Source organism: Dendropsophus ebraccatus, chromosome 6, assembly GCF_027789765.1.
Source record: "Dendropsophus ebraccatus isolate aDenEbr1 chromosome 6, aDenEbr1.pat, whole genome shotgun sequence".
Classification (NCBI taxonomy): domain Eukaryota; kingdom Metazoa; phylum Chordata; class Amphibia; order Anura; family Hylidae; genus Dendropsophus; species Dendropsophus ebraccatus.
Window position 1 is genome coordinate 148,425,075 of NC_091459.1, and position 72,089 is coordinate 148,497,163.

The following is a 72,089-nucleotide window of genomic DNA, read 5'->3' on the forward strand; positions in this document are numbered from 1 at the left end:
AGAGGGTGAGCTGCGACAACGCCATGGTCAGCGTAACACATGGCTGACTTCATGTCGGGCTGCTTTTCACAGGACAAACGTGTTGTCCACATAATGGAGAGCAAATGCTACTGGATTTTCGCAATCCTCAACCCCCGGTATAAAGTTAAGGGGCGACATGTATCATCGGGCGTATGGATGATTTTCGGCGGAAAGTGCCTATTTGCATATTTTTTTATTTGCAAATGGCCGATTTGCGAATAAAATATTCGCATATCGGCACTTTCCGCCGAGTACGCCGAGGGGCGTGTGTGTAGGGGGCGTCACGGGGGGCGCGGACTCAGAGTCCGCGCGATTTATAATTTTTTCAGCGCAAATATACGCCGAAAACCTACTCCACCTTTCAGGTGGCGTAGGTTTTCGGCTGTGCGCACCGACACGCACGGGATTTATGTAGAGGCAGTCCACCTCTACATAAATCTCCGTAGCACAGGAGATGCAGGGACATTTATAAGTCCGGCGTAAAAAACGCCGGACTTAATAAATGTCCCCCAAGGTCTTCTCTTTTATTCTGGGTGAGAAGGCCTAATGTCCCCCCCACAGACACGCACCCCCATATGTGAATGCTTATATGGCAGACTTTGAAGAACGCTTTATTTCAATATTTTAGGAACAAGCCAAGATATGGTATTTTTTTTTAATCAATTAAATCATTTGCATGGGGGTGGGGCACAAGAAAACTACTGAAATATCATGAGTATCTTAATAACATCTGGGGTGAACCCAAATTAACAATGAGTTATGATTCGATAAAAATTAGTTTCTTAGATACAATTGTATAAAAGTCCCGCTCCTGCGGTGGTGAGTCACATGATGCAGGGAATAATACCCCAACTGCAAGAGTCAAATTCATAGTCAAATTCAATTTACCTTCCTTGTCTTGTCCATTTTGAACCATATTATCTGTGGATGTCAACTTGCGGGTGTTCTCCGCCGATTGCACCCCCGCCAACCAGCCAGCTGTGTTTTTTTTTTTTGTCTAGCTGTGGCCGGGGCCTCACCATCCCCCGTTCGAGAGGCATCAGGTGTTTCCTTGATGGTGATTGACAGCTGGCCTAGCCAGTTAGCTGTCAGCACCTGGGTCCGTGTCCACTAAATATCCCAGCCCGTGGACTCACTTTGGGTGGGCTCACTTGCTTCCTCACTCACTTTTAATGTTCTCTGTGTGCTCAATGCAGTGCAGTGTCTGGCCTAATTTTTGGGAGGCTCACTTGCTTACTCACTCACTTTTAATGGTTCTCTGTGTGCTTACTGCCATGCTAGGTCTGGTATAATTTTTGGAAAGCTGACTGGCTACCGCTTCTACCTTGTTCACTCTGTCCTCACCGCTATCCTGTGTCAGGCTGAATTTTTGGGTGGTTCATGATATGCTACCTCTGTTTTAATGGTTCCCTGTGTTCTCACTGCCATGCTGTGTCAGGCTGAGTTTTTGGGTGGTCAATATGCCTACCTCTGTTTTAACCAGGCTGTTGCACAGGTCAAGTGGAACATTGTATTTATTTGGCATTTGGTTATTCTTTAATAGGTGTGCTGCGGAGGTGAGCACTATATGCTGTGGTTGGGATCTTGGTGGGCTGTAGAGGTGAGCACTATACACTGTGGTTGGGATCTTGGTGGGCTGTGGAGGTGAGCACTATACACTGTGGTTGGAATCTTGGTGGATTGTGGAAGTGAGCACTATACGCTGTGGTTAGGATCTTGGTGAGCTGTGGAGGTGAGCACTATATGCTGTGGTTGGGATCTTGGTGTGCTGTGGAGGTGAGCACTATACACAGTGGTTGGGATCTTGGTGAGCTGTGGAGGTGAGCACTATACGCTGTGGTTGGGATCTTGGTGGGCTGTGGAGGTGATCACTATACGCTGTGGTTGGGATCTTGGTGGGCTGTGGTGGTAAGCAATATACGCTGTGGTTGGAATCTTGGTGGGCTGTGGTGGTAAGCAATATATGCTGTGGTTGGAATCTTGGTGGGCTGTGGAGGTGAGCACTATACACTGTGGTTGGGATCTTGGTGAGCTGTGGAGGTGAGCACTATACACTGTGGTTGGGATCTTGGTGGGCTGTAGAGGTGAGCACTATACGCTGTGTTTGGGATCTTGGTGAGCTGTGGAGGTGAGCACTATACGCTGTGTTTGGGATCTTGGTGAGCTGTGGAGGTGAGCACTATACGCTGTGGTTGGGATCTTGGTGTGCTGTGGAGGTGAGCACTATACGCTGTGGTTGGGATCTTGGTGGGCTTTGGTTGGGATCTTGGTGTGCTGTGGAGGTGAGCACTATACACTGTGTTTGGGATCTTGGTGGGCTGTGGAGGTGAGCACTATACGCTGTGGTTGGGATCTTGGTGGGCTGTGGAGGTGAGCACTATACACTGTGGTTGGGATCTTGGTGGGCTGTGGAGGTGAGCACTATACGCTGTGTTTGGGATCTTGGTGGGCTTTGGTTGGGATCTTGATGAGCTGTGGAGGTGAGCACTATACGCTGTGGTTGGAATCTTGGTGAGCTGTGGAGGTGAGCACTATACGCTGTGTTTGGGATCTTGGTGGTCTGTGGAGGTGAGCACTATACGCTGTGGTTGGAATCTTGGTGGGCTGTGGAGGTGAGCACTATACGCTGTGGTTGGGATCTTGGTGGGCTGTGGAGGTGAGCACTATACTTATATATAGTTATTAAAAGTTATATTCTATAGAGGGAGACCTTTCTGGGATTATAATTTATTTCTGGTATATCCATTAGCCAAGACTGGCTTCCTTTTTCTACTGGCCTTAACTCTTGTAGGTAGCAGCCTTGTTTAGAAAGAAAATAATGTTATATTGCTACTGTCTAAGCCATTCTGATATTTAAGTATTTATAGTCTGCAGGAGACGCGTAGTATTGTGTAGTATTGTCTTGCGTTTTGTCCTATTGTCAGCCGATATAATTGGCAATTGCATGTATAGAAATCCGGAAAATATAAAAAAATAAATAAATAAAGGAGAAGTCCGGCACTGACTGGAATTTTCTAAAAGGCAGGAGAAGGAGAGGAACATAATCACAACTTGGGGGAAAATACCTTCTGGCAGGGGTCGCGGAGCCGGTCAGGCGGCGCCTTGCAGCACGGGATAGGTAAGTAAGGATTGGTTATTACTTTAAACCCCCCGCCCCGGTTGGCTTCCAGCTTTTAAAAAGAGCCGTGCCTTCTCCTTTAACAGTGCTGTCATTTTCGACCCTAACTCCTTATGGCTGTAGACAAATTGTGTACATTTGTTTTAGAACCATTTGTTGCCCTTTTTTTTAACATAAAAATAATGTTAAGGAAAAACTATTGGGGGTGAAATTGTTGTTAGGCTGTATGATGGCAACAAACGGGGAATAGGAGGGTAGTAATGGATGGTGGTCCCAGGTGCTTCAGGTGTCACTCAATGCCTCAGCACAGGGGCGTAGCTAGGGGTTCAGCCTAGGGGGGGCGAGTGAGTCTGAGTGGGCCCCCAACCTATTATGTTAACCATAGGGAACCTCAGTAGACCCCAAACAAATAGAGGTGTAAGAAAAGTGCAGACACATCCAGTGACTCACAGGTGACGTCTTCTCTGATGAGAGTGGGTCAGGTTTCCTTTTCTTTTTCATTGTGAAGACTCCTCCAACCACAAATCATCACAGCAGTATCTGCCAGACAAACATCTTCAGCACCTTACTTTTACAGCACCTTTAACCACCTCTATACAAACTCTCCATCATAGTGCCCTTAAACAGTAACAGAGACTTCTTTGAAGACCAATCTGTAGTCATTTTTCCTTTTCTGTGCTTCTTTCTATACTTAGATCCCTTCTTTATGCCTGTATCTGTAGTTAGGATCCATCATTGTGTCCTCATCTGTAGTAAGACATCCTCTTCATGCCCCATCTGTAGTTGTGTTCCCTCTCTTTGCCCTCTGTAGTTAGCCCCCCCCCCTTATGCCCTCAACACTAGTTGGGCCCCCACTTTGTGCCTCCATCTGCAGTTAGCCCCCCCCCCTTTGTGCTAAATAAATGGTACCCCTTTGTCCTAATGAACTGTACCATCGCCCCCCTGTATAAACTGTGCCTCTTATGAACTGTTTTTATATTAAATAGTGCCACTGTCCCCGTATTATACTGTGCCCACAATGTAGTTTGCCACTGCCTACCTAATAAACTATATTACTACTGCCCTCCAATGTACTGTACCACTGCCCTCTGTAATGTACCGTACCACTGTCCTCTCTCATGTACTGTACCACTGTCCTCTAATGTACTGTACCACTGTCCTCTAATGTACTGTACCACTGTCCCCTCTAATGTACTGTACCACTGTCCTCTCTAATGTACTGTACCACTGTCCCCTCTAATGTACTGAACCACTGTCCCCTTTAATGTACTGTACCACTGTCCCCTCTAATGTACTGTACCACTGTCCTCTCTAATGTACTGTACCACTATCCTCTCTAATGTACTGTACCACTGTCCTCTAATGTACTGTACCACTGTCCTCTCTAATGTACTGTACCACTGTCCCCTCTAATGTACTGTACCACTGTCCTCTCTCATGTACTGTACCACTATCCTCTCTAATGTACTGTACCACTGTCCTCTAATGTACTGTACCACTGTCCCCTCTAATGTACTGTACCACTGTCCTCTCTCATGTACTGTACCACTGCCCCCCTCTAATGTGCTGTACCACTGTCCTCTCTAATGTACTGTACCACTGTCCTCTAATGTCCTGTACCACTGTTCTCTAATGTACTGTACCACTGTCCCCTCTAATGTACTGTACCACTGTCCTCTCTAATGTACTGTACCACTGTCCTCTTTTAATGTACTGTACCGCTGTCCTCTCTAATGTACTGTACCACTGTCCTCTCTAATGTACTGTACCGCTGTCCTCTCTAATGTACTGTACCACTGTCCTCTCTAATGTACTGTACCACTGTCCCCTCTAATGTACTGTACCACTGTCCTCTCTAATGTACTGTACCACTGTCCCCTCTAATGTACTGTACCACTGCCCTCTAATGTATTGTACCACTGTCCTCTCTCATGTACTGTACCACTGTCCCCTCTAATGTACTGTACAACTGTCCTCCGTAATGTACTGTACCACTGTCCTCTAATGTACTGTACCACTGTCCTCTCTAATGTACTGTACCACTGTCCCCTCTAATGTACTGTACCACTGTCCTCTCTAATGTACCGTACCACTGTCCCCTCTAATGTACTGTACCACTGTCCTCTCTAATGTACTGTACCACTGTCCCCTCTAATGTACTGTACCACTGCCCTCTAATGTATTGTACCACTGTCCTCTCTAATGTACTGTACCACTGTCCTCTAATGTACTGTACAACTGTCCTCCGTAATGTACTGTACCACTGTCCTCTAATGTACTGTACCACTGTCCCCTCTAAAGTACTGTACCACTGTCCTCTCTAATGTACTGTACCATTGTCCTCTAATGTACTGTACCACTGTCCTCTCTAATGTACTGTACCACTGTCCCCTCTAATGTACTGTACCACTGTCCTCTAATGTACTGTACCACTGTCCTCTAATGTACTGTACCACTGTCCCCTCTAATGTACTGTACCACTGTCCCCTCTAATGTACTTTACTACTGACCTCCTAAATCATTGTTTTCCAACCAGTGTCTCCTCAGCTGTTCCTTAACTACAACCTCCATTATGTCAGGACATGATGGGAGTTATAGTCTTGTAGCGACTGAAGGGTCACATGTTGGAGAACACTATACTAAATAAACCTCCCTCCTAAATTATGGTTTCCCTACCAGTGGCAAAACTACAACTCCCATTGTATCCTGGTGGCAGGACATGATGAGAGTTTTAGTTTGGTAACAGCTCAGGAGCCACTGTTAGGAAGCAATCATTTAGGGGTACAGTTTATTTAGTATTCTCCAACATGTGACCCTCCTGCTGTTCCTAAACTACAATCCCCACTATCTCCTGCCAGAAGGGCATGATGGTAGCTGTAGTTTTGTCACAGGTTTGAGAACACTACTAAATAAACTCTACCTATGTGTATACACTCCAGCCGGGATTCCTCAGAAGGCAGTACTACATAAGTTCCGTAGAAATCACGGCCATTGTTACAACGGCCATGATTACTACGGAACTTACTGTATGTAGTGTGAACATAGCCTTAAACACTAAGTTTTACTTATCTCTTCTTACATCACATTACATACACCCAGGGACACACACACACATCCCATGCACCCAGGACACACACATCTCATGCACCCAGGGACACACACACACATCCCATGCACCCAGGACACACACACATCCCATGCACCCAGGACACACACACATCACATGCACCCAGGACACACACATCACATGCACCCAGGACACACACATCCCATGCACCCAGGACACACACACATCCCATGCACCCAGGACACACACACATCCCATGCACCCAGGACACACACATCCCATGCACCCAGGACACACACACATCCCATGCACCCAGGACACACACACATCCCATGCACCCAGGACACACACACATCCCATGCACCCAGGACACACACACATCCCATGCACCCAGGACACACACACATCACATGCACCCAGGACACACACACATCACACATCACATGCACCCAGGACACACACACATCACACATCCCATGCACCCAGGACACACACATCCCATGCACCCAGGACACACACACACATCACATGCACCCAGGACACACACACATCACACATCCCATGCACCCAGGACACACACACATCTCATGCCCCCAGGGACACACACATCCCATGCACCCAGGACACACACACATCACATGCACCCAGAACACACACATCCCATGCACCCAGGACACACACACATCCCATGCACCCAGGACACACACACATCCCATGCACCCAGGACACACACATCACATGCACCCAGGACACACACACATCACATGCACCCAGGACACACACATCCCATGCACCCAGGACACACACACATCCCATGCACCCAGGACACACACACACATCCCATGCACCCAGGACACACACACACATCCCATGCACCCAGGACACACACACACATCCCATGCACCCAGGACACACACACATCACATGCACCCAGGACACACACACATCACATGCACCCAGGACACACACACATCCCATGCACCCAGGACACACACATCCCATGCACCCAGGACACACACACATCACATGCACCCAGAACACACACATCCCATGCACCCAGGACATACACACATCTCATGCACCCAGGACACACACATCACATGCCCCCCGGACACACACACATCACATGCACCCAGGACACACACACATCCCATGCACCCAGGACACACACATCACATGCACCCAGGACACACACACATCCCATGCACCCAGGACACACACACATCACATGCACCCAGGACACACACATCCCATGCACCCAGGGACACACACACACATCCCATGCACCCAGGACACACACATCACATGCACCAAGGACACACACACATCTCATGCACCCAGGACACACACATCACATGCACCCAGGACACACACACATCCCATGCACCCAGGACACACACATCACATGCACCAAGGACACACACACATCTCATGCACCCAGGGACACACACATCCCATGCACCCAGGACACACACACATCACACATCCCATGCACCCAGGACACACACATCCCATGCACCCAGGATACACACACATCCCATGCACCCAGGACACACACATCCCATGCACCCAGGACACACACATCCCATGCACCCAGGGACACACACATCCCATGCACCCAGGGACACACACATCCCATGCACCCAGGACACACACACATCTCATGCACCCAGGGACACACACACATCCCATGCACCCAGGACACACACACATCACACATCCCATGCACCCAGGACACACACATCCCATGCACCCAGGACACACACATCCCATGCACCCAGTGACACACACATCCCATGCACCCAGTGACACAGACATCCCATGCACCCAGGGACACACAGCACTTACTGTAATTGCAGGGAAGCTCTGAGGGGGCCATGTGGTGCAGTTCTCTGATCTTCTCCTCACAGTCGGCCTCTGGGCCCCTCCTCTTCTTCTGTCCCGACATCCAGGAGAGCAGGAAGCAGCCGGAGGAGGTAGTGAGGGAGCGGGGGAGGGGCCCGGGCTGTGAGGAGGGGGTCCTGTCTGTGTCTCTTCTGCCCTGGTATAGAGTGAGCAGACAGACAGACAGGAAGCTGCAGTGTCTGCCCTGAGTGCAGCGACCACTACTGCCGGGCAGCCTTAAAGTGGCAGAGCAGCCTAATTAACATCCGGCCTCTGCGGCCCTTAAGTGTACTGGGGGGGGACCGGCCCGGGGGGCCCCAAGCCTTGGTGGGCCCAGGGGCGACCGCCCCCTTTGCCCCCCTCTAATTTCGCTACTGCCTCAGCAGATCGGCTCCACCTCCTTGACACTTCAGCTAATAAGAAAAATCTTATTTTCTGACTTTATAACAACTGTGTTCCATGTGACTGAATAGATCCTGATTTTTTTTCCACTCTCATCCTCTCCCTTTATGAATGTTGGGTTGAATCATTACCACTATAGACATAACTATTATAACCTTTATTTTTAGGGGCCTTTTGTGAATATTTTCTTATTAGTTGAACTTTGGAAATCCTTCTGTACTTGCATGTTAAAGTTGGATCCACATGGATATACAGTGGTGCCTTGGATTACGAGCATAATTGGTTCCAGGACCGTGCTTGTAATCCAAATCCAGCAAATTTTCCAATAAGAAATCATAGAAATGCAGACAATTGGTTCCAAACCCCCCAAATAATGATTTGTTATTGTGAATAAGATGTAAAACTAATGAAACAAACATTCAGAAACAGCAGAATCTGTGATATTATAAGTTACTGTAGAGTAATGGAGAGGATGGGAAACATAAGGGCGGACAGAGACTGCAGGGAGCAGGAAGGAATGAGCAGGGAGATGTGGGCACATACATGCAGCGCTCTCTGTCCGGGGAGAGAGGGGTTACAGCTATGGAGAGATTACCTCCACCGTCCTGTCCTCTGATGTAAGCCCCAGCCTGAAGTGGATCTGCTATGATTTGGAAGGTAAGGGAGACTTCCTGGGTCAAAATACAGTGCTGTAGACCCCGCTATGCAGACCATGCCCCTCCCCCACTCCCCCTCCCACCCAGCACAGGGACCAAAGCAATGCTCTTACACCAAGTCAGAATTTTGAAAAACTGTAAACTCTTAAACCAAAACGCTCTTAAACCAAGTTACTCTTAAACCAAGGTACCACTGTATATATGGTTAGTTCTATAAACATTTTTGTAATTTTATTATTGTTGTGTTTTTTTATAGTTTTTTTTTTTTTTTAAACAAACCCTTTTTAGTCCATGTAACCGTTATCGAGGAAATATAGTACGATGGAGCTTAGAAATCAAACTTTTATTATAGATTTTGTCCTGATTGGGTTTACATGGAATTTTCAGGCCTGTATTTTACATTTTGTCCTGTTTTTTGTCCTTTCTATACTGACCATCCTGGGGAACGGCTTCCTGATCGTCACCGTTCTCCTCACCCCTAAGTTACACACTCCTATGTATTATTTCCTCTGTAATCTCTCTTTTCTGGATTTGTGTTACTCATCGTCTACTGTTCTGAAATTGCTGTTTAATCTATTATCAAAGAACAGAAGGATTTCCCTCTTGGGATGCATCATGCAAATGGATATTATGGTATTTCTGGAAGAAACAGAATGCGTCCTGCTGGCGGTGATGGCCTATGACCGGTATATTGCTATATGCTTCCCCTTACATTACACCACCATTATGAGTTGGAGGCTATGTGGATCCATCACTGTTATTATGTTTATAGGAGGTTTCATTGTATCAACTGTCCCGACCATGGTGAGACCTCTGATATTCTGTAAAGAAAACACATTGAACCATTTTATTTGTAGAGGCTTGGCTCTTCTGGAGGTGGTGTGTGGTGACCTCTCCTTCTATAAGATAATTATAGTTTCTATAGGATTTTTCACTATATTATCACCGATTATTATCATTGTGGTGTCTTATATTTGTATTATTACTTCTATATTGCAAATCCGTTCAGTACAAGGAAGATCCAAGGCTTTCTCCACCTGCTTCTCCCACCTCACTGTAGTCTTAATATTTTTTGGTACGATTATGATCGTGTACACCACAAAAAGCTTCTCATTTTATCTGAAATATATTTCCCTAATGTATACAGTATTAACTCCTGCATTAAACCCTGTGATCTACAGCTTGAGGAACAATGAAGTGAAAGAAGGCCTTCAAAAAATCCTGACCACATCTTGAGATGGTTGGTGAACCTCCCTGTGAGAGCTGCTCCTATAAGTCATGTACCACAGTCTTCAAACATCATGAAATTACCAGATTTTTGCAGCAACTTGACATCCTGATTAGTGTTGAGCGGAGATGGAGAAGTTGCATGATGCCACAAGGTGTCCTGGAAAATATTGGGACAGCCATAGGCTATATCAATCTTTTTCTGGTAGCCCTAGGGCAGCACACAGCTTCTTCAACCTTCTTCAACCTTCAACATTTGGGTTTGGAGAACAGTGCTGAACCCAAACAGTTTGGCGTCTCCTCTCAGCACCGGTCATGACCTTCTCTTGCTTCATGTAAATGCTGTGTAAAGTCTACGAGAGGAGACACGGAGGCTCTACATATGGCCTTTTACTGTTTTCATACTGTCGGCATACTGTGGATGAACCTGTCGTAAAAAAGCTTTTCCTTTTCTTATCTAAGTGAAAGATGAGGCTGATTGGATGATCAACACTAGGACATGATGGATTTAAGTATGGAAATCCTAAAAAAAATCTGGTACATCATCATGGATCCCAATAAAGCTTAACCTTTAATAAGATATTGTAAAGAAGACAAAATAGATGATACATACACCTGAGTGCAAAAAAACACCAACCAAAAGTAAAGAATAATAAAAATTGACAACACGGGGGGCTTTGGGGATGCTAGAACACTTTACCCAGCCAATGACGGCGAGGTGGGCTAGCCCTTACTGAACCCAATTATGGTGGCCGCCCAACAATACCAAGATATTTATAGCCGCAAGATAGCCGCCCCAACAATACCTAACTGCAAGACACAGAGTTCTGGAGGTATGCCGCTGCAATACTAATGTGCCATGCAGTTATATATTGCATGTTTTCCTTCTAATATTTGTATAGGCACCTGGCTAAATGATCAAGGCCCCCATTAATTTCAATGGGGCTCATTATTCGAGTGTTGAACTCCAGCATTTTAATACCCAGTGAACACTAATAATTACAGGTTTACCATAACAGTGATATACTCCTATTTATATGACCCACACACACACACACACACACACACACACACACACACACACACACACACACACACACACACACACACACTCTCACACACACACACACACACACACACACTCTCACACACACACACACACACACACACACACACTCTCACACACACACACACACACACACACACACAAACACACACTCTCACACACACACACACACATTATTTCTGTAATGTCTGATTTTGTCTATGTATGAAACCCAAGAATTGTAAAGATGAACAAATTAAAGATAAATAAAGTTGGGAAATACATTGTGAAGGAATACAAAGCTGTTCTTTATTAATGTTTTCGGGCAGGAAAGGGTAATTATCAGGGCCGTATTACCAGCTGCTGCTGCCCCCGGCACTACACCTGCAGACCCTCCATCTTCAACCACCAATTAGCATCATGATTTTCATATTGATATCTTATCAGTATTAGGCCGTGTTCACAAATTTACTGTACATCACCAGATGCAGCCGGAACCAGACCCTCATGCGGTAACCAATAGGCGTATGGTCACTAATCCTGGTAACACTCGGATTAACAACCCCATACCAGACCTGACCAATACCAACCTACCTCCCCCTCCCCCCTCGAAAAGACACCAGATTAACTGGCAAGTATGAATGGGAAATGGGAGATGGGAGACTAGGTGCTGCCCTAGGACCGGACCACGGGTGCCTAATGGTAAATACGGCCCTGGATAATATATATATATTACTTTTAAAGGGACATGTCAAACGTTTTGATCACTGCTGAGACTCCCACCCCATTTAATAGAATAATCTAGGAGCAGCGCAAGGTAGCACATTTCACTTTGCTGCTGTCAATCATCTTCCTCCAGCGAGCCTATAGACTTATAATGGAGCGGCCTGGATGGAGATTGCTGCAAGCAGGGCAGTAAAGTTCACCACTACATTACCTTGACTTCCTGTCACACCACCCTGTATAGGATAGGGGCTTTCCTAGTTCTGTGCAGTGCAGAGTGTGTGTTTAGAGGAGTCTAGGTTTTGACCTAGTTGAGTTCAGTTTTGATCCAGTTCAATGAGAGTCTGGAACCAGCCAGTATGCTGTGCTAAACCCTAGAGTTGTGTGGCGGACCACCAGGTGATGTTAGTTTTGTTTTTCGTCAGCTCAGCCGGAGGTGTTAGTGTGGTGACGCCAGTGCTTGTCCAGGTTGCCTCCAGGTTTCTTCCGATGACATTGCTGATGCAACAAAACATGTAGAGAGGGGGCACTATTGTGGGTTTTAAGCAGCATATATCTAGTACTATCATTAATATCGGTGCAGTAACTGCAGGCTGTACTGAAATGTAGGCAAGATCATAGGAAGATAGGCGTATCTCCTTCATCTGACCACCAGTGTATTTGTATACTAGTACTAGATATGTGTTTTTAGAGATCATGTCACTACCATTATTTTAGACTTGAATTGTTCAAAGTTATATTTTACTTAGGGTTTTTTTTGGTTGTAATAAAGGGGTTTTGTACCCCGGGCCTCTGTGCCTGAGGGTTTGATGATAATAGTTTATGTGAGCAACCCCTGACCCGCCCATGAGAGGGGTGCTAGTCCAGCACACAGGTGTGATGTTGATACTTGTTTGTTGTATGCCTGGCTGTGTTCCCCAAATGGTCAGTAACTTATCGGGTTGTGGTTGGGTCCCTTGGGTTGTTGCAGTCCTGAGTGGCAACTGACCCACCCGGACTGTCGGTACCGCCACCCACAGAAGGGAGGAAATAACCCACGGCGTGCGGATGAGTCCCGGTAGTATAAAAATATAACCGTTTACGGACAGTAATCTTAATCACTAGAGTGCTTGACCTTTGTGCTTAGAGAAGGTGCTTGAGCGAAGTAAGAGAGGAAGTTGTGGCGGTGCTTTTAGTGTAGAAAGTAGAGAAGAGTAGTTTTCCAGAGGAGCCCCAACCTAGTGTAGCTGTGTACTCTGCAAACCTGGAGATATCTTCATGAAACGTTACTTGTACTTGTGTTTAGATTGTGTCTGACCACCTTCTGCCGCATGGTTCAAAGAACCTGTCCCAGTAGGGTAGTACAAGCCCCAGCCGTGGTTATCGAGGTGTAGCTAGGTGTCCGAGGTGTCCCAGTTACCTGTACTGTGCATTAGGATACATAGGCCTTTTGTACTGGCTGCTTTGTCCTATCAAGGCTAGTTCCTCGTGTTCTGGCATGGGTTAGGGTGTTCCTTGGTTACTACTCTCCCTTGGGTGTGCTCAGCACTGTATTGTAGATATAGCGGTTGTAGTAAAAGAACTGTTGGTCTCTAACTGCATCTGTTCACTTCAGTGACTACACTAGACTGAACTGAGTACTTCCTCCCACACAGAGCTAACTTATCCCTCCTACAGGGGTTGAATGTGTGTAGAGAGCCAGTATAGCTCAAGAAAGAGAAAGCACCTCATATTGGTCAGCACAAACACATGGTTGTGCAATAGAATACATATAAGTTAAATAAACACTGACACCTAGTGGGGAAACTATAAATACCTCATCCACCACTTAACCTGAGAGAAAGCTTTTTGATAGATGCATAGAACACTAACAGTAGGATACCACAGTTGTAGTAACCAGACATTAGGACCAACCTTTCCCTTCACCGAGAATTCTTCAGTCAGCACAGTCACCCCCAAAGGAAGGGCAGAGGGGCTGATCCCCAGTAAAGTTACTGATATGAAAAAAAGAACCTGGGTAGCGTCATTTAAGAGTCTTGAAACACACAATTAGCTAGATATCCTTCGGGAAGGGCCCAGCCAAGGGGTGGCTCCTGTTGGGAAACCACCATATTAAGTGGTCCTATAAGTCAATGTAATGACAAGGGAAAAACCAAGGCCAGGTGTCCATCCACATACAGCTGTTTTGGGGTGTTGCTCCTCATCAGTGTGGAGCAGGATTCTGGCTAGGTGGGAGCAATGCCTAGTAGAGCCATAAGAGAAACAGATCGCTGATCTCAGGGAGACCAGCCAGAGATAACACTGTTGGGGCATGTATGTGTGTGTTAGGGGAGGGGGTGTGTTAGGGGAGGGATGTGGGGGGTGGACAGTTGCAATTTTCTTGACTTGCTTAGAGCACCAAAAAAAACCTTGGTACAGTAACTGGCCCCAGGCTACTGTATAGTGCTAAAATAGTAAATTTATTTAGAAATAATTGTTGTGTCTGGAGTGTTGGCTGCGTCCACATGGAGACACTGACACCGGGGAAATTACAGCCGCACTTCTCTCTAATGTTATTTCTTACCAGGTAAAACAACCTATAAAAGACACATAGAGATATAGATGGGAGGGGGAGACACAGGAGACGCCATATGAGGTGACACTGTTACTGATCGCTCTACACTTATAGGCAGCACATAGGGAGTCATTGTCAGGATCAGTCACTCCAGTCGCCTTCTGCTTTTATCGATCCAATAGATGTAATAACTACGAATAATACAAAGCTGAATGTCCGTATACATAGCCGTGTCCTATACAATATTACCGATCGTCCCTTATTTCGCTGCCAGTTGTATTCTAACCTACAGTAACTCTTAAAGGATTTGGTCTGTTTTTGCTTTCCGTTAGCAGAGGGTTGTTTTTGTTTTTTTACTCTTTTGCATAATGGGACGAGAACCTCAGCTTAATGATTCATTTATATCATGTTATTCTTGAAAATAATGCACTAAATAAATAGACAAATCAAATATAAATAAAAAATAAACTATCACATTCTAAATATAAATATGTATAAGAATCATAATGGATTGCTATGATATTTATTTATTTATCTATCTATAATTTTGTGTGTGTGTGTAGGTGTTTGTAGGCGTGTGTGTGTGTGTGTATATATATGTGTTTGTGTGTGTAGGTGTTTGTGTGTGTCGGTGTTTCTGTGTAGGTGTGGGTGTGTGTGTGTGTTCCTCTTCAAGCCATTTATTATGGATTATATTTTAGTATTGGGCTGTGTTCACATGTTGCACCTCAGTTATTACATTTGGAAAATGATGGAGAGACTGAAACAATCACAAATGTAATCCCAATGTGTGAGCGCAGCCTCCGGCATTGGGAGGATTGCTGAGTCCATCAGTTTGAGTTCAGTGTTTGTTCCTGAAGGTAAAGCTCCTTTCACATTGTGTTATTCGGCATCTGCTCTATGCATATGTGTTAAAAGAAGAAAGGACCTGGTGACGTAAGGAATAACCAACTAGGTTTCTATATGCTGTTTTTTTAAAAGATTGTGACTGCAGAAGCCAGACGCGGATTCGAATGGGATAAAGGGAGGTCTTACACTTCTCCTTATACCTCTCCTTTTCCTCTTGGATCCTCTTCTGGTTTCGGCACAAAAACTGCCATGTGTGAAACCAGCAATAGTAAGACAACTGCGACATGGCTTCTGATGTTGGCGTTTCTATTGCACACAGAGGATAAGAAAATCTTGTTTTGTGCCATAGAAAAAGATCCTAACAGAGAGAGGGCACTGCGGTGGCCAGTGATTGGCTAAGCGGGCAGGTCCTGGGCACTTGCCTCAGAAGCGAACAATAGAGACAAGTAGCAGTGAAGAGATTGGGGCTGAACAGAAGCTTTGGGGGCCAGTAGGGGATGAGGGACAGGGACAGCTTTTCTCAGCACCTGGGGAGGAGCGGCACTGAGTTATAAGGCAGCAGACTGATAAGCGGCCTGCAGAGCTAACAAAGTGATTTGCTTCATTATTACTGTACATTCGCTCATCTCTATTCACTACTCTTAAACTCCACCCCTTTTACACTGAGGCCTCGGGGCAGAAACGCAAAAAAATCGCAAATCGGAGCTTGTCTTTTGACTTTTTTGCTTCTTGTTTTTGTTGCCTGGAAAGTGGCATACAAGTCTTCATAAATGTCCCCCATTTGTGTTGCGAGATATTAAGTCTCTGTAACAACAGCCGAGACCTCATAATCTTGTTGCCTATTTGCATCACACTAACCCACTGGTACGACCACCTGTCAAGGCATTCCTCTGATTCCTCCATCCCTAAAATTTTTCTGTCTGGGTACTACTTGGGTACTTGACCAGGCCACCAGGGAAGCAGTCTTTCATATAGTGCTAAATTGGTTTAGGGCACTACATCTGCTCTAGGGATGAGTAAACGTACAGTAAGTTTGGGTTGATGAACTGTCAGCATTTGACTCCCACTGCCTGGAGAAGGTGGATGCAGCTTAAGGACTGCCTGGAAAACTTAGACACGGCCATGGGCTGGCACTCACGTGGACTGAGGATTGGGGACAAATTTTTTCCTGAATAAGAAGCGAAATACTAAAAGGGAAAGGGTCTAGACAAAGCCTGGGGGGCATCTTCTATGGTTCTAACTGCCCACTGAAATGTCCACTTTTGTATCTGGTTTCAGAGGCTTGTGGAGAATATAACGTGACTTGTAACATGGAACGTAGAAATCAAACAATTCTAGAGTTTATCCTCATTGGGTTTACTTTGAATTTTCAGGCCTGTATTTTGCTTTTTGTCCTGTTTTTTGTCCTTTATATACTGACCATCCTGGGGAATGGCTTCCTGATCGTCACCGTTCTCCTCACCCCTAAGTTACACACTCCTATGTATTATTTCCTCTGTAATCTCTCTTTTCTGGATTTGTGTTACTCATCAACCACTGTTCCAAAATTGATCTTTGACATTTTCTTAAAAACTAGAAGGATTTCCCTCCTTGGCTGCCTCACACAGATGAATATCATGTTATTCCTAGGGGGGACTGAATGCGTCCTGCTGGAGGTGATGGCCTATGACCGGTATATCGCTATATGCTCCCCCTTACATTACACCACCATTATGAGTTGGAGGCTATGTGGATCCATCACGGTTATAACGTGGTCGGGAAGTTTTGTTCTAGCCTCAGTCCCCATCATGACGAGACCCCTAATATTCTGCAAAGAAAACACATTGAACCATTTTGTTTGTGAGCTCCTGGCTGTCCTGGAGGTGGCGTGCGGTAATCTTCACTAACACCAGAGCTAACAAGCTGACATCATCTGGAGCCGCTCTGCTCCGGGTATCAGGAAAAACTGGATCTAGTCCTGGGAAACTGGGAGAAATTTGCCTGGATACAGCTTTTCCAGGCACCGGGAAAGGAACGGCACTGAGTTAAAAGGCAATAAGACGACTGCCGAGCTAACAATGATATTCGCTTTGTTATTACTGTATATTTGCTCATCTCTACTGTGAAGTTTTAAGGACAGACCCTTCTCAAGCATAAAGTGAACATCCCACCAACATATATTTCCCAGACTAAATTAGACAAAGGAGAATAAAAAGTGGTTCCATCTGGATTAGTTTAGAAATTATTATTATTAAAAAGACTGTTCTTCCCAAAGCCTGTAAGGAATGTCTACTGCCCTATTTACCCCACTAAAGAACTGGTAATTTAGGAGGTTAAAGGGAACCATTCACCCCGTGGCCCCCGTTATAAACAGACAAACAGTCACATAAAGGTCAATATACTTACCATATCGCTCCCGGTCCCGTCCCGGATCTCGTTGTTGACACGGAGAAATCGCCGAATCTTCTTCTCGCGCCCATTATGGTAATGAGCGCCGCCGGCCCGAAGTCCAGCCTTCTCCCCGCCTCCGACACTTGATTGACGCCGGGTCTTCTTCGTCTTCGTCTTCTCTCTTCTCGCCGGATCCCGCGCAGGCGCCGTGACGGTCGTTTTCGGCGCATGCGCAGTTCACAATTGAAGCCGCTCCACAGCTTCAATGTTTACTGCGCGTGCGCCGATTGTCAGAGCTGGTGACGTGTTGGACTTCGCGCATGCGCGGTACACAGGAACGTCAAGAGCACGTATCCTGTTTACCGCGCAGGCGCAGAAGAGATGACGAGACCTTCGCAACGGCGCCTGCGCGGGAATTCGTGAGGAGACTGAAGACTGAAGACGTCAATCAAGTTCCAGGAGGCGTGGATGGGCGGCGACGAGAAGAGGACCTCATGAATAAGTTGGACTCGTCCGTCGTTTCCTATGGACGTTGGACTCATCTCAGCTCATTACCATAATGGGCGGGAGAAGAAGATTCGGCGATTTCTCCGTGTCAACAACGAGATCCGGGACGGGACCGGGAGCGATATGGTAAGTATATTGACCTTTATGTGACGGTTTGTCTGTTTATAACGGGGGCCACGGGGTGAATGGTTCCCTTTAAACCTGTTCCTGGTTACGCCCCATTTACCCCATATACTAGTAGACAATAAGATAAATCTCAATGTCTATTGAAAGAGCGGCCAAAGCAGGATTGGGTGTTATGGGAATGAGCAGATCATTTCTGAGGGAAGAAGGAATAATTGTTGACAAAAAGTTGTCTGTGTGAGGTGGAAGAAGGCGTCTCCAGGAGTCCACATCTCCTACCACATTCAGGAGAGCTTGAGAACATCATGGAGTACCGAGCAGGTGGAAGGTATCATCAGTAACATCATTCAATCATTTTCCAGGTGTGCTTCCTCTCATCTTATCTCTATAGATGGACTATCTATATCATAAAAATGAAAGTCTGTCTGTCTGTCCGTCTGTCCCATATAGACTTCCAAACGCCTGAACCGTTTGACCCCAAATTTGGCACACAGATACATTGGGTGCCCGGGAAGGTTATTGCGAGGGTCCCGTCCCTGCCAGATGTACAGGAGGGGAGGGGGAGGGGGAAGAGCGGCGCCCCATAGAGATGAATTGGAAAATCTCCTCACTGCACACACATAATTAGCTGCAGCTGCCCAGAGAAAACGGCAGTTGGAGCCTTAGCAACCAATAGGATTACTGCTCTCATTTTCACAGGGAGTTGTGGTTGCTAGGGAAGCTGCCTCACAATAGATCCACAGAAATAAGAGGTAGACCCCCTACTCCATCTATACAGTACATGTATACAGGACCCCCTACTCCATCTATACAGTACATGTATACAGGACCCCCTACTCCATCTATACAGTACATGTATACAGGACCCCCTACTCCATCTATACAGTACATGTATATACAGGACCCCCTACTCCATCTATACAGTACATGTATACAGGACCCCCTACTCCATCTATACAGTACATGTATACAGGACAGTATTACCAGCTGCTGCTGCCCTAAGCACTAAACCTGAAGATGCCCCATCCTCACTCACCAATTAGCATCAGGATTGGTAGGTAATAGCTCCACATGTCACATTTAACACTGCCACACCAAGCCTGACCAATACCACCATACTGTGACTGGATAACACCGCCATACCAGACATGACCAATACCGCCATACTGTGACTGGATAACACCGCCATACCAGACCTGACCAATACCACCATACTGTGACTGGATAACACTGTCATACCACACCTGACCAATACCGGCATACTATGACTGGATAACACTGCCATACCAGACCTGACCAATACCGCCATACTGTGACTGGATAACACTGCCACACCAGACCTGACCAATACCGACATACTGTGACTAGATAACACTGCCATACCATACCTGTTCAATACGGCCATACTGTGACTGGATAACACTGTCATACAAACCTGACCAATACCGCCAAACTGTGACTGGGTAACACTGTCATAACACACCTGACCAATACCACCATACTATGACTGAAAAAAACTGCTATACCAGACCTGACCAATACCACCATACTGTAACTGGATAACACCGCCACACCAGACCTGACCAATACCACCATACTATGACTGGATAACACTGCCATACCAGACCTGACCAATACCGCCATACTGTGACTGGATAACACTGCCATACCACACCTGACCAATACCGCCATACTGTGACTGGATAACACCGCCATACCAGACCTGACCAATACCGCCATATTGTGACTGGATAACACCGCCATACCAGACCTGACCAATTCCAATACACTGTGACTGAATAACACTGCCATACCAGGCCTGACCAATACCGCCATACTGTAACTGGATAACACTGCTATACCTGACCGATACCGCCATACCCCCCTCGAAAAGACACCAGATTTGCTGGCAAGTCTGAACGGGAGGGTACTGCCCCTCTGCAAGGTGCTACCCTACGCACCAGACAATGGGTGCCAAATGGTAAATACGACCCTGCAGGTATACAGGACACCACAGGTATACAGGACCTCAAAACTATACACTATAGGTATACAGGACCTTCACCAACTCTATACTCCAACTCCACCAACTCCCCAAAGGAGAGGGGAGGGTTGGGGCTACCAAATCTGAAGTTATACTTTCTGGTGGCCCAATTGTACTGGCTTGCATGGAATAGCAATAGTAAGTTTTTTGTTGCTATAGGTGAAGAGAGGGGAGGTCAGAACTGGGACATATTCCAGAAGCTAGAAGCAGGTAGTTTGAAGCAGGGTGTTTGGAAGGGATGGGGAATGGTCAAGGTCCTGATTAGAGTGTGGGAAACACTTAAAAAATGGTTGGGATTGAAGGGACTGTTTGGGTTTGCTCCGTTGTGGGGAAACTATAACCTGCCGTCTATAAATGCTCTCGGGGGTCTAAAGAAAATGCAAAGGGCCGGGCTTGTAAAACTAGATGATGTATGGAATAAGGGAGAAATAAAAGGATGGTTGGCCTTAAGGGAGGAGTTTGGACTATCGGAGAATGCTTGGTTGGAATATGCTAGCTTAAGTGGTGCCATGTGCTCCTGGTCCAAGGCAGACGGAGGTCGGGCGGTGGAGCTGTCTCCAGTGGTTGAGGGAATTAGATTTCAAACTATTAAGAAAAAGTGTATCTCGATCTTATACCGTGGGCTCTGTAAGGTAAGCAATTGGGATTACAAGAGTCAAGGAAAATGGGAGAGGGAGCTAGGAGGGGACGGGATAGTAGATTGGCCGCTTATTTATAAAAATATTAAAAATGTGTCGGGGTCTGGCAGTCATCAATTAATACAGTTTAATATAGTGCATCAGCTTTACTATTCTCCAGTATTTTTTGAAAAAATTAAGAGAAGAAGGGACGATAACTGTCCCCGGTGCGGATTATTGGGTGCGGGTTCTTTGCATTTACTGTGGGAGGGCCGTGAGATCGCACCGTTATGGTCTTATGTCTATGATAAACTGAAGGATGAAATGGGGGTGGAGTTAGCAGAGACACCTGGATTGGCCATTCTGGGAGACACGTCATCATTGAAGATCTCTAACAAAAAGAAAAATAAGATACTTAGGTTTTTTTTTTTATGTTGAATTACTAGTGGTTCGGAATTGGATTTCCCCGATAGCCCCGGGTAGAATTCAGTGGGAAAGGTGTTGTACATTATATGAAAAATACTACGAGGGCAGTAGGGGATAAGGAGTTATGTGGATTTTTTTTTTTTTTTTTTTTTGCTCGACTCAGTAGGAGGGATAGGGAGTGGGGAAGGGGTGGGGGGAGAGGGAGGGAGGGGTGATTTGGGAGATGTTGCTTTTTATCTTTGAGGTTATATTTGTGTGTGTTATTGCGAGTGTTATTTTGTGTATAAATTTGTTATATTGGGAACAATGAAAAATAAATAAAGCATTTAAATAAATAAAAAAAAAAGACAGGTATACAGCACCTTCACCAAGTTTATACTACAGGTATACAGGACCCCCAAACTTTACACTACAGGTATACAGGACCTCCACAACTATATACTACAGGTATACAGGTCCCCAAACTATACACTACAGGTTTACAGGAACCCAAAACTATACACTACAGGTATACAGGACCTCCACCAACTATATAATACAGGTATACAGCACCCCCACCAACTCTATACTACAGGTATACAGGACCCCAAAGCTATACACTACAGGTATACAGTAACTCCCCCAACTATATAATACAGGTATATAGGACCCCAAACTAAACACTACAGGTATACAGGACCCCAAAACTATACACTACAGGTATACAGGACCTCCACCAACTCTATACTACAGGTATACATGACCCTCAAACTATGCACTACAGGTATACAGGACCCCTGAACTATATACTACAGGTATACAAGACCTCCACCAATTATACACTACAGGTATCCAGGACCCTCAAACTATAAACTACATGTATACAATACCTCCACCAACTATACATTACAGGTATACAGCACCAACTATATACTACAGGTATTCAGGACCCCCGAACTATACAGTACAGGTATACAGGACCTTCACCAACTATACACTGCAGGTATACAGGACCTCCCTCAACTATACACTACAGGTATAGAGCCCGCCCAACTACACACTACAGGTATACAGGACCCCCCAACTATACACTATAGGTATACAGCCCCCCCAACTATGCACTACAGATATGCGAGACCCCTAAAAACTATACACTGTGGGTATACAGAACCCCTCCAACTATGCACTACAGATATACACTAATTCCACTGATTAACTCAGATAAAACAATATCTTTAGCTTGTCCTCCTGGGCACCTTAGAACAAACACACTGAGACTTTATACCCAGGCAGCGCTGGGTACATTTTCTAGTATATACTGTACACAGTCATGGCCAAAAATTTTGATAATGATACAAATATTAATTTTTACAAAGTCTACTGCTTCAGTTTTTAAAATGGCAATTTGCATATACTCCAGAATGTTATACAGAGTGATCAGCTTAACAGCAATTACTTGCAAAGTCAATATTTGCCTAGAAAATTAACTTTATTCCCCAAAACACATTTCAACATCATTGCAGCCCTTCCTTACAAGGAGCAGCTGACATCTTTCAGTGATTGCTCCATTAACACAGGTGTGCGTGTTGATGAGGACAGGGATGGAGATCAATCTGTCATGATTAAGTAAGAATGACACCACTGGACACTTTAAAAGGAGGCTGGTGCTTGGCATCATTGTTTCTCTTCTGTTAACCATGGTTATCTCTCAAGAAACACGTGCAGTCATCATTGCACTGCACAAAATTAGTGTAACAGGGAAGAGTATCGCAGCTAGAAAGATTGCACCTCAGTCAACAATCCATCTCATCATCAAGAACTTCAAAGAGAAAGGTTCCATTGTTGCCAAAAAGGCTCCAAGTTGCCCAAGAAAGACCAGCAAGACTGTCTCTTGAAAGTGTTTCAGCTGCGGGATGGGGCTACCAGCAGTGCAGAGCTTGCTCAGGAATGGCAGCAGGCAGGTGTGAGGGCATCTGCACTGAGACTCTTGGAGCAAGGCCTGGTCTCAAGGAGGGCAGCAAAGAAGCCACTTCTCTCCAGAAAAACCATCAAGGACAGACTGATATTCTGCAAAAGGTCCAGGGAGTGGACTGCTGAGGACTGGGGGAAAGTCATTTTCTCTGATGAATCCCCTTTCCGATTGTTTGGGACATCTGGAAAACAGCTTATTGGGAGAAGACGAGGTGAGCACTACCACCAGTCTTGTCTCATGCCAACTGTAACTGGCATCCTGAAACCATTCATGTGTGTGGTTGCTTCTCAGCCAAGTGAATCGGCTCTCTCACAGTCTTGCCTAAAAACACAGCCATGAATTTAGAATGGTACCAGAATGTCCTCCAAGAGCAACTTCTCCCAACCGTCCAAGAGCAACTTGGCCATCAACAATGCCTTTTCCAGCATGATGGAGCACCTTGCCATAAAGCAAAGGTGACAACTAAATGGCTCAGGGAACAAAACATAGAGATTTTGGGTCCATTTTTTTCCTAGGACAGCAGTGGACATTGGTGGATCAGTGGCGTAAAATGACACTTTCTCCCAGGACAGAATTAGACATTCTAAAGTGGCAGCACCATCAGGGGATATCACTTAGATCTAGGAGGGCTAGAACAGACACCTGAATGTGGCAGCAACAGCAGTGGCAGTTTTATAGACCCAGAGGGGTTTAGAACAGGCACCTGTAAGTGGCATTAACAACATTAGAACTTTCTACATTCTGCGGGGCCCAGCACATAGACCTGGAGGTGGCAGCCGCAGTAGGACTCTCTTAGACTCTGAGGAGCCTAGCACATAGTCCTGTAAGTGGCAGTGGCAGCAGTAAAACTTTTTTGAACCTGTGGGACCTAACACATGGAGGTGGCAGTGGCAGCTCTCAGACTGTTTTCATCCCTGAAGGTCCTACAACATGGACCTGGAGTTGGCAGTTACAGCAGTAGGACTCTCTTCAACCCTGGTGGGCCTAGCACATAGAGATGGAGGTGGCAATGGTAGCACTCAGACTCTCTCCAACCCTTGGGGAAATAGCACATAAATGTGAAGGTGGCAGCAACAGCAATAGGACTCTTTTCAACCCATAGGGCCCTAGAACAGTTAATGGTGGAGACTTTAGGATTTTCTTCAATTCAAATATTGGAGAAAAGAAAGAAAACCCCCAAGGAATAGACACACACAGCCATTTTTTTTAAAATGTCAAGTGATCTTACCGTAGTCTTTTACGGTAGTAGAGTTGTTGAGTTGGGCCATTTAACTGCCCAAAAAATTAAAATTAGGATACACCTAAATATAAAGGAAAACCCCACCCCCAAAAGCACGATCCATGTGATGGAGAAAGGAACAGAGAATAGGCCAGATTCCAGAAGGTTTTACTTAAAGTTGGGAAAGAATTTGCCACTGCATTGGAACGTCTTCTAAAAAAAAAAGTGCAAATAATGAAGTAAAAAAAAAAAACCTTGTTGAATCTAGGGCTCAGGCTTTTTCCAAGACAAACATACATATGAACACCAGTGCCAAAGTACAAGATGCAACCCATGCATGGATCTTTTGGGGTGTTTAAGCTTTCTGGAACTGGGAAGGGGTAAACCCCTGATGGGGTATGGGAGTGACCTTCCCACCCTCGCTTTCGTCATTCCCAAAAAAGCTGACTAATGGTGTATTCAGATGTCACTCTTTATAACAGTCAGTACTATGATGAGTACTGGAAATAAGCTAGAAAGTTCCACAATGAACTTTGTATTATCCGTCCGCTCCATAGTGTGAACGGTCACTAAAAAACAGCTGTGCATCCGCTGTGAGTTTTGAGCAACAGAACCCAAAAAGCAACCATTTAAGGATGAATGGATAGTAAATAGGGCAAGGTAACCTGCCTCTCAGAAACAGATAGCTGCTGGTAGTAGCTTTAGAAACTTCTTATATCACAGTTAGAGAAAATCATCCTCCATCATATATACCCCATCAAGTACCCTTCCTATAACCTTAAAGCACTTAAGAAACCACAATCCATTAAAACATCAAACAATAGTTACCCTATCAGGAACCATTGTGTGAGCTCTAAGTACCCTTGTGATATTGTAAAAACTCCAAGAACAAATATTGGTTAATCCCCATGGGTTTCTGAAAAAATTGGATATGCATGGTAAGATTCATTGGACCAAGTGCCAGGACTTGAACTCCACGGATGAATCCCGCCGCATGGAGAGTTGATTGTGGGGCTGTCAGGTTTCTTACTTTGCTGGCTTGAGGAAGTCACTCATAAGTGACTGAACTCAACTGACTACCATGGCTAGTGCTGCACCTCACTCCTCCACCAGAAATCTTGGTTGTCGAGTGGCTAAGGTCTTCCTTATTGGGGGCGCAGGCAGGTCTTGTTGCTGGGATGTCTCAAATAACCAACTGCGCAAAAGCTCATGGTAGAATTTGACTTTGGCATCCCTAACCAATGTTGGGAAAACCTCACTTTTTGTCATTTTCTAAAAGAACAAGGGTCCACCCGGGTCACCAGCCAGTGCTCATCCCTAATACAGATGTTCTTTTTGTGTGTGTCAGAGCACAAGTACTCCAACAATTTGTGGCCATATGTACGAGGTTCAATGAGCACCTTTCCTCAGTGGTGTCTTCTGTGTAAGGCTGGGTTCACAACAGATTTGCAGTGGGAACGAAAGGAGTTAAATGTGTTATTGTACAGGATTTGGGATGAGTTTGATAAGAAATTGAATGTGCTGTGTAGTTTTTTTTATTCAACTTGTGATTTACAGTACAGTACTCCAACTGTGCTCCAGTACAACTCTCCACTACTACAACTCTCCCCTACTACAACTCTCCCCTACTACAACTCTCCACTACTACAACTCTCCATTACTACAACTCTCCCCTACTACAACTCTCCCCTACTACAACTCTGCACTACTACAACTCTCCATTACTACAACTCTCCATTACTCCAACTGTGCTCCAGTACAACTCTGCACTACTACAACTCTCCATTACTACAACTCTCCCCTACTACAACTCTCCCCTACTACAACTCTCCCCTACTACAACTCTCCCCTACTACAACTCTCCCCTACTACAACTCTCCACTGCTACAACTCTTCACTACTACAACTCTCCATTACTGCAACTCTCCACTACTACAACTCCCCCCTACTACAACTCTCCATTACTACAACTCTCCCCTACTACAACTCTCCATTACTACAACTCTCCCCTACTACAACTCTCCATTACTACAACTCTTCACTACTACAACTCTCCATTACTACAACTCTCCCCTACTACAACTCTGCAATACTACAACAACTCTCCCCTACTACAACTCTGCACTACTACAACAACTCTGCACTACTACAACTCTCCCCTACTACAACTCTGCACTACTACAACAACTCTGCACTACTCCAACTCTCCCCTACTACAACTCTCCATTACTGCAACTCTCCACTACTACAACTCTCCATTACTACAACTCTCCACTGCTCCACTGAAGATCCGATTCTCTCATAAGCAGTCAGCCTATGTCGTGTTGAGGGGGAGGGGTCACGGCTGGGCAAGCAAGTTAGATGACTGGACGGCTGCCAGTGATTATGGATAACACTTTGCACCCGCCCAGTCACTATAACGTGCCAAAATGTGCGGCTGTCATTGCGGCCACCGTGTTCTGCTATTTTATAATGAATTGGGCAATAATTTGCTGTATTAGCTTCGCTCATCTCTAATTTTATCACTGTGGTGGCATTGCCCAAGTGCCGGAGTTCCCGGTCCCGCTCCTGCTGCCCTGATCATTCAAACCTCAATCAGCCCCAGAATCACCATCTGCACATTTCTCCACCAACATCTAAAAGGCCAAATTCTTAAATTATTGGTGGTTTCGCTATATATTGTATCCAGCAGATCCAGCTAGTGACATTGCTAATGATACACAACCTCAGATACATATCAGCGTATCCTCTATATTTGTATATTTCAGCTGTATTACGCACTGGTTGGATACAGAATGGTCAGAATGGCCGCTAGTCTCTGAATACTTGGAAGCAACAACATTTCCTTAGATATCAGCTGGCTATGACACCGATACAATATAAAGTATATGGAGAAGTTAGAATATTACTTTCTTTGGATAAATACATTTAGAATTAAATATTTCATGAATAGAAATAATTGTTGTGTGTATAGAGCGTTGTCAGCGACTACCTGGAGACATTGGGTGGAATTACATCTGGGATTATCTCTAATAAGGTACAGTATCTTATAAAGGACTCTATAACATATAAAAAGGATAAATAGAAGAATCAGAATAGAATACGCTCAATGAGGCATTACTGGCCATAGACTCTGACAGGCAGCTCCTGGGAGTCACTGTCAGGAGAATACTAGAGCTGTGTTCTTCTTCTTGTCTTTTAAACATTGATTTTTAATTGAAAAGATTTTTTCATTAGCAGAAAAGGAACAAGGTCCTATATCCAGTATATGACATATACTACATACTGTACATGACATATACTATATACTATATCGAGTACAAAGACATGGCCCCATATACAGTACATGACATATACCATATACTATATCCAGTACAAACACATGGCCCCATATCCAGTATATGACATAATATAATTATAAGAGAAATATTTCCTAATTATTCACATCATTGTCCAAAGTATCTGCTGAGGCTCAAGCCCGAGAGATTCTCCAACCTGCAGGTGTTATTTATACACTTTCTTATCTATATCATAGACAGTATGTAGATTTCTTTCCAGAGTAAGATCATTTCATGTCCAGTAAGTTCACTTGAGCTTACAGTGTGATAGACAATAACAGAAATACGTATGGACATAGATAGGAGTGGCCAAGCCATGATTTATTGTTATTCAAATGTCAACACTTTCTTAGTCTCTCTACAAGTCTATCAGAGATGGAAGAAAGTGTCTTCCAGAGAAGCACATCTCCCACCACACGCTGATATGTTTGGGAATATCTAACAGGGGTATCATCGTTAGTAAGATCATTTAAGACTTTTCTACAAATGTGGCCACTCTAATCTTATCTCTAATATGAATATACTTAGCTGTCCCTGTTATGAGGTTAAAAAATTTTCAAGGAAAGTTAAAGATATGTGAACACTATGTAGATCTATGAGAGGAGATGCGGAAACTGTTATATAAAGGAGTGCACTCAAATAAAGCGACATTACTTTTCTGAACTTATCTAAAGGAAAGGTAAGGCTGGACACATCTGTAACTGTTTGATGTATCTGAAGGATTTGGCAATTTGTTTCAGAGACTGATTTCAACTGATCTACTGAAAAACATATAAAAAAAGGGTTTTTACATATTGTGGATGTAGTTTTATAGTGACCTTATATATATTTTGTTGCCAGTTATCCAAAACAGAAGAAAACAATATGAATAAATTATAACAACCTGTTTGTCCACATAGGCTCAGCCACAGTTTCATATTCAGACAGAAAAAAAAGTAAATATATATTTTTTTTCAATGAAAACACAATATGATGTAATTGTGAAATTGACAATATAGTAGATAAAATTGTTGTCTCTATATATATAGCCATGTCTAGTAGAAGGCTATGTTCATACGGCGTTTTTTTCCTCTCCATTTAAAATATTTTGACTTTAAAATGATGTCAGTAATTTTGCTGTTTTGCCATCCCGGCAGAACAATGACGACTGTTGCTACATTATTCTAGGTCAGGTGGACTGACCGCCCTTTGTCTTTCATTGAAAAATTTGTTGAATTTAATAGTAAAAACATTGAAATAATGGTGAAAAAGAAAAACTGTGTGTGAACAATTGTCATGATCATTATTTTGATGTCTGTGTAGACAACATCCGTTGTTTTTTACACTTTCTGCATTGGATGTCCATCATTCCATTAAATTCAATGCATTGCATTGAAGTCAATTACATCGCGACAATAACAGATGTCTTTTTAACTAGTCAAAGACTCCGCCTTATCTGTTTTTTTGACGTTGTGTAAACATTGCAATACACAAGAAGATTACAGAATTTCATATATACGTGTTATATAGTAATGTAATCCCTTACCTATAAGGCTAATCTTGGCCTTCAGACAGCTGGCCATTTCGTTTTTAGTGTTGCTGTCTCACCGAATTCTTGGAGACATTGGGAGAAAAATCTAAAACAGTTGCTGCCGGTTTTTTTTGTTTGTTTGTTTTTTTCATTATTATAATTTTTTCATTATCCATCATTTTTTTTTTACCATTGACACCATTGTCCTGGGTCATCCTGGTCGTAACTCCATCATAATAACATACAAATGGTTTATTACTAAAGCCCATCAAGTATTAGATATTTACTTTAAGGACCATCCTCTTCTTCTGTATATATCACCGGCCTGTGGACAATGTTATTACTTGTAACATGGAGCTTAGAAATCACACATTTATTAAACATTTCGTCCTCATTGGGTTTTCTCAGAATTTTCAGACCTGTATTTTGCTTTTCATCCTGTTTTTTGTCCTTTCTATACTGACCATCCTGGGGAACGGCTTCCTGATCGTCACCGTTCTCCTCACTCCTAAGTTACACACTCCTATGTATTATTTCCTCTGTAATCTCTCTTTTCTGGATTTGTGTTGTTCTTTGACCACTGTTCCAAATTCACTGTTTGATCTTTTTTCGAAAAACAGAAGGATTTCCCTCATCGGTTGTCTCACACAGATGAACATTTTGTTGTTTCTAGCAGTAACGGAATGCGTCCTGCTGGCGGTGATGGCCTATGACCGGTATATCGCTATATGCTCCCCCTTACATTACACCACCATTATGAGTTGGAGGCTATGTGGATCCATCACTGTTATTATGTGGCCGGGATGTTTAATTGTATCAACTGTTCCGACCATGGTGAGACCTCTTATATTCTGCAGAGAAAACACATTGAACCATTTTGTTTGTGAGATCTTGGCTCTTCTGGAGGTGGCGTGCGGTGACCTCTCCTTCTATAAGATAACTACAGTTGCCATAAGTTTTTTCACATTAATATCACCCCTAATCTTCATTGTAGTGACTTATATCTGTATTATTATTTCTATAATGAAAATCCGTTCAGTCAATGGTAAATCCAAGGCTTTCTCCACCTGCGCCTCCCACCTCACTGTGGTGCTGATATTTTTTGTTACAATTATGACCATGTATATGGGGAAGACAAAAAGTTTTTCCTCTTATCTGAAATATATCTCTCTAATTTATGCTGTTTTTACTCCTGTGTTAAATCCTGTGATCTACAGCCTGAGGAATAATGATGTAAAAGAAGGTTTTCGGAAAATCTTGACTACATGTTCTATAGCAAATACAGTGTCGTAAAACCCTGTGAATTACATTAAAATTGTTAAACAATAACTGCTTAATAGGTGGTGACTAGAGATGAGCGAATCACTTGGAAATTCGTTTCGCGAAGTTCGTTAATATTCGCACGAATTCGCAAATATTTGCGAATTACATATAACCGAATTTCATTTAAAACAGTTAAACTTTAGTAGCTACCATAGTGAGGCTATTAAAAAAGGGCAAATTTTTCATCCCATGTTGCTGTGAAAGTGTCAAAAGTTGAAAAATGTTGATTTTTTTTTTAAATGTCAATTAGCCTGTCAATCATTCAATTTCCGCCATGGACAGCAGTGGACATCAGTGGATCAGCGGCGTAAACTCATTTTGGTCCCAGGACAGCAGTGGACATTACTAAATTACTGGGCATCATGGGCATCATTGGGCATCAAACAAGTCTTTCTCACAGGACAGCATTAGACATTGTAAAGCGGAAGCCCCATCAGGGAAAATGCCTTAGCCCTAGAGGTGCCAGGAATGGGACTTTGCCCTCCTCGGTCTGTCTGAATGCTGTCTTAGCTTCCCAGCCACACAAGCATTGGCTGTTACACTCTGGTAGTGCTGGGGTTAATCCTTCTTTAGGCCTGTCCAGCTGAGCCGGGTGCTAAGATCAGGGCTGATCCAATCAGCTGCCGGACCCAGTCCCTGATCCCAGATAAATATCAGCTAGCTCCTCATTTCCCTGCAGTTGTATTCTGCTAAAGCTTTTACCTCTGCTATTGTCTGTATATTTCTGACCTTTGGCTTTGTTTCCTGACTTCCCTGTTTTGCCACCTGTCTTGACATTACTGCCTGACTTTGACTACTCTTTTGGATCTTGATTTTGTACTTTTGCCACCCGACGTTGCTCATCCGGATTGTCTACTCTGGCTTATTGTGTTTGTTTTGTCTGTCCTGTTCTGTGTTACACTTTATCAGTGTAGGGACTGTCATCGTGGTTGTCTGCGGCTGTTTAATGCCGTTGAGGCAAGTAGGTAGGGACAGAAGGTGGGTTCTAGTGTCTAGGGCTCACTGTCTTGTCCTGTTCCCTACCTCGGTCTGGCGCTTCTTCAGGAGATCTTTCAGTCCTGTGAAGGAGCAGAGGAACCTATGCACAATGAGGTGAAGGTAGTCTCTTGGTGAAGGTAGAACACTGGAATGGGAAGTCCATGGCAGATGTGTGTCTTTTTAACACACTAAACCTCAACAAACTATAACCCCCTGTACTGTGCCTCTGGAATAGGAATAGGGGTTCAGGTGGAGCACCTGGTCCAAATACTCAACTCCAACCTAAGAGCTGATGAGGCTCTGAAACCCACCTGGTGGATCTATTAGAGGCTTCAGAGCTTCCCAGGTGAAGACTCCCAGGGTGGGAGAACTCAAGGTGCGTTTACACGAAACGATAATTGGCCCGATCGTATGATTAATGATGTCGGAGTAACGATTTTTTTTTATAACGATCAGCATTTAGACGGTACGATATATCGTACGGAAAATCGTTTTGCGATCGCTTAAGCCTATCTCACACATTGGTTAAATCGGCGAACGGCTGTTCACACGGAACGATCTGCGAATTTTTTGCGACCGACGATTTGATGACATGTTGAAAGATCAAAATGAACGATTTCTCATTCGTCGTTTGATCGTTCGCTGCGTTTACACATACGATTATCGTTCGAATTCGATCGTTATCGCGCAAATTCGCACGATAATCATTACGTGTAAACGCACCTTCAGGCTGTGCTAGGCGTGTGGGAGCTGCAGCCAAGGAGTCTTGGTGAGACCAGTGGATCTGGTAGTGTTGAGCAGTGGGCTCAGAAGTGACAGCTAGGGAAGCTGTGTAGTACAGTCAGTGGCTAGACGGCCTAGGTTTTACTTTATTTGCAAAGTGTTGCTTATGTCTTATGTTTTTCCTTGGACTGACAAATAAAGCGACTGTGGTCAGTTTAAAGAATTCAGCACTGACTGCACTGAAGTTTGTGATGTGCCAACCTCTCAGACCCAGGAGATGGCGAGTGAGTAACCCCCAGATTGTCACACCCCTAAACAATAGCAAGTTAAAAATATGGTGAAATAAACACATTACATGGTTTAAGAACCAGGCACTTTTACTCAAATAAAACAATGCAATTAATATAAAACTTTTTATAAGCAGACTTCGAAATAATGGTAGATGCCAGGCACATTTCTTAAACGGTACTGTAAACATTTTTTACACTGTAGTCCTTGAGCTACATTCAACTTGGGCAGTCCTGCCACTAAGTGGTTAAACAGTATCTTAACTAACTCAGCATAACTGCCTCTGGTAGAGAGCCAAGATGGCGGCTCTGCCCTTGGCGCTGGACAAGGGTGGTCGCTCTTCTCCTGATGGGAGTGATGGAAAGGCTGGAAGCCGTGCTGCTGCTGCTGCTCCCGATGGTGCTGGGGTGGAGCACTCGGCCGAAACCCCCGTAGGTGTTGTGGACACAGCTTTCTCCACTTTGGTGGCAGTTCCAGAACCACTGAGCATCTTCACTCCCAGCACGAGGTGCAGATGCCAGGTGGCATTCGCCTCCACAATGGTGGTGGTGGCGACATCCCGGACTCCTGGAGGGTTGGTGGACCAGGACACAGTGGACACTGCAGGCTCTTGCTTCTCAACCACCAGGGTGGCCTCTGCTGGTGCGGTTGGTACCTCGATGGCCGCCTCTGGAACGGCTGCAGGAACCGCTGGAACTGGTGGAGCCGCTGGTACCGGAACCATTGGAACTGCTTCTGCAGCTGCTGCTGGAGCCAGAGGGGAGAGAGGCGCTGGGACCGGAACCACGGGCACAGCCCATCCGGAGTTCGCAGAGGGCTACGGAGGGCTTTTGTGGATCCTAAGACCAGTCGTCCTTCATATTGGTGTAAGGTGGGGGCGGTATTCTGGTCACACCCGCTGCCCACCAACCTCGGGGCGTAGGAATGGAGGTGAACTCTACCTGCTCTCCCGGGAACAGGGTATGCAGAGGCTTTCGCAGCTCACGACGCTTCACCGAGGCCCGGTTAACAAAGTACCATTTGGGTCCATTGTTGTCATACCCCTGGTCACAGCTGAACTCTCGTACAGTCCCCTGCAGCCGCAAGGGACGAGCGTCCTTCTCAGTGGGCTCACTTAGTCTCTGGCAGATCTCCCGCTCACGGTCCATCCGCTCTTTGTAAAATTGCTGATACAACGGTGCGAGTCTGCTCTCTGGAACAGGGCTACTGTACCTTAAAGGCTCTGTGGATGTCCTGGAGGACATTGTGCAGACAGTCCTCGTCCCCGAAGAACCACTGTGGTATCACAGGCCCCTCTGGGCTTGGTGGCCTTCCGTCCATCAATCGGGGCTGTATCACTACCCCTTTCTCCCAGGGGATGACAGGGACCTGGCGCATTTGAGTCATTAGCGCCCCTGCCACATCTGGGTCGGGAGCCACAAGTTCTTCATTCCGAGGCATGCTGATGCAGACCTGCTCAGAGGAGGTGGAGACAGGCTTTGGCTTGGGCATGTCCTCTGGCTTGTCAATAATGGGAGCTTGGGACTCATGGTGCTGCTGGCTTGCCATGCAACCGACGTCTGAACCCCTTCCTTTTCCGGGCGGTCCACGTTCCACCCACTTCCTGTGTGGGATGGAGGCACTGTTTCTCCTATCTTCAGCCGGAGTGCTGTCTGCTTCAACAGGCGGCCACTGTGTACAGCGGGAGGGGCAGGGACTACACAGAGCTGCTGAATAGCGATTTTTACCTTATTCTATGGGATAAAGGGATTATTATTAATCCCTTTCTCCCATAGAGTAACCATTTAACTGTATGCCAACACAGACAGCCGCAATCGCTGCCGACATGTTTGGTGAATTTATGAAGTCAATCGGGTGAAATTCGCTACGCAATTAGAATTAAATTTATCCCCGGATTCGATGCAAATCTGGCTTCGCCAGAATCGCTTGGCTCATCCCTAGTGGTGAGTAGAGATGAGCGAACCAAATTTGTTGAACCCAGGTTCCTTTTGAACCTTGCCAAAAATTAGTTTAGTTCATGAACCGAACTTTTGGCCGAGTTCGATCATTCCTTTAACAAAATGACGCTTTAAAAGGTTTTTAAACTGTTTTAGGACAGTAGCATGAGCATGGGATTATCCCAAATTATGTTAATGAGTGTAACACACTCATTACTACAACTCTCCACCACTAAAACTCTCTACTACTCCGACTATCCACTAGTCCGACTATCCAATCGTCAGGCTCTTCACTAATGACTCTCCAGTAATCTAACTTCCCTGTAACCCGTCTCTCCAGTAATTCCACTCTCCACTAATCTGACTCTCTACTAATTTGACTCTCCACTAATCGTACTCTCCACTACTTTCCCTCTTCAGTACTACAAAAACTCTCCACTGCAACAACTCTCCATTGCTGCTTCTCCACTTCCTCTCTCCTCTTTGCTTTTACTGTCACTTTGTAATTGGAAGATCCGATTCTCTCGGAAGCAGTCAGCCTATGTAGTGTTGAGGGGGAGGGGGAGGGGTCACGGCTGGGCAAGCAAGTTAGATGACTGGACGTCTGCCAGTGATTATGGATAACACTTTGACCCGCCCAGTCACTATAACATGCCAAAATGTGCGGCTGTCATTGGGGCCACCGTGTTCTGCTATTTTATAATGAATTGGGCAATAATTTGCTGTGTTAGCTTTGCTCGTCTCTAATTTTATCACTGTGGTGGCATTGCCCAAGTGCCGGAGGTCCCGGTCCCGCTCCTGCTGCCCTGATCATTCAAACCTCAATCAGCCCCAGAATCACCATCTGCACATTTTTCCACCAACATCTAAAAGGCCTAATTCTTAAATTATTGATGGTTTCGCTATATATTGTATCCAGCAGATCCAGCTAGTGACATTGCTAATGATACACAACCTCAGATACATATCAGCATATCCTCTATATTTGTATATTTCAGCTGTATTACGCACTGGTTGGATACAGAATGGTCAGAATGGCCGCTAGTCACTGAATACTTGGAAGCAACAACATTTCCTTAGATATCAGCTGGCTATGACACCGATACAATATAAAGTATATAGAGAAGCTTTGGATAAATACATTTAGAATTGAATATTTAATGAATAGAAATAATTGTTGTGCGTATAGAGCGTTGCCAGCGACTACCTGGAGACATTGGGTGGAATTACATCTGGGATTATCTCTAATAAGGTACAGTATGTTATAAAGTACTCTATAACATATAAAAAGGATAAATAGAAGAATCAGAATAGAATATGCTCAATGAGGCATTACTGGCCATAGACTCTGACAGGCAGCTCCTGAGAGTCACTGTTGGGATAATACTGCTGCTGTGTTCTTCTTCTTGACTTTTAAACATAAATTATCGATTGAAATAATTTTTTGATTACCAGAAAAGAAACAAGGTCCTATATCCAGTACATGACATATACCATATAGTATATCCAGTACAAAGACATGGCCCTATATACAGTACATAATATGATATAATTACTGAAGATAAATATTTCCTAAGTATTCACATTATTGGACAAAGTATCTGCTGAGGGTCAAGCCCGAGAGATTCTCCAACCTCCAGGTGTTATTCATACACTTTCCTACTTATATCATAGAGGGTATGTATGTTTTTTTTCTTTCCAGAGTAAGGTCATTTTATGTCCAGTAAGTTCACATGAGCGGTCAACACTTTCTTAGTCTCTCTACAAGTCTACCAGAAATGGAATAAAGTGTCTTCCAGGGAAGCACATCTCACACCACACACTGATATGTTTGGGAATATCTAACAGGGGTATCATCTATAATAAGATCTTTTAAGACTTTTCTACAGATGTTGCCACTCTCTTCTTATTTGTAAACTAAATATGCTTAGTGATCCCTGTTATAAGGTTACACATTTTTCAAGGAAAGTTAAAGATATGTGAACACTATGTAGGTCTATGAGAGGAGATGTGGAAACTGGTATATAAAGAAGTGCACTCAAATAAAGCGACATTACTTTTCTGAATTTATCTAAGGGAAAGGTAAGGCTGGACACATCTGTAACTGTTTGATGTATCTGAAGGATTTGGCAATTTGTTTCAGAGACTGATTTTCATTGATCTACTGAAATACATACATAAAAAGTTTTTTTTTATATATACTGTGGAGGGAGTTTTGTAGTGACCTCATATATATTTTGTTGCCAGTTATCCAAAACAACAGCAAAGGTGAGACAGGACAGAAACAGAGTGCAATGTGCATCTTACCTGCATTAGAAAGCATAGAAAGGGAACTAATATAAATAAATTATAACAACCTACAGTATTTGTCCACATAGGTTCAGCCACAGTTTCATATTCAAATAGGAAAAATAAATAAATAAATAATATATATATAACAACAGCACCCAGCATTAATTTGACTATTCTGAAAACACAATAGGATGTAATTGTGAAATTGACTGAGAATGACAATATAGTAGATAAAAGGGTTGTCTATATATGTAGCTATGTCTGGTAGAGGCTATTTTCACACAATGTTTTTTCCCTCTCCTTTTAAAATGACATCTGTTATTTTAAATTTAAAAGGATGTCCGTAATTTCGCTGTTTGGCCGCCCTGTCAGTACAATGACGGCTGTTGCTACATTATTCTAGTTCAGGGGGACTTACCGCCCATTGTCTTTCAGTGAAAAGTCCATTTAATTTAATAGTAAAATAGCTGAAAGGACGGTGAAAAAAGAAAAACTGTGTGTGAACAAATAAAAAATAACGGCCGGTGCTTGCAAAAGACATCCGAAAATAATTGTCATGATCATTATTTTGACGTCTGTGCAGACAACGTCCATTATTTTATACACTGTGTGCATTGGACGTCCATCATTCCATTAATTGCAATGCATTGCATAAAAGTCAATTACATTGTGACAATAACAGATGTATTTTTAACTAGAAAAAGCGCCCGCCTTATCCTTTTTTGCATTGTGTAAACATAGCCATACACGAGAAACTACAGGATTTCATTTATAGGTGTTATATAGTAATGTAATCCCTTCCCTATAAGGCTAATCTTGGCCTTCAGACAGCCGGCCATTTTGTTTTCCTGTCTCACTAAACACTTGGGACATTGGGAGAAAAATCTAAAACAATGGCTGGGTTTTTTTTAATTATTTTTTCTTGTTGCTCATCAAACATTACATCAATGACAGTGACATGCTATAGGTATAACTAGACTGGATTGTTACTATTATAGTAAATATGTTTATGGTTGTTCTATTCATCATATTGCACTGGGTTATTATCGTCGGATGTATTTAGGACCATCCCCTTCTTCTGTATATATCACAGGCCTGTGGACAATATGATGTGATATGTAACATGGAGCTTAGAAATTACACATTTATTAAACATTTAGTCCTCATTGGGTTTTCTGAGAATTTTCAGACCTGTGTTTTACTTTTCATCCTGTTTTTTGTCCTTTATATTCTGACCATCCTGGGGAACGGCTTCCTGATCGTCACCGTTCTCCTCACCCCTAAGTTACACACTCCTATGTATTATTTCCTCTGCAATCTGTCTTTTAAGGATTTGTGTTGTCCTTTGACCACTGTTCCCAAATTGCTGTTGGATCTTTTTTCCAAGAACAGAAGGATTTCCCTCATCGGTTGTCTCACACAGATGAACATGTTGGTGTTTCTAGCAGAAACTGAATGCGTCCTGCTGGCGGTGATGGCCTATGACCGGTATATCGCTATATGCTCCCCCTTACGTTACACCACCATTATGAGTTGGAGGCTTTGTGGATCCATCACTGTTATTATGTGGCCGGGAAGCTTCATTGTATCAACTGTCCCGACCATGGTGAGACCTCTTATATTCTGCAGAGAGAACACATTGAACCATTTTGCTTGTGAGATCTTGGCTCTTCTGGAGGTGGCGTGCGGTGACCTCTCCTTCTATAGGATAATTTCAGTTGCCGTATGTTTTTTCACATTAATATTACCTCTAATCTTTATTGTGGTGTCTTATATCTGTATCATTATTTCTATAATGAAAATCCGTTCAGTCAATGGTAGATCCAAGGCTTTCTCCACCTGCGCCTCCCACCTCACTGTGGTGCTGATATTTTTTGGTACAATTATGACCATGTACATGGGACAGACAAAAACTTTTTCCACTTATCTGAAATATATTGCTCTAATTTATGCTGTTTTTACTCCTGTGTTAAATCCTGTAATCTACAGCCTGAGGAATAATGATGTGAAAGAAGGTTTTCGGAAAATCTTGACTAGGAGTTCTATATCTAACACAATGTCGTAAGACCTCGTAAACTACATTAAAATTGTGTAACTAAAGCTGCTTAATAGGTGGTGACTAGAGATGAGTGAACTGAATATGTCATTAATAAACCAAACTTTTGGCCAAGTTTTGTATTGTGTCTGTAAAAAAATTATAGTTTAAAAGGTTTTAGGACAGTGGCATGAGCATAAGATTATCTCTAATCACTTTTATGAGTATAATAACTGCTCAAAGTCTCTCCCTATTGACGGCCACTGGCCTTTAATATAGTGTAGCAGATTCGTTCAAAGCGCGAGAATAATAAAGACCTGCCCCCCTCAGGGGAAGACCAGAACCAAACTTCTCTACCAACTGCCACTCGGGATCTGAAGTTTACTGGCAGAAAATTTGGCGTCCACACAGTGCTGACATTTTAGGGGAGCCTGAAGTCTGAAGGAGAGATCTTGGCCCTGCCTTAGTGGGAGAAGAGAGCACAGAAGCAGTCAGCATGGTAAGCACAGAGCAGCACCCTGAGGGGCTCCCACAAAAGCCACACCTGACATGCCCGAGAATACTACAGGCATCAGGCTACAGGCAGGGCTGTACATGAACCATTGGAGCCGAGACTAAGAAACAACAGGAGTGGGATGTGAGGAGACAACTGAGAACACCAGAGCCGGGGGAAACTACTCCTGAAAGAAGAGAAGCACTGGCAGTGGAGTTTGACCTGCATAGTGGTTTGGGGTTCCTAAAAGATAAAAGGCATCAATGAACCCTGTTTGTGAGTCGGGGATCAGTGAAGTAGGATTACCTCCCTGAGTATCTCCACAACCTAAAATCTGTAGAAGAGGTGGAGTATACACCTATGAAGGGCCCAAAAGATAAAAGATCCTGGAGTGTCACCTCCCAGACCTCCTGCCTCATTAACATCAGAAGAGTTGGAGGAGGACGTTACTCCCAACACCAGAGGGTATATGTGTGCAATGGATCCCTGCCCGGCTACTATCTAGGGTAGCTCCTGTCTCCTCAGCGGCCACACCAGTCCAGAATGTAGTGGTTGCCAAATCTAGTACCACTTCCACTGCCGCCATGAGGATAACTGAAACAATGGTTATGTCTACTTTGACACCCTCCACAAGACCATTTTTGGGGTGTCACCCTCACCAACAGCCTACAATTTTTCCACCCACACTACCGTAGAGGCCAACTTCATGTGGGGCTTACGGATATTCCTAGTGATCCAGGTCAGCCAAGATGCCATAAGTCAGTGGATGACCATACCCAAGGGGCAGTAGAAATGTTTGGCACATGGATTTAAAAGGTCATGGAGACCCACAAGTATCTGGCCAAAAAGTGACCCCCTCTGGGCAGTATTGCCCTTTTTGTGAAAACTTTAGTGTGCTTTCAGCAATGTTCAAGCTAACGTGCCTGGTCTTAGGACCATGATTAGTTCTTGTATTTGGTTACACAATTTAATATAGAGTAATGTTTAACCCCTGGACGACTAAGGACATACCGGTACGCCTTGGAAGTCTGTCGCCAGACGACCCTGACCGTACCGGTACGTCCTGAGCTATGAAGCGTGCTCCAGAGCGGAGCGTGCTTCATAGCAGGTGGGGGCCAGCTGCGGTGAGCAGCCCGGTCCTCACCGTTAATGACAGGATGCAGCAATCGCGCTGCAGCATGTCATTAACCCCTTAAAAGCCGCGACCGCAAGGCTTAAGTGTAAGTGACAGGTCTCTTACCTGCCTCCGTGCAGTCCGATCGGCTTTCTGCAGAACGACTATTACACTGATCAATGCTATGCCTACGCCAATGATCAGTGTGTTGAATCCAAGTGTTGAATGTAAAAGTCCCCCAAGGGGACTTAAAATGTGTAAAAAAAATTAAAATAAAAATGTCTTTATAAGTACCCCAAAGCCCCTCCCCCAATAAAAGTTTAAATCACCCCCCTTTCCCATTATATAAATAAAACATATAAAAATAGATAAATATATAATATACCGTAGTGTGCGTAATTGTCCGATCCATTAAAATATACAAAGTGACATCACTAACGGCGAACAGCGTAGATGAAAAGAGGGAAAAAAATGCCAGGATTACCAACTTTTTGTTACATTACATGTAAAAAAAAAAATTCCTAAAAAGCGATCAAAACGTCCGATCTTCACAAATATGGTATTAATAAAAATTAGAGATCATGGCAGAAAAAATAAAACCGTTATAAGCGTCACAATAGGCCCATTTTATTAATAAATTTTTTTTAAGGATTTTATAAAAAATAAATAAATAAATAAATAAATAAAAAATATATATATATATGTGTATATATATATATATATATATATATATATATAAACTTTAGAGAATCTGTGTAAACCTGCATATGGTTGTGTTCGGGCTGACCTATAGAGTAACGGTATCATGTCGCTATTACCATATAGTGCATTACATAGACACAGGAACCCCCCAAACGTTACCATATTGCATTCTTTTTTACAACTTCACCAATTTATATCTTCATAAATAATATATTTGGGGTTCCATCATACATGTTATGGTAGAATGAAAGACGCCATTACAAAGTACAACTATTCCTGTAAAAAACAAGCCCTCACATGGCCCTGTAGATTGAAAAATTAAAGTGCTAGAGCTCTTAAAATGGAAGGAGGAAAAAAAAAGAAAACACAAAAATGAAAATTTGCGCCGTCCACTGGGTCATTTTGGGTTTGGTCCTCAAAGGGTTAAAGGGAATCTGTCAGCACCCGGGCCCTACCTGAGGTGCTGACAATGTGCTGTAGTTAGCAGTCCCCTAGTGAGCATGGTGCCTTTTGGTAATTTATCTGTGGAATGGATTATGCACAATCTCAGGTCTCTTACTGTAATGAAGAGTCAAAGAGGAGTTGTGGCCTAGTGTTTCTGCTGCACTCCTCACCACTGCTTCCTCCTCCCTCTTCTTCATGAATAATTAATGCTGCCCGGCCTCCTACTAACTCACACGGTAAGCAAGTATCTGCCAACAGAGGACTGATCTGCAATCAATTATAGATAAACCACCTAACCTGTGTTGGAGTGGTGGTCTAAGGGTAAGGGCCCTTTTACACAGAAAGATTTTCTGACAGATTATCTGCCAAAGATTTGAAGCCAAAACCAGGAACAGACTATAAACAGAGACCAGGTCATAAAGGAAAGCCTGAGATTTCTCCTCTTTTCAAATCCAGTCCTGGCTTTGGCTTCAAATCTTTGGCAGATAATCTGTCAGATAATCTTTCTGTGTAAAAGGGCCCTAAGTCACCTGTCTAGAGACCTGCAGTAGGTTTTGCTCTGGTTTGAGTCCCAATGGAAATATAAATAGTTATACATTTTTTATGTTTTCTCATTATTATCTATAAAAAAAAACTAATTTAAAAAGTAATTTACCCCGGCCGCCCGCAGGCATACATTACCGGCTCGTCGTTGCTGCTGTGTCAAGCTCCCCTCGCTCCCATTCAGCCAATCAGTGCTGCAATGCTGCAAACTTGTAGCATGAAATCCACTGTGGATCCGGTACGTGTGAAGGCACCCTAAAGAGTATCTAACAGAAGGCAAATTTAAATTCAATTTGATGGGGAAAAAACACTACTACCGCCTCTACCGGCCTGATTGATTCTGCCTACTAAACAGTGCCTTTTTCGACCTTTAGGGTACAAACCCACTTGACGTATTTGCTGCGTGAATCAGTCGTAAAAATGAGCAGGCAAAACGCAGGTTGGCTTTATACGATTGTTCTGCGTTAAAATACGCAATTGCGTATTTTTGAAGCGTGAAGCTTGTTGTTAGCAAAGCATCAGTTGTTAACAACCTGTGCGAAAAACGCATGTAGCTTCACGCTTCAAAAATACGCGATTGCGTATTTTAACGCAGAACAATTGTATAAAGCCAATAAAGACTGATTCACGCAGCAAAGTGGGTTTGTACCCTAAAACAAAAATTGATTTTGTGGCCCTTGAAATGGATAGCTGTTAATATGCAAGAATGTGAAGATGTTCTAAAGCATCACTATGGCCATGCTGCATTTTCACTGTCAGTTCCTTTTAGCCTGTTAGCGCTGTCAGTTGACAGTTATGTACGCTTATCAATAATGATGCCACCAAAGTACTACCTCACCATCTTCCTGAAGGCTTCCCCCTACTCTGTCTAGACTGGGGACAGGTGACATAGTCGTGCTGGGGTGACATGAAACTGTCAAAGGTCTTGGAGAGTGTTCCCCTTCCAGTTCTTCACAAGCAGCCGGCTCCCCTTCTCTCTCCCGCTTTTTGGCCCACAGAACTACATCCTCTGGCGCTAGTGGTGTCAGATGAGAAGTAAAATTTAAGCTTCTGCACCAGGGCCTGTTCATATTAATTGACTCTCATATTCTGCTTGTAATGGGGGTCCAGGAGGGTGAACACCCAGTAATCTTTGTTGGCAAAAATATTTTGCACGTGATGGTCACAGGAAAGGCAGCCATGTGACTCCCAACACGCAAGAATTCCTTCTGCTCAATAAGCTGACTCTCCATATCCTCCTCCTTCAGCCCATACACGCTCAACAGATAATAAGGATTGAGCATAACTACCATCTTTAATCTTGACAACAGTCTGCTCCTCTTCCTCCTTCGCCAATACGCGAGAAACAGACGTGAGGGTCTGGTCTGTGTGCAGGGTGTGGCGTATCAAGTGACGTATTTTCTTTCCCCATCTCCTGAGACAAGGGCAAAGTCTGTGACTTCAGGCTGAGCAGTGAGGTTTTCAGCAGACACAGCAGCGGGATAGTGACGCTGATGATGGCTGCATCGCCGCTGACCATCTGTGTTGACTCCTCAAATGGGCCCAGTACCTGACAGATAGCAGACATCCACGTCCACTCCTTATAGTATATTTGAGAAAGCTGACTAGAATAGAATGCTCCCCTGCATGTTGATTTGCTAAAAAAAAGCCGACAAACATGCTAGAAGCGGGGGAAGCCATTGTCTCGAGTATCGTGAGAAGCTCATCTGACTAACGAGCACCATCGTGTACCCTAATACTCGAACGAGCACCAAGCTTGGACAGGCATGTTCGGTCATCTCTATTAATCACCATGGGTTTCCTGGAAAAATTGGATATGCATGGTAAGATTCATTGGCACAAGTGCCAGGACTTGGACTCCACGGATGAATCCCGCCGCATGGAGAGTTGATTGTGGGGCTGTCAGGTTTCTTACTCTGCTGGCTTGAGAAAGTCACTCATAAGTGACTGAAAGCTCAACTGGCTACCGTGGCTAGTGCTGCACCTCACTCCTCCACCAGAAATCTTGGTTGTCGAGTGGCTAAGGTCTTCCTTATTGGGGGCGCAGGCAGGTCTTGTTGCTGGGATGTCTCAAATAACCAACTGCGCAAAAGCTCATGGTAGAATTTGACTTTGGCATCCCTAACCAATGTTGGGAAAAGCTCACTTTTTGTCATTTTCTAAAAGAACAAGGGTCCACCCGGGTCACCAGCCAGTACTCATCCCTAATACAGATGTTCTTTTTGTGTGTGTCAGAGCACAAGTACTCCAACAATTTGTGGCCATATGTACAAGGTTTACTGAGCACCTTTGGTGTCTTCTGTGTAAGGCTGGGTTCACAATGTGTTTTTTGCATTTCGGGGATTTGCAGTGGGAACGGAAGGGGTTAAATGCTTTATTGTACAGGATTTGGAATGGATTTAAATGTGTTGTGTATTTTTTTATTTAACTTGTGATTTACAGTACTCCAACTGTGCCCTACTACGACTTTCCACTACTACAACTCTCCATTACTAGAACTCTGCACTACTACGACTCTCCCTCACTACGACTCGACACTAATACAACTCTCCATTACTAGAACTCTGCACTACTACGACTCTCCCTCACTACGACTCGGCACTAATACAACTCTCCATTACTACAACTCTGCACTGCTACAACTCTCCAATCATCCAACTCTTCACTAATGACTCCCCAGTAATCAAACTCTCCGGTAACCCATCTCTCCAGTACTACAACAACTCTCCCATTGCTGCTCCTCCACTTCCTCTCTCCTTGTTGCTTTTACTGTCACTTTGTAACTGGAAGATCCGATTCTCTCATAAGCAGTCAGCCTATGTCGTGTTGAGGGGGAGGGGTCACGGCTGGGCAAGCAAGTTAGATGACTGGACGGCTGCCAGTGATTATGGATAACACTTTGCACCCGCCCAGTCACTATAACATGCCAAAATGTGCGGCTGTCATTGCGGCCACCGTGTTCTGCTATTTTATAATGAATTGGGCAATAATTTGCTGTGTTAGCTTTGCTCATCTCTAATTTTATCACTATGGTAGCATTGCCCAAGTGCCGGAGGTCCCGGTCCCGCTCCTGCTGCCCTGATCATTCAAACCTCAATCAGCCCCAGAATCACCATCTGCACATTTCTCCACCAACATCTAAAAGGCCAAATTCTTAAATTATTGGTGGTTTCGCTATATATTGTATCCAGCAGATCCAGCTAGTGACATTGCTAATGATACACAACCTCAGATACATATCAGCGTATTCTCTATATTTGTATATTTCAGCTGTATTACGCACTGGTTGGATACAGAATGGTCAGAATGGCCGCTAGTCTCTGAATACTTGGAAGCAACAACATTTCCTTAGATATCAGCTGGCTATGACACCGATACAATATAAAGTATATGGAGAAGTTAGAATATTACTTTCTTTGGATAAATACATTTAGAATTAAATATTTCATGAATAGAAATAATTGTTGTGTGTATAGAGCGTTGTCAGCGACTACCTGGAGACATTGGGTGGAATTACATCTGGGATTATCTCTAATAAGGTACAGTATCTTATAAAGGACTCTATAACATATAAAAAGGATCAATAGAAGAATTAGAATAGAATACGCTCAATGAGGCATTACTGGCCATAGACTCTGACAGGCAGCTCCTGGGAGTCACTCTCAGGAGAATACTAGAGCTGTGTTCTTCTTCTTGTCTTTTAAACATAAATTATTAATTTAAATGATTTTTCGGTTACCAGAAAAACAAGGCCCTATATCCAGTACATGACATATACTATATACTATATCCAGTACATGACATGGCCCCATATACAGTACATGACATATACCATATTCTATATACAGTACATGACATATACCATATAGTATATCCAGTACAAAAACATGGCCCATATACAGTACACGACATGATATAATTACTGGAGAGAAATATTTCCTAATTATTCACATTATTGTCCCAAGTAGCTAAGGGTCAAGCCCGAGAGATTCTCCAACCTTCAGGTGTTATTCATACACTTTCCTATCTATATCATACATGGTATGTATATTTCTTTCCAGAGTAAGATCATTATGTGTCCAGTAAGTTCACATGAGCGGTCAACACTTTCTTAGTCTCTCTACAAGTCTATTAGAGATGGAATAAAGAGTCTTCCAGAGAAGCACATCTCACACCACACGTTGATATGTTTGGGAATATCTAACAGGGGTATCATCTATAATAAGATCTTTTTAGACAGATGTGGTCACTCTCATCTTATCCCTAAACTTAATATACTTAGTGATCTTTGTTATAAGGTTACAAATTTTTCAAGGAAAGTTGAAGATATGTAGGTCTATGAGAGGAGACGCGGAAACTGTTATATATAGGAGTGCACTCAAATAAAGCGACATTACTTTTCTGAACTTATCTAAGGGAAAGGTAAGGCTGGACACATCTGTAACTGTTTGATGTATCTGAAGGATTTGGCAATTTGTTTCAGAGACTGATTTTCATTGATCAACTGAAATATGAATATGAATAAAATATAACAACCTATTTGTCCACATAGGCTCAGCCACAGTTTCATATTTAGACAGAAAAAATAAATTAAAATATATAAACACACACACACACACATATATATATATATATATATATATTATTATTATTTTTTTTATGAAAACACAATAGGATCTAATTGTAAAATTGACAGAGAATAACAATATAATAGATAAAAGTGTTGTCTATAAATGTAGCTATGTCTAGCATAAGGCTATGTTCACACAATGTTTTTTTTCTTTCCGTTTAAAATGACATCTGTTATTTTTAGTTTAAAATGATGTCCGTAAATTCGCTGTTTCTTCCACCCCGTCATTACAATGACAGCTGTTGCCACATTTTTAAGTCAGGTGGACTGACCGTCCTTTGTCTTTCAGTGAAAAGTCCATTTAATTTAATAGTAAAAACGCTGAAAGGACGATGAAAAAAGAAAAAATGTGTGTGATTAAATAAAAAATAACGTCAGGTTTTTGTAAAAGACGTCCCAAAATAATTGTCATGATCATTATTTTGACGTCTGTGCACACAACGTCCATTATTTTATACACTGTGTGCATTGGACGTCCGTCATTGCATTAACTTCAATGCATTGCATTAAAGTCAATTACATCTCAACAATAACAGACGTCTTTTTAACGAGAAAAAGCGTCCGCCTTTTCTCTTTTTTTGACGCTGTGTAAACATAGCCCTACATGAGAAAATAACAGAATTTCATGTATGTGTTATATAGTAATGTAATCTCTTCCCTATAAGGCTAATCTTGGCCTTGAGAAAGCCGGCCATTTTGTTTTTAGTTTTCCTGTCTCATCGAATACTTAGAGACATTTGGAGGAAAATTTAAAACAATTGCTGCCTTATTTTTTATTTAGACTAGCCAAGATTTCACTAGAGCCAAGGTAAATGATAGCAATGTGATGGCTCAGCTTGTGGCAAGAAATGAGATATCATAGAGACTTTTTTTTAGGTCTGATGCCGCCTATCTCTCAAAATTCTCAAGGCTGAGGTTATATGTCCCCAGGCCACAACTGGTTTGAAAGTCGCTAAACATAGGTTCAGAATCTAAGGGGACCTGTTGTTCACCCTCAACCCCCACAAGGAGCTTCGGACTTTGCTGCAGCGTATTCCGCATATGTTTAGAGTCCCCAGAGTAGTCACCATTTGTCATCCTCACATTATAGACATAATCCACAGTGATAGCCTTGAGTGACACCATTGTCCTGGGTCGTCCTCGTTGTAACTCCATCATAATAACATACAAATGGTTTATTACTAAACCCCATCAAGTACTAGTCATTTACTTTAAGGACCATCCTCTTCTTCTGTATATATCACCGGCCTGTGGACAATATGAATTGTAACATGGAGCTTAGAAATCACACATTTATTAAACATTTCGTCCTTATTGGGTTGTCTCAGAATTTTCAGACCTGTATTTTGCTTTTCATCCTGTTTTTTGTTCTTTCTATACTGACCATCCTGGGGAACAGCTTCCTGATTGTCACCGTTCTCCTCACCCCTAAGTTACACACTCCTATGTATTATTTCCTCTGTAATCTCTCTTTTCTGGATTTGTGTTGTTCTTTGACCACTGTTCCGAAATTGCTGTTTGATCTTTCTTCAAAAAACAGAAGGATTTCCCTTATCGGTTGTCTCACACAAATGAACATGTTGGTGTTTCTAGCAGTAATTGGATGCGTCTTGCTGGCGGTGATGGCCTATGACCGGTATATCGCTATATGCTCCCCCTTACATTACACCACCATTATGAGTTGGAGGCTATGTGGATCCATCACTGTTATTATGTGGCCGGGAAGTGTCATTGTATCAACTGTCCCGACCATGGTGAGACCTCTTATATTCTGCAGGGAGAACACATTGAACCATTTTGTTTGTGAGATCTTGGCTCTTCTGGAGGTGGCGTGCGGTGACCTCTCCTTCTATAAGATAACTACAGTTGCCATAAGTTTTTTCACATTAATATTACCTCTAATCTTTATTGTGGTAACTTATATCTGTATAATTATTTCTATATTGAAAATCCGTTCAGTCAATGGTAGATCCAAGGCTTTCTCCACCTGCGCCTCCCACCTCACTGTGGTGCTGATATTTTTTGGTACAATGATCACCATGTATATGGGACAGACAAAAAGTTTTTCATCTTATCTGAAATATATCTCTCTCATTTATGCTGTTTTTACTCCTGTGTTAAATCCTGTGATCTACAGCCTGAGGAATAATGCTGTAAAAGAAGGTTTTCGGAAAATCTTGACTACATGTTCTATAGCAAATGCAATGTCTTAAGACCTTTTAAATTACAATAGAATTGTGAAACAAAAGCTACTCAATAGGTGATGACTAGAGATGAGTGAACTGAACATGTCATTAATAGACCAAACTTTTTAATTGAGCCTTTATGACGGTTTTTAACTGTTTTAGGACAGTGGTATGAGCATGGGATTATCCCTAATCACTTTTATGAGTGTAATAAATACTCAAAGTCTCTCCCTATTGACGGCCACTGCCCTTCAATATAGTGTAGCAAATTCATCAAAGCACGAGAAGAATAAAGATCTTCCCCCCCTCAAGGGAAAACCAGAACCAAACTTATCTAACACTGCCAATCGAGGTCTGAATTTTACTACCGGAAAATTCGGAATCCACACAGCGCTGCCATTTTAGGGGAGCCTGATGTCTGAATGAGAGATTTTGCCACTGCCTTAGTGGGAAAAGAGAGCACAGAAGCAGTCAGCATGGCAAGCACAGAGCAGCACCGTGAGGGGCTCCCACACAAGCCACACCTGACATGCCCGAGAATACTACAGGCATCTTAAGTGAGGTGTGTACCTTTTACCCCAACTCCTATACTCACAGCAGATCCATATCATCTAGTTTGGATGATTTGATGGACCAAGTACAGACGTCGACAAAAGCATCTGATCTACCCGCTATGCGGCCGCCCACTTTAATGTTAAGGCCCACAAGTCCAGAAGCATCCATGATTCCGGAATGTCTGTGTGGTGACAAGGAATGTCTCCAATCTGTAGAACTCTGTAAGCCCAACCTTGCAGGGCTGTACATGAACCATCGGAGCTGATTCGAGACTAAGAAACAACAGGAGTGGGATGTGAGGAAACAAGTGAGAACACCAGAGCTGGGGGAAACTACTCCTGAAAGGAAAGAAGCACTGAAAGTGGAGTTTGACCTTCATTGTGGTTTTGGGTTCCTAAAAGATAAGAGGCATCAATGAACCCTGTTTGTGAGTCAGGGATCAATGAAGTGGGATTACCTCCCTGAGTATCTCCACAACCTAAAATCTGTAGACAAGGTGGAGTATACACCTATGAAGGGCCCACGAGGATTGTGGGCAGCGGCCATAACAGATCCTGGAGTGTCACCTCCCGGATCCCCCGCCTCATTAACATCAGAAGAGTGGGAGGAGAATCGGAATCAGCCCTCCCTGCCGTTACTCCCAACACCAGAGGGTCTACGTGTGCAATCAATCCCTGCCCGGCTACTACCTAGGGCAGCTCCTGTCTCCTCAGTGGCCACACCAGTCCAGAAAGTAGTGGTTGCCAAATCTAGTATCACTCCCACTGCGTCCATGAGTATAACTGAATCTATGATTATGCCTACTTCGACAACTTCCACAAGACTATTTTTGGGCGTCACCCTCACCAACAGGCAACAATTTTCCCACCTACACTACCGTAGAGGCCAACTCCGGATATTTTTAGTGATCCAGGTGTGTCCTTTACCAGCAAGGGTGAGGAGGGGGCAACAAACAGATAAAGCTAGGGGACAGTCCTTTATCATGTCTCTGGCCAATAAGTAACCCACTCTGGGCAGTATTGCCCTTTTTGTTAAAACTTTAGTGTGCGTTCTGTAATGTTCAAGCTAATGTTCCTGGTCTTAGGACCATGATTAGTCCTTGTATTTGGTTCCACAATTTAATATAGAGTAATGTTTAAAGGGAATCTGTCAGAACCCGGGGCCCTACCTGAGGTGCTGACAGTGTGCTGTAGTTAGCAGTCCCCTAGTGAGCATGGGCCATTTGGTAATTTATCTTCGGAATGGATTATACACAATCTCAGGTCTCTTACTGTAATTAAGAGTCAAAGAGGAGTTGTGGCTCGGTGTTTCTGCTGCACTGTGGCACTTCTCACCCCTCCTTCCTCTGCTTCATTAATAACCAATGCTGCCAGGCCTCCTACTAACTCACAATGTCAGCAAGTATCTGCGAACAGAGGACTGATCTGCAATCAGATATAGTTATAGTGTAAAGCAGGTATAGCTAGCCCGCACTGCTGCCCAAACAATCCCTTGATGGATGAATATACAGGCACGTGTTGGATGTGAACGAAGACAGATGGGGTGCTTTAGACGAAAAGGTAGATGTAGTGTACTGTAACAGAAGAAATTCCAGCACTCACCGATCAGCGTCTTCAAAACTTTTATTGCTAAACACGGGTTGCAGGGAGGGGATGGTGGATCAGTGGGGGTGCAGGCGCATCACCTGGGATAGCTATTTCGGGACTCCTCCCTTCCTCTAGCCAGGCTGGCTAGAGGGAGGGAGGAGTCCCGAAATAGCTATCCAAGGTGATGCGCCTGCACCCCCACTGATCCAACATCCCCTCCCTGCAACCCGTGTTTAGCAATAAAAGTTTTGAAGACGCTGATCGGTGAGTGCTGGAATTTCTTCTGTTACAGATATAGTTATACCACCTAATCTGTGTTGGAGTGGTGGTCTAAGGGTAAGTCACCTGTCTAGAGACCTGCAGCAGGTTTTGCTTAACTTTGAGTCCCCGATGGAAATATACATAGTTATACATTTTTTATTAATTGTTTTCCTATATATATGTATGTATGTATATATATATATATATATATATATATATATATATATATATATATATATATATAAAACTAATTTTAAAAGTAATTTGGACCTGATTGGGAATTCTTTGCACTTTTAAAAATGAAATAATAATGAGAGGGAAAAACCACTATATTTCATTTTCATTTTTGGGGCTATCACCAAAGCAAAACCTGCTGCACGTCTCTAGACAGGGGTTTTACCCCATGACCACAACTTCTACACAGGCGTGGTGGTTCAACTACATCTAAATAAAGATCAGTCCTCCGTTGACAGACATTGGCTGACAGCTGAGTGAGCAGGAGGCCCGTCAGCATTGATTATTTATGAAAAAGATTGAGGAGGAAGCAGTGGTGAGGTGCGCCAAAGGGAAGAACAAACACCGAGCCACAACTCCTCTTTGACTCTTCATTACAGTAGGAGATCTGAGATTGTGCATTATTCACTGCACAGACAAATTAACAAGAGGTACCATGCTCACAAGGGGACTGCCAGCTACAGCACACTGTCAGGACTTCAGGTAGAGCCCGGGTGCTGACAGATTATATGCCTCATCCTTAGACTATGTATGTGGCAAACAATCTGCCTATTGTTTGGGGGGGATATATCATTTTTGTTGGTGTTTGTGTGTTATTTCACACTTATTTGCCACGGACTGCAAATGTCATCTTAAAACTCTATGGATGCTAGTTTATGAACTAGAGAAACATTGTTTATAAAAATGAATTCCTAATAATGTCCGCTATGCAGATTAAGCAGTACCTGAAGCTCTTTTTCACCCTAATGGCAATCATATCTATACTTTTGTTTGCTGGAATGCTCTGTATTAAAATGGACACTGATGCACAAGTGACAAAAAAAGACTTAAAGAGTATCCCAAATTGGGCCGAAGCCCTCAGAGTTCATAACTAATGTCAAGATATATGGGACCAGTAGGACAAAGGACAGGTGCAAACATTGGCAGCCACCCCGCTGTCCCTGCCTTCTTGCCTCAACACTCTAAAACCGGTTGGTGGTTCATATCCTGTATAATGTGAACATTGAGTAACAGACAAGACAAACGCAACACAATATAACAAAGACAATAACAAATGAGTGGTGTATTACAATAAGTGATCCAAGGGTGTAGTCAAAAGGTCAGGAGCCAGAAGTCAGAATACCAGAAATACAATGCAGGAAAAACGCTAGGTCAAGATACAGTAGTAAACCAGTCACTATCGCATGCAAGAAATGGGACACAGGGAAAGATACTTTTGGAGTCTGGAGTCCCAGTCCCAGGCTTAATTGGGGCTGAGACTCCAGATCTGTCTACACACTGACAGCTGACTGGTGGTGCAAGCCGTCAGTCAAAATCAATAGAACACTTAACACCTTAGCCGATTATACAAGGGTTCATCAAAGAAAAGTGAACCCAGATACTGACCAGGCCGTCGTCAGCTCAGACCGCCCACGCGCTGTCCAACTTCTGACAACTAATGTCTATATTTACTGTTTTGCTTTGTTTTTAATCTAAATTCTAATACTTCATTGTATTTTATTGCCTTCATGCTATATATTTTATTTGAGTGAATTATAACCACTTGTTGCATGTGTGTTTATATGAAATGCACTTAATTGATAGATATTTTATCAACCCCTTCCCGCACAATCACATACTGGCAGATAGACGTTTCGGTACAGGACTGGGATGACACAAGTGCAGGAGCTGTACAGTGTCATCCGCAGGGGGACCCAGTGATAGCCAGGCACTCGCTGCAACTGCCAAGACCTGGACCAAGCCCAGATCCACGGCAATAAAACCTGCATGCAATCACAGAAAGAAAGGAGAATATTCTAGAAACACAGGAATTTAAAGCAAAGCAAACACAGGAACACCTAGGCAGGACCAAAGGACCTTGGCGCTCAGGCAGAGCACATGTGAAGGAAGCCTTTTTAAAAAGCCAGGCCACAGGTTCAAAATATTTAAGGGACTGATCCTTAACTCTAAAAAGGAATGCGCATGAATCCCCTTAGTGACCGGATTTATACTGCATGCACAGATGACACAAGCTGCTCCATGCGGCTAGGCCCAAAAGCTAGCACTGGTGAGTGAACACACAAAGGCTGGGATGCAGGGGCGTAGCTAATGTCTCCTGGGCCCTGGTGCGAGAGGTCAACTTGGGCCCCCCCCCCTTTCACGACCAAGTGATGCTACTGGTAGGTGTATATACACACTCCAAGACAGATATTACCAATAACACCAGCATATAGGAAGTGAAAATATTATCACCATATATATTACCGCCATACTGTTACTGTATACTGAGACCAATATTGCCAATAATACAAGTATACAAGGGGCAAATATTAACGCCACACCACAACCATCACCACCATATTGTTACTGACCAGAACCAGTATACTGAGACCAATAAAACACAGAACCAGATAACAAGTAACAAATATTACCACCACATACTGACTAACACCGCCACATACCGACTAACACCGCCACATACTGACTAACACCACCTCTGCTACTGAATAAGATCCACTGTACACAGATCACTATCACCTCATACAGTCATATAGAGGTGGAAGCAGTTCCACACAGGTTGTATACACCATATACATTACAGTGCAGTTATATCAGGTGACTCACAGGGGACGTCTTCTCTGATCGGAGTTCTTTCCTTTTCATCTTCTTCTCCATCTGCCCTGGGCCGTTATGAGAATTTCTCCGAGCCACGAATCCACAGAATCTGCCAGACAGACATATTAGTCTCCTCACACTGACACCATCCTCATCTCTATACACACTGCACATCTGTACTGTCCCCTTTACACCCTCATTTAGTAGGTATAGTATATATAGATGGCCCCCACTGCATGTTGCACCCCCCTTCCCTTATAGATGGCCCCCTCTCCCCCTCCCCTTATAGATGACCCCCTCCCCTTATAGATGACCCCCTCTACCCCCATCATAGATGCCCCCTCTCCCCCCCATTATAGATGCCCCCCTCCCCTTATAGATGACCCCCTCTACCCCCATTATGGATGCCCCCCTGCCCTTATAGATGGCCCCCACTCCCCCCCCTTGAAGATGGCCCCCTCTCCCCCCCCCCCCCTTATAGATACCCCCTCCCCTTATAGATGGCCCCCTGTCCCCCCCCTTGAAGATGGCCCCTCTTCTCCCCCCCTTATAGATGCCCCCCTCTCCCCCCCTTGAAGATGGCCCCTCTTCTCCCCCCTTATAGATGCCCCCTCTCCCCCCATTATAGATGCCCTCTCTTCTCTTCCCCCTTATAGATGCCCTCCTCTCCCCCATTATAGATGCCCCCCCTCTCCCCCCATTATAGATGTCCCCCTGTTCTCTTTCCCCCCTTATAGATGCCCCCCTCTCCCCCCACTATAGATGCCCCCCTGTTCTCTTCCCCCATTATAGATGCCTCCCCTTCTCTTCCCCCATTATAGATGCCCCCCCTCTCCCCCCATTATAGATGCCTCCCCTTCTCTTCCCCCCATTATAGATGCCCCCCTCTCCCCCCATTATAGATGCCCCCCCTCTCCCCCCATTATAGATGCCCCCCTGTTCTCTTTCCCCCATTATAGATGCCCCCCTGTTCTCTTTCCCCCATTATAGATGCCCCCCTTCTCTTCCCCCCATTATAAATGCCCCCCCCCTCTCCTCTATGCTAAGCAGTATTTTATAAAAAAACAAACACACAAACTCACCTGACAACCCGCTCCCCTGGCGATCCTCTTCTTCTTCAGGAGCTGTCCCCGGCTGATGCGCGGCTGCCGGGGGTGTCCCGTCCTATCCCCGGCAGCGCGGCGCATCAGTGAGCTCCCTGTACGCCGGGGCTGTGACTTCTGACACAGGAAGCGTCTCTGACGTGCGCTTCCTGTGCCGGAAGTCAGGGCCCCAGGCAGCTCACTGATGCGCCGCGCTGCCGGGGATAGGACGGGACACCCCCGGCAGCCGCGCATCAGCCGGGGGCCCTGACAAGCACGCTCTTGTGACCGCAAGCAAATCAATGCTTGCGGTCACAAGAGTAATTTAAGGGGTGAGCAGTGCATTGGCAAGGCCCCGCCTCGTAGCGGGCCGGGTAGCTACGCCACTGCTAGGATGCACTATTGCAGCAAGTGTCCACTGTGGTCCTGGGAGAAAACTCAATTTTACACCACTGATCCACCAACGTGAACTTGTGTCCTGGAAGAAAAACTCATTCTATGCCAGTGATCCACCACGTCCACTGCTGTCCTGAAACAAAGCATCATCTTACTGCATTTATCCCCTGAAACATTCAATACCATGTGCTACTGACATCTTCAATGCTGTAACATGATATTGTAACGGCAGGAGTCTCGGATCTGCTGTAGCACCGCTAGCAATGGTGTAAGCCGAACCAGGGAGCTGAGTCTAAGGGGTCGCTGGTTTTCACCAGCGCCCACCTCAAGGTGGGTCGGATTGCTGCGGCAGGCGATCCCCGGGTTGGTATTTTTTTTTTATATCTGTCTTAAGATATACCAATAGCATCGCTTGTTCGAGGAAGGGGGGGCCCAAGTTGACCTCTTGCACCAGGGCCCAAGAGACATTAGCTACGCACCTTTATTAGAGAGTCATAGAGGTAGATAGTGAGGACAAGTCTGCTATTTGGCCTTTTACAAGAGACTGTGTGGGGTTGTTAGTACTTTGAAGTGTTATGTTTGCATTACTGCATATTGTATTATCACTATTGTTTCACCACTAGGGAACTCCCTAATGCTGAGTTGTAATCTGTTTAATCCCTGTGTTTTACTTTATTCTGACAATATCTTTTGTGGTCCCATCGCTCCCTTAATAAATTTGTTCATCTGTTACCCCTTCTCTGGAGTGAGTGTGTACGTGAGCTGGACAGGGATTTCCCAAGTCGATCCCTGGCAGAAGGAAGAAAACCTGTGCGTACCCAAAGAACGGCAATCAAGATTTGGGTGGAGGCACTGCGCTATAGTGAGGTGAGAACTACATTACCACACACCCTGCCTACAGAGGTTGGCCCAAAGGGGTGTTACGTGTGTGTGTGTGTACACATATATATATATATATATATATATATATATATATATATATATATATATATATATATATATAAGGTGGGGGAAAAAAGTATTTAGTCAGTCACCAATAGTGCAAGTTCTCCCACTTAAAAAGATGAGAGACATCTGTAATTTACATGATAGGTAGACCTCAACTATGAGAGACAAAATGAGAAAACAAATCCTGAAAATCACAGTGTCTGATTTTGTAAGAATTTATTTGTAAATTATGGTGGAAAATTAGTATTTGGTCACCTACAAACAATCAAGATTTCTGGCTCTCATAGACCTGTAACTTCTTCTTTAAAGGAGACCTGTCACCCCCCGCGCCGGGGTGACAGGCTCCCCACCCCCAGATAGATCCCCTTATACTTACCTCATGTCGCCGAGTCCCGCTGCCGAAGCCGGTCCCGGGACGGAGATATCCCGGTGAGAAGCCGGCGCGTGCGCTGTGGAGATGAGTCCAGCGTCCATAGAGAATGAATGGAGCCATGCGCGCGCAGCAGAGATGAGTCCGGCTCCATTCATTCTCTATGGACGCTGGACCCATCTCCACAGCGCGCGCGCCGGCTTCTCACCGGGATATCTCCGTCCCGGGACCGGCTCCGGCAGCGGGACTCGGCGACATGAGGTAAGTATAAGGGGATCTATCTGGGGGTGGGGAGCCTGTCACCCCGGCGCAGGGGGTGACAGGTCCTCTTTAAGAGTCTCCTCTTTCCTCCACTCATTACCTGTAGTAATGGCACCTGTTTAAACTTGTTATCAGTATAAAAAGACACCTGTGCACACCCTCAAACAGTCAGACTCCAAACTCCACTATGGTGAAGACCAAATAGCTGTCAAAGGACATCAGAAACAAAATTGTAGCCTTGGCTGGGAAGACTGAATCTGCAATAGGAAACCAGCTTGGAGTGAAGAAATCAACTGTGGGAGCAATAATTAGAAAATGGAAGACATACAAGACCACTGATAATCTCCCTCGATCTGGGGCTCCACGCAAAATCTCACCCCGTGGGGTCAAAATGATCACAAGAACGGTGAGCAAAAATCCCAGAACCACGCGGGGGGACCTAGTGAATGAACTGCAGAGAGCTGGGAACAATGTAACAAAGATTACCATCAGTAACACACTATGTTGCCAGGGACTTAGATCCTGCAGTGCCAGACGTGTCCCACTGCTTAAGCCAGTACATATGCGGGCCCGTCTGAAGTTTGCTAGAGAGCATTTGGATGATCCAGAAGAGTATTGGGAGAATGTCCTATGGTCTGATGAAACCAAAGTGGAACTGTTTGGTAGAAACACAACTTGTCTTGTTTGGAGGAAAAAGAATACTGAGCTGCATCCATCAAACATCATACCTACTGTAAAGCATGGGAGTGGAAACATCAGGCTTTGGGGCTGTTTCTCTGCAAAGGGGCCAGGACGACTGATCCGGGTACATGAAAGAATGAATGGGGCCATGGATCGGGAGATACTGAGTGCAAACCTCCTTCCATCAGCAAGGGCATTGAAGATGAAACGTGGCTGCTGGGTCTTTCAACATGACAATGATCCAAAGCACACCGCCGGGGCAACAAAGGAGTGGCTTGGTAAGAAGCATTTCAAGGTCCTGGAGTGGCCTAGCCAGTCTCCAGATCTCAACCCTATAGAAAACCTTTGGAGGGAGTTGAAAGTCCATGTTGCCAAGCGACAGCCCCAAAACATCACTGCTCTAGAGGGGATCTGCATGGAGGAATGGGCCAACATACCAACAACAGTGTGCGCCAACCTTGTGAAGACTTACAGAAAACGTTTGACCTCTGTCATTGCCAACAAAGGAAATAGAACAAAGTATTGAGATGAAATTTTGTTACTGACCAAATATTTATTTTCCACCATAATTTGAAAATAAATTCTTACAAAATTAGACAATGTGATTTTCTGGATTTGTTTTCTCATTTTGTCTCCCATAGTTGAGGTCTCCATATGGTGTCAATTACAGACGCCTCTCATCTTTTTAAGTGATGGAACTTGCACTATTGGTGACTGACTAAATACTTTTTTTCCCACTGTATATACTTTTATTTATATTCATAAGTACAGAAATAATTGATAAGTCTATGGGTTGTTGTCAGCATCGTCCACCAAGGGAGACTGGAACCTTTGCACCAGGGAAATTACTCACACTTATCTCCAATTTCTTTTCAGGTATCGAAACATAAAAAAGGTTCTTGGTTTATTAAAAAAGTGACATGTCAGAAGATAACAAAGGAAAAGGCAACGTCCCACCAACTTGTAACTGCCTACAATCAGAGTCTACACTCCAGAGTGTACACCTATTTACACTTTAAGAAACTAGAAAAAGAGAAAAAGAGCATGGAGCAGACTACGATGATTCTAGGTACTAGATAAACAATTTATAGACAATTAGTAAATACATACATATAGTAAAAGTTTTCAAAAATACAAAAACAGCATGAGTGTCCCAGAATGAATAACTGCGATCATAGGCTGGTGTTGTAAACGCCGATCTTACTCACAGTTCATCACTCACATGTCAGAAGATACTATAGGGGCAATGGTCTTCCTGGTATCACTACCCTTACAGATAGAAGATGTTGGGGTTCACTGTTGGGATGTTACTTGTGTGTGTAGTGTGCAACGGTGTGTAGAAGGAACATTATACTTGCTGGAGAGCAATAACTTCAACTTCTTGCCAAAGTTATTAATTCAGGGCCAAGCCGGACATGACCTCCCACCAGTGGGTTGTCTCAGTGGTTAGCACTGTAGCCTTGCAGCGCTGGGGTCCTGGGTTCAAATCCAAACAAGCGCAACATCTGCAAAGAGTTGATACGTTCTCTCCGTGTTTGCGTGGATTTCCTCCGGGTACTCTGGTTTCCTCCCACACCCAAAAACATACAGAAAGGTGAATTTAGATGTGAAAGTTCTGCAGAATCTTTGTGCGCTATACAAATAAAAGTATTATTATTATTTGTCTCCTACATGGAGGCTTTTTATAGATGAGGCAAGCTTATGTATGATAACAATACATTCACAGGAGATTAGAGAAGTCAAGGCGGAAAGTGTAATCCTCACTGCTCAATTTACATTCATTTCAGGCTGAAGGAGATGATGTATGCATTGTATCTGATGAAAGGGGCATACACTCACCAAACTTCTCATGTTTTGTGCTATATGAAATAAATCCTTTTAATTTGTAAAAATGTGTTTGTAGCAGGTAGCTACAAAACTGGTCCTATTACAGAGTCTAGGTTCTTACAACAGATGTGACAGTGACAGTGGCAAAAATTGGAAAATGTCAATTTTTTTAAAATGTCGATTTTCCTTTTCTCCCAGGACAGCAGTGGATGAATGGCGTAAAATCAAGTTCTTTCCAGGATAGCAGCGGATGCCGGTGAATCAGTGGTGTACAATCACATTTTTTTCTAGGACAGCAGTGGACATTGGTGGATCAGTGGCGTAAAATGACACTTTCTCCCAGGACAGAATTAGACATTCTAAAGTGGCAGCACCATCAGAAGATATCACTTAGATCTAGAAGGGCTAGAACAGACACCTGAATGTGGCAGCAACAGCAGTGGCAGTTTTATAGACCCAGAGGGGTCTAGAACAAACACCTTTAAGTAGCATTAACAACATTAGAACTTTCTAGACTTTCTACAGGGCCCAGCAAATAGACCTGGAGGTGGCAGCCACAGTGGGACTCTCTTCGACTTTGAGGGGCCTAGCACATAGAGCTGGAGGTGGCAGAGGCTGCAGTAGGACTCTCTTCTACCCTAAGGGGCCTTGCACATAGACCTGGAGATGGCAACAGCAGCGGTAGGACTCTTTGACCTTGAGGGTTCTAGCACATAGTCCTGTAAGTGGCAGCAATAAGACTCTTTTTGACCCTGCGTGGCCTAGAACCTGGAGGTGGCAGTGGCAGCATAAACCCAGAGGTAGCAGCGGCAGCAGTAGGACTCTCTTTGACCCTAAGGGCCCTAGAACAGACAGTTGATGGTGGAAACTGTAGCAGGACTTTCTTCAATTCTTTAAATTATTTGAGAAAAGAAAGAAAGCCCCCAAGGAATAGACACACACAGCCATTTTTTTTTAATGTCAAGTAATCTTACTGTAGTCTTTTATGGTAGTTAAGGTGTTGAGTTGGGCCATTCAACTGCCAAAAGAAATGGTAATTAGGATACACGTAAATATAAAGGAAAACCCCACCCCAAAAGCACGATCCATGTGATGGAGAAAGGAATAGAGAATAGGCCAGATTCCAGAAGGTTTTACTTAAAGTTTGAGAAGAATTTGCCACTGCATTGGAACTTCTTTAAAAAATTTTTTATAAAACATAGCGCAAATAATGAGTTTGATAATAACCAGTTTAATTTGCAAAATGCAACCCATGCATGCATCTCTTGTGGTGTTTAAGCTTTAGGGACCGGCTTCTACATAGGAGACTATTTGGAGGGCTGGCTACTATATAAGACACTATTAGGAGGGCTGGCTACTAAATTGGCCACTATTGGGAGGGGTGGCTACTATGTAAGACACTATTGTGAGAGCTGGCTACTATATAATACACTATTGGGAGGGCTGGCTACTATATAAGACACTATTGGGAGGAGGGCTACTATATAAGACACTATTGGGGGCTGGTTACTATATGGCACACTATCGGGAGGGCTGGCTACTATGTGGGGCTCTAATAGTAGGCCTCACTAGTATGTGAGTCACTTTTGGAGGGGGGCTACTAAATGGGGCACAATTATGGGATTACCTACTGCTTTAGGGATATAATGGGTAACTACCATGTGGGGACAATTACTTTAGGATAGGCAGTGCCAGGAACACCGCATGCTGCTTTGACAGTGCCAGAAATGCCACATGCAATTTTCATTTAATATTAAGGTTGGCCCGCGACTTTTTCCAATTTTTTACATTTTCACCCACAGTGTATTTGAGTTTGATGCCCCTGTTTTAGAGTATCACAAGAGTACTTAGAGCTCACACAATGGTTTCTGATAGGGTACTTGTGTGATGTTTTAATGGCTAAGCCAGGACCCTTGTCCGGGACAAGTTCAATTTAGTGTGTTTAGTTAGTGCAGTCTAAGACACGTGTATGAAGCAACCAGAGACACTCAGTTCTTTCAATCTATCTATTAGATCCAGTATGCAGTGCTAGACACTACAAGAGGGAGAAAGTCGGGGACAATCCTGGCCCGCGCCGTGAACCAGTCTAAAAAGTGCAAGGTAGTATCCTACTACACAAGAGGAACTAGTCTGGATAAAACAAAGCTACCAGAAGGTCTACGTATTCTATCTTACAGTGCAGGTGAAATCGAGAAACCTCAGACACTTAGCTTCACCCAGGTAACCAAGTCTTGGGCTTGTATCACCCTATTAGGATGAGTACCTCGACACTGTAAGGCAGAAGGTGGTCAGACATTAGTCTAAACACAGGTACAAGTATCACTCTCACTCTCAAATATCTCTCCAAAGTTCTGACAGAGCACAAGTACTGCATTGGGTTGGGACTCCCTTTACAAACTCCTCTATGCTGCTCTACTCTACTTTAAACTTTCAAGCACCATTGCAACTACCTCTCCTCTACGTTTTCAAGCATCTCCTCAGCAAAACTGAGTTTAAGCACTAAAGCCTGTACAAAGATCTATTTATTTGCTTCCAAAGTGTTGTGTATTTTCAAGAGACTGTACAGTAAAACGGTTTTATTTTTCTATCACAGGGACTCAGTTATCTTTTCCTACGCACCAGCACCTATACACGCTAGCTGTACACCTTGAGTTAATTATCCCCTTTCTGTGGGTGGTGATAGTCTGGGTGGGGCAATTGCCACTCAGGACTACCGTGACAAGAGCCCAAGGGACCCATCACAACCCGGCAGGTGACCGACCATTTGGGGAACACAGCCAGCCACATAAACAAAGCAGGTACTAACATCACAGAAAGCACTGGTGTTACAACAACCACCATCACTGGCCGAGCAGCGTAGCTTTACTATGAGTACCAAAGAATTGGCGTCACAAACAGGATTCTAACCTCATTTCTGCCTTTTTTTTTTTTTTTTTTTTTGCAAAACTGTGTAAGGTGCATTTTTGTGCATTTTTGGTGCATTCTTAAGGACTGTGTAATTTCTCCTGCCAAAGTGTTCTACAACTGTCCCCCTGAAGGTGAGACACACTCCCGCTTTTGTGGCAGGTGCGACCATCTTGGAGGAGGCCAGCGCCCATGGACATCCACTGCGCTTCACATTGCTGTCTCCTGGAAGTGATGACTCCGCCCTCAGTTGCGACAAGATGGCAAGCGGTGAGCAACAAGTCATGGATGCTACGACTACGGTGATCTCAGAGATCATGGGAGCCCTGGCCCGCTGGTGGAAGTCAGTACTTATGGCCTATAACAAACATATGGAGGTAGCCAGCTCACCTGGATAGTGCATGGACCTTTGAATCCTGAGTACACATATATAGAAAAACTTGTGGTAGTCAGCACTTGCTAGAAAAAGTCCATTTATTGGTAATCCTTTTTAAAAAATTCATGAAAACAAAGTCCATAGAAAAAAAATATAGGACACACAGACTGACGCATTTCTGGCCTCACCGGCCCTTAATCATAGATCATAAATCATAGATTTTTAAAAAAGGATTACAAATAAATGGAGTTTTACTAGCAAGTGCTGACTACCACAAGTTTTTCTATATATGTGTACTCAGGATTCAAAGGTCCATGCACTATCCAGGTGAGCTGGCTACCTCCATATGTTTGTTATAGGCCATGGACGTAACCTGATGGGGGCATGTGCACTGGGAACGGAAGGAGTTAAATGTGTTATTGTACAGGATTTGGAATGGATTTGATGAGGATTTGAATGTGCTGTTTTTTTTATTTTTTTTATTTAACTTGTGATTTACAGTACTCCAACTGTGCCCTACTACAACTCTCGACTACTACAACTCTCGAATACTACAACTCTCGACTACTACAACTCTCCACTACTAAAACTCTCCCCTACTACAATTCTGCTCTACTACAACTTTCCCTTACTACAACTCTCCACTACTAAAACTCTCCACTACTAAAACTCTCCCCTACTACAACTCTCGACTACTACAACTCTCCACTACTAAAACTCTCCCCTACTACAATTCTGCTCTACTACAACTTTCCCTTACTACAACTCTCCACTACTACGACTCTCCACTACTAAAACTCTCCACTACTAAAACTCTCCCCTACTACAATTCTACTCTACTACAACTTTCCCTTACTACAACTCTCCACTACTATGACTCTCCACTACTATGACTCTCCACTACTATGACTCTCCACTACTATGACTCTCCACTACTATGACTCTCCACTACTACGACTCTCCACTACTACGACTCTCCACTACTACGACTCTCCACTACTACGACTCTGCACTACTACGACTTTCCACTACTACAACTCTCCACTACTTGTATACCTATATGTGATCCAAATGTATAAACAGGTCCTATTGCAAACCCTATATACCAAACCAAAAAGAAGGTGGAATGATACCACCAAAAAACAAATGCAGGACCAAATGTAGGAAAATATATAATTTATCTTTTATTCACATATATGTAGAAAAATAATATACAAAATACTTTAAAAACAGTATAGGAGCTGATACATGAACAGATCCCCAGGAATTGGTGGTAGTAGATATACAAACACAATAAATATCCACAATACAAAAAAGTATAAAGTAAATGGTGTTATTAATCTACATAGGCAGAGCACTGGGCATTGGGCATATAGCTAAGTAATGTTATATGAAGTGATATGCAAAACAAATACAAATACAAAACCAATGTCCATAACCATAAATACTACCCATAGAAGTTGTCCTTAGTGCAATGACCACCATACCACTCACCCGACGAGCGTTTTGTGTATTAGCTTTATCGAGGGTAATTATATATTTTCCTACATTTGGTCCTGCATTTGTTTTTTGGTGGTATCATTCCACCTTCTTTTTGGTTTGTTAACTCTCCACTACTACAATTCTCCACTACTATGACTCTCCCCTACTACAATTCTGCTCTACTACAACTTTCCCTTACTACAACTCTCCACTACTACAACTCTCCACTACTACAACTCTCCACTACTACAACTCTCCATTACTACAACTCTCCATTACTACAACTGTGCACTACTACAACTCTCCACTACTATGACTCTCCACTACTACGACTCTCCACTACTACGACTCTGCACTACTACAACTCTGCACTACTACAACTCTGCACTACTACAACTCTGCACTACTACAACTCTGCACAACTACAACTCTCCACTACTACAACTCTGCACTACTACAACTCTCCACTACTACAACTCTCCACTACTACAACTCTCCCTTACTACGACTCTGCACTACTACAATTCTCCACTACAACTCTGCACTACCACAACTTTCCCTTACTACGACTCTGCACTACAACTCTCCACTACTACAACTCTCCACTACTACAACTCTCCACTTATACAACTCTCCACTTATACAACTCTCCACTACTACGACTCTGCACTACAACTCTCCACTACTACAACTCTCCACTACTACAACTCTCCACTACTACAACTCTCCACTACTACAACTCTCCACTACTACAACTCTCCACTACTACAACTCTCCACTACTACAACTCTCCACTTATACAACTCTCCACTTATACAACTCTCCACTACTACGACTCTGCACTACAACTCTCCACTACTACAACTCTCCACTACTACAACTCTCCACTACTACAACTCTCCACTACTACAACTCTCCACTACTACAACTCTCCACTACTACAACTCTCCACTACTACAACTCTCCACTTATACAACTCTCCACTTATACAACTCTCCACTTATACAACTCTCCACTACTACAACTCTCCACTACTACAACTCTCCACTTATACAACTCTCCACTACTACGACTCTCCACTACTACGACTCTCCACTACTACAACTCTCCCTTACTACGACTCTGCACTACTACAATTCTCCACTACAACTCTGCACTACCACAACTTTCCCTTACTACGACTCTGCACTACAAATCTCCACTACTACAACTCTCCACTACTACAACTCTCCACTACTACAACTCTCCACTTATACAACTCTCCACTTATACAACTCTCCACTACTACGACTCTGCACTACAACTCTCCACTACTACAACTCTCCACTACTACAACTCTCCACTACTACAACTCTCCACTACTACAACTCTCCACTACTACAACTCTCCACTACTACAACTCTCCACTTATACAACTCTCCACTTATACAACTCTCCACTACTACAACTCTCCACTACTACAACTCTCCACTTATACAACTCTCCACTTATACAACTCTCCACTACTACGACTCTCCACTACTACAACTCTCCCTTATTACGACCCTCTCTACTACAACTCTCCACTACTACTACTCTGCACTACTACGACTCTCCACTACTACAACTCTGCACCGCTACAACTCTGCACCACTACAACTCTCCACTACTATGACTCTCCACTACTATGACTCTCCACTACTACAACTCTCCACTACTACGACTCTCCACTACTACGACTCTCCACTACTACGACTCTCCATTACTACAACTCTGCACTACTACAACTCTAACTCACTACAACTCTCCCTCACTACAACTCTCCACTACTACAACTCTCCACTACTACGACTCTCCACTACTACGACTCTCCACTACTACAACTCTCCACTACTACGACTCTGCACTACTACGACTCTACATTACTACAACTTTCCACTACTACAACTCTGCACTACTAAAACTCTGCACTTCTACAACTCTCCCTCACTACAACTCTCCACTACTACAACTCTGCACTGCTACAACTCTGCACTGCTACAACTCTCTACTACTACAACTCTTTACTACTACGACTCTGCACTACTACAATTCTCCACTACTACAACTCTGCACTACCACAACTTTCCCTTACTACGACTCTGCACTACAACTCTCCCCTACTACAACTCTGCACTACTACAACTCTCCCTTATTACGACCCTCTCTACTACAACTCTCCACTACTACAACTCTCCACTACTACTACTACTCTGCACTACTACAACTCTCCACTACTATGACTCTCCACTACTACAACTCTGCACCGCTACAACTCTGCACCGCTACAACTCTCCACTACTATGACTCTCCACTACTACGACTCTCCACTACTACAACTCTCCACTACTATGACTCTCTACTACAACTCTGCACTACTACAACACTCCACTACTACAACTCTCCACAACTCCCTCTCTCTAGTACTACAACAACAACTCTCCACTGCAACAACTTTCCATTACTTGTTCTCCACTTCTTCTCTCCTTTTTGCTTTTACTGTCACTTTGTAATTGGCAGATCCCATTCTCTCGGAAGCAGTCAGCCTATGTAGTGTTGAGGGGGAGGGGTCACGGCTGGGCAAGGAAGTTAGATGATTATTTTTTGAGGCAATGGAAAAGCCTGGAATACGTGGGAGCAGTCGTCCCACCCGTCACTTTGACTGCTCCAGTAAAGCCGGACCCGGATCAACTGATGCATTTAATAAAAGTGTCAATAGCCTACAGTTACTGTCTAAAGCTACCAGTTCACTTCACCAAGGCCAGGCACCTCAGTAATACGTATTTGTCCTCTAAAATGACAAATAGTATCTTCTCACAAGGTCCATGAGGTTAGCCCTCAAAAAATTAGCTTGAGGCCCATGAGGTGACCCCTCATAAAAATTGTATAGAGGCCTATGAACTTAGGCCCATGAGGTGAGCCTATTTTGATGAGCGTCAGCCGGTCAGCACTGTCAGTTGACAGGCGGCTGCGCTTATCTGTGATGATGTCCCCAGCGGCATTAAAAACTCTTATAGACAGAACGCTGGCAGCAGAGCAAGCCAGCACCTCCAAGGCGTATAATGAGAGTTCCAGCCACGTGTCCAACTTGGAGACTCAATACGTGTAGGGCACCGAGGGATCATGGAGGACAGGGTTGTGGTTGACAAGGTCTTCCCGAAACATCTGCTGATACTTGTCCCTCCTATTTGTACTAGGCCCTGCAGTGATGGACCTTTGGCGAGGGGGTGCCATGAACATTTCCCATACTTTGGAGAGTGTTCCCCTGGTGGCTGTGGACCTGATGGATGTTGTCCGGCTTTGGGAGGAACTCTCTTCTCTGCCGCCAGCAATGAAAGGTGGGAATATCTCCATCATATTCTGCAGCAGTTCTCTCTGGTAATCAAGGAATCTGGTGGTCCTCTCCTCTACTGGAATGAAAGAGGAGATATTATCTTTATACCAGGGGTCCAGCATTAAAAAAACCCATTATTTATTGCTGCCCATTATGTGGACAACGCGTTTGTCCCTCGCAAAGCAGCCCAACATGAATTCAGCCATGTGTGGCCAGGTGGTCAAGTTGCTCTTCTTTGAGCCTCTACTTAGGTTGGAGTGACACAGCATGCACACAGCGCTTAGCTTGTCATCCGTGCAAACATTAAAAAAACCTCCACACCAAAGAACTGCGTGACCTCAAGGGGGGAGCTTGGAGTGACTGGCTGCTTCGAGGAAAAGCTTCGGCCCTGATGACTCTGGCCTGCCTCCGCTGACTGATCTGTCCTCTACCTCCGGACATCCCTCTGCCTCTTTGCACCTTTTTTGGTGTGGCACTGGCCTCCATACCTTTACTACTTTCCCCACTGGACATCACCCCTTGCCAGGTCGGGTAGTTGGCTTCATCATTCAGCCCCTCCTCCTCCTCCTCCTCCTCTATCTCCTCACTCTGCTGCTCCTCCAGCACACTTGACATGTCAACTGTTTGGCTTAACGGCAATTGGGTCTCCTCATCGTCAGTCATCACGACTTCAGGTTGGCGGTCCACAACAGCAAAATCAACTGGACATGGCGAATGCTCCAGATTTTGTGCATCGCTACGATAAAATCCTCAAGTAGCTCCTGGGATTCATCAAGTATTTGAACACTGTCCAATTGAGGAAAAGGACCCGAAAAGAGCTCCTCGGAGTGGGCAAGGGTGGGATGACTATGATGGACTAATTGTGCAGGTTTGGAGACATAAGTGTCAGACTCTTGGCTAGGCTCAAGACTGGAGTGAGTGAATAAATGAGTGGAAGCACTCTCCGCCATCCATCGTAACACTTGGTAACGCTGATCGGGCCACGACAGTTGTGTAGCCCGCCCCTTGCACAACTGTCCTATAAAGCCAGGGATGGTAAATGTGTGCGATACTGGACGTCCCTCTGAAGCATGCGCTGTATCCCCAATCACTTGACCGTGGCTTGAAACCCCAGCAGCATTTCCGCATCCCTGTCCTCTACGCTTTGCATTGTAGTAGCCGTTTAACTTTTTTCAAAACAATTTAGCTGTACCAAATAGTTTTTAATTTATCCCACACACTGTATACAGCTGTATAACATGCAGAATTGTGTTTACAACAATAGAAATAAAGGGCTGGTCAACGCCTTCACAGGACGCAGACTGCGCAAACCAGTAGTAGCAAGATAAGAGGTATTATCCCACACACAGAGTATACAGCCATATATGAATATAGTGCGGTTCAGGGAAGAAAAAGAGTGCTGCACCTCACACCTATGGCTGATACTAGTGCCCCTAGGCTAAATAAAAAACACATCAGAATTTTGTGTATGAATTGATCAAGCCACACTGCCCCATGTACCTCGTGCAGGTATCTGATACACATGGGTCCCTACACTAAGTCCACACCGTGCCAGTCAGTGGTCACCAACCCCGCAGGCACGCACAGTCAGGGAACGGGGGCCATGGGACGGCCCTGTGACCCCCATGCCACAGGACCAGACCCAAAAACACCACACCAGAACCCGGCCAGCACCGCCGGCGGAGAAGGTCGCCCCCAAACAGCACAAGTCTGGATGAGGTATTGCGCTCACCATAGCTGCTGCAGACAGAATGGGAAAAGACAGGAGGGATTAAAACCATGTGCACTCAGGTGTCTCCTGCTAATTGCCGTCATGTGGGTCTCACCAGGAGGAGTGCAAAACACGGAGAAATGAGAGAAACAAAATGCGGTTCAGGGAAGAAAAAGAGTGCTGCACCTCACACCTATGGCTGATACTAGTGCCCCTAGGCTAAATAAAAAACACATCAGAATTTTGTGTATGAATTGATCAAGCCACACTGCCCCATGTACCTCGTGCAGGTATCTGATACACATGGGTCCCTACACTAAGTCCACACCGTGCCAGTCAGTGGTCACCGACCCCGCAGGCACGCACAGTCAGGGAACGGGGGCCATGGGACGGCCCTGCGACCCCCATGCCACATGCTATATATGAATATAGTATTGATTTTTAAAATAGGAGAATAAACTGCTGGTCAAGTCTTTCAAAGGACGCAGACTGCGCAAATCAGTAGTAGCAAGATAACAGCTATTATCCCACACACAGGGTATACAGCCAGTGGGTGTCTGAACATACTGCATGTCTCACAACAGCTTCTCAATCTCAGTTTTTTATAGTTTTAGCCCTAACTGTCAGCAACTTACCTGCCAGGGCTCCAGCGTCGTCCTCGGTCTCTCCCCCGGCCGACGGCACTAGGACACAGTCTCGGAGACCGGAGCTGGGTGACATCACGGAGACCCGACAGCATCCCTGGCAACCAAGGGAGCCGCGGGTCTCGCGTCACCCGCAGCTGACTGGCTGTGCAGCTGAGTTGCATTATACTCAGGCTGAGTGACAGGTCGCCCTGCCACTTGGCCTGCGGTGCCTCAGCTGCAATGTGGCTGGATTCAGGAGGCCAGACCAATCAGCTTTTGGTCCAGACTTCTGATCCAGTATAAAGTATGGTTCGTTCCTGTGTCTATTCCTGCTACTCCCTCCCTAATTCCCGCTGACTGCTCTACTTATTATTTGACCTCCCGCCTGACCTTTGACTACCATTTGGTTGCTGATTCTGTACTGCGTAGCTCGCTTGGTTCTGACCCGGCTTGTTCACCACTCTATACTGTGTTTGTCCATCTGTCCTGTTTTGTGTTCCTGTAGGGAACGCCTTCGTAGTTGTCCGCGTCTGCCTAGAGCTGGCTGAGGCAAGTAGGCAGGGACAGTGGGTGGGTTGAGTCCTAGGGCCCACTGTCTTGTCCTGTTCGTACCTCCCAGTCCTGACACTAACAAGGGCTTTTGGGGTCCCTTCCTACCTAACTTCACCTAAAAGCTTTATCTCCCTGCTATACAGTCTGTCCCTCTCTAGCTCCAACCAGCAAGTGAATCAAATCTGAAATGACTATTCTAAGATTCAGGAAATTACATGGTTTAGCCAGCCAATCCCAGTTAGAGGGTTTTATTTAAGTCCTGCCTATTCCTAGTGCCTGTCCCTACCCCTGCATGTTTATTGGCTGGAAAAAAACGCCAGGGGATGTGGGAGGGAGAATTGAATTTTAACTGATTTTGGCCACAATCGAATAGCTTGAATAACGTACTATTCGCTCATCACTAATAAATACATTTAGAATTGAACATTTCATGAATAGAAATAATAATTGTTGTGTGTATAGAGCGTTGTCAGAGACTATCTGGAGACATTGGGTGGAATTACATCTGGGATTATCTCTAATAAGGTACAGTTTCTTATAAAGGACTCAATAACATATAACAAGGATAAATAGAAGAATCAGAATAGAATATGTCCAATGATACAATACTGGCCATAGACTCTGACAGGCAGCTCCTGGGAGTCACTGTCAGGATAGTACTGCTGTTGTGTTCTTCTTGAGAAATCGATCTTACGTGAAACGTGCGTCGGGGTTACAGACGCCAGACTCCACTATGGGTAAGCGATACTTGTATTCTTGGTAGATATTCTTCAGGTTACGCCAGTCTGTTTAGCAGCCCTGAGGCCATGTGGATACACTACATGTGCTGATATTTATGTTCTAAAGACGCTTACCTATACTTGTTCATGTAATTATATGACTTTAATATTGTGGTTTCTGTCTGTCTTTACTGGATCCTTTTTGCACTACAATATGTTATGAGATTTTTAATCATGTTAATAAAAATTATGT

General features: G+C 44.1%; 2 protein-coding genes across 2 annotated transcripts; both read left to right on the forward strand.

Annotated features, from left to right (window-relative positions):
* Positions 1-29,981: 29,981 nt before the first annotated feature.
* Positions 29,982-30,923, forward strand: LOC138795349 (olfactory receptor 13C2-like). The gene has a single exon (XM_069974337.1). The coding sequence runs from the start codon at positions 29,982-29,984 to the stop codon at positions 30,921-30,923; it is 942 nt and encodes a 313-aa protein (XP_069830438.1).
* Positions 30,924-38,294: 7,371 nt separating this feature from the next.
* Positions 38,295-39,236, forward strand: LOC138795350 (olfactory receptor 13C2-like). Its single transcript, XM_069974338.1, has one exon. It carries the CDS (start codon positions 38,295-38,297, stop codon positions 39,234-39,236), a length of 942 nt encoding a protein of 313 aa, XP_069830439.1.
* Positions 39,237-72,089: the final 32,853 nt, after the last annotated feature.

What these genes read in the sequence shown, in the direction of transcription:
- LOC138795349 (XM_069974337.1), top strand. Translation starts at nt 29,982, where the DNA reads ATGGAGCTTAGAAATCACACATTTATTAAACATTTCGTCCTCATTGGG.
- LOC138795350 (XM_069974338.1), top strand. Translation starts at nt 38,295, where the DNA reads ATGGAGCTTAGAAATTACACATTTATTAAACATTTAGTCCTCATTGGG.